Genomic DNA, 51,964 nt, shown 5'->3' on the forward strand with positions numbered 1-51,964 from the left:
TGCATTACTTGGATTAATTTTATTAGTTTAAATAGTTGTATCAGTTTGATTAGTTGGATTAGTTTAATTAATTTGATTTGTTTTATTAGTTGGATTAGTTTGATTATAATTATTAGGTTGACTAATTGGATTACTTTGGTTAGTTTGATTAGTTGGATTGGGTTTATTAGTTTTATTAATTTAACGTGTTTGATTACCGGTAGTTGGATGAGTTGGATTAGTTTGATTATTTGGATTAGTTTTAATATTAGGATTAGTTTGGTTAGTTTGATTAGTTTGATTATCTAAAGTTGTTTATCTAAAGTTCCTTCTGCTTTTATTTTGAAGTGAAGATTACGAAATTAGACTCATTTTTGCACTGGTTTAGACATTACAAAATAAATTGCAAAATTAATCTACGTATATTACATAGTTGGATTAATTGTATTAGTTTTAATAGTTGGATTTGTTTCATTAGGTTTATTAGTTAGATTAGTTGGATTAGTTGCATAACCTTATTAGTTGGATTAGTTGGATTAGGTTTATTAGTTAGATTAGTTGGATTAGTTGTAATAATTGGATTCGTTGGATTATCTGTATTAGTTTTAGTAGTTGGATTGGTGGAATTAGTTGGATTAGATCTATTAGGTTGAATAATTTGATTAGTTGGATTAGTTTTATTAATTTAATTTGTTTGATTACTTTGATTAGTTTGATTAGCTTTATTAGTTTAATTATTTTGATTAGTTCAATTAGTTGGACTAGTTTAAATTAGTTTTATTAGTTTTAATATTTGGATTAGTTTGATTATCTAAAGTTTTTATCTAAAGTCCCTTCTGCTTTTATCTTGAAGTGAAGATTAGAAAATTGAAGTCACCGTACTCATCTTTGCACTGGCGTAGGCATTACAAAATAAATTGCTAGATGAATCTACGTATATTGCACGAGTAACGCTATGTTTTCTGTGATTAATCACACGAGTTAACTCGTTATTTTCAACAGCCCTAGTATTTACCAATACAAACACCACCTGGAGCAATATACTAAATGAATTTGTATATTTGACTATTAAAAAAAGAGTGGTATATTCTAAAATTACAGCTCACTATGATGCGTTCCCACTGGCATATGTACTTTATTTCAGTGGCCAATCGTTCAATTTTAAAGTTAAAAGTTAAAGTACCGATGATTGTCAAACACACACTAGGTGTGGCGAAATTATTCTCTGCATTTCACCCATCACCCTCGATCACCCCCTGGGAGGTGAGGGGAGCAGTGGGCGGCAGCGGTGGCCGCGCCCGGGGATCATTTTTGGTGATTTGATCGGGCCTTATGAACCCTGCCTAGCAACAAGTCAGCTTGTTTATTCCCGGACCAGAAATAAAAATGCAAACAATTTTGCTGTACACTTCTCGATAGTTCAAATCAGATTTTAGCTGTAAATTTCTGAATGTACATTAAAAATGTACAATATATTTATATTATATCATAATCAAATATATATTAAATTATAATGTATATGATATTATAATATATTTTATATGAGATATTATTATATCATGTTTTATTATATTATATTATACTATTTTATACTATTTTATATTATGTTACATTATATTATATTATATCATGTTATATTATATTATATTATATTGTATTGTATTATATTATATTATGATATATTATTTTATATTCTACTATATTATATTATAATACATTATTTTTTATTATGAGGTGTAATATATTATAATATATTATATTATATTATATTATATTATTTTATTTTATATTATATGATGTTATATTATATTATATTGTAATTTATTATATTATTTTATTTTATGCTATATTATATTATAATATAATACATTATTTTATGTTAAATGATATAATATATTATATATGATATCATATTATATTATAATATATTTTTTATATTATATTGTATTATATTATATTACATCATATTATATTATATTATATTATATTGTAATATTATATATATATATACATATATATGATATGTATATATTATTTTATATTATATTTTATTGTAATACATTATTTTATATTATGTTATATTATGCTATATTATATTATATCATATTAAATATATTATTTGATATTATATTATATTATATTGTATTATATTATATTATATTATGCTATGCTATATTATATATTATATTATATTATATTATATTATATTATATTATATTACTTTATTTTATATTACATTCTATTATATTATATTATATTATATTATATTATAATATGCTGCGATAAGCTCCTCCGTGACCCTGTAAGGGACAAGCGGTAGAAAATGAATGGATGGATGTTATATATTATTTTATATTATATTATATTACATTACTTTATTTTATATTAAATTACATTATATTATATTATGCATTATATTTTATTATATTATAATATATTTTTAGACTTTGAAAGACATAAAAAATTAATTTTTGGGTTTTTTTTGGATTTAGCCTACCTTTAGTATTTTAGTTTTCATTAATGCTGTTGACCGATTTTTTAAAATCAAATTATTCACACTTCTGAATTTGGATTAAGGCTAAAACATCTTGCAAATGTTTAATAAACTTTTTTTAAAAAGACCCCAATAATTGGGCACAAATGCAATATTATTGTCAGGATGTCGTCCAGGAGCATTTTAGAGTGATTTACTTGAACGAAGGTCTTTTTATTTCCATGATTCCTCTTTGCACTGGCGTGTGCGTTGACCTGATCACTGACCGCACAACAACCTCCCAGGCGGTTAGTGTAAAAGAGCATGTGCAAACAAAATTAATTGCAAGATTATTCTGCCTTTTTACATGATTAATACCAGATTTTTTGGCGATTAATCACATGAGTTGACTGCTTCTTTTTGACCCATCAAAACACCACACGTGAAGCAACATGCTGAACGTGTTGGCATAACAAAATAAAAGGTGGATTATTTTATGGCTCCAATGAGAGAATGGAACTTGCACTCAAACGAGTTAAACAATCCCGTTTTGTTTGATTTAAAGAGGTGGCGCTCGACCCCCACCCCACCCCCGGGGCTGTATTTCTGTCCTGGCCCTCGGACCGTGTCAATAGCAGACACATTATCTCTAATGGCAAGTGGAGACAGGCGGACAGTGCAGGAGAAGGTTATCTCTATCGATTAACCGGGAGAGCACCTCCACTCCACCCTCTGCTGCCCAGACACGCAGGGTAATAAGGACTACTCTTCTTGGCCCCCATGCAGGTAGAAAGCCTTTTAATCAGCTCCCAAGGGGGTACATGGATATGATGTGGGGGACAGGCCCAAGAGTCCATTAGGGTAGCAGACACAATGCAGGAGGGCTCCTCCGAGGTGGCCATGACAAGGCCTCCTCTGCTGATGAACACGCGCGTAAAATGGCCGCGCTAATGTTTTTGGCCTCCTCCGCCATTTTCAAAAAGAGCCCTCTTTAAGGCCGCCAGTATTTATATGCGAGTCTGCGGTGGTAACGCTCCAAATTACCAGCACACATCATGCGAGGCTGTTTTCCTTCAGCCAGGGCCATTTTTTCCTCTGTTTATGTAGGGCCGTTTTATGTTTTCTTTTCCAACAAGAGACGGCTGCCAGTCTCAGTGAGCCAGACCATTTTTTTTTTTTATCAAGGAGACCATCTCAGATGCATGAAAATCCAAGATTTTGCTTCTCATGCTCAGAGAAAGAAGGGAACAAAAGAGTCCTGTCAGCGCCTCGGTTCTGGCAACCCCTCCTTCATTCTTTGGAGGAGGAATTGAGAAGTACAGTTTAACATTTTTTTGCATAAACTTGTACAAAGTTCATGTTTAAAAAAGTCATAACATCATAGTGACATGAGAAATTCACATGCATCCGAGTTGCTTGGTGTTATCACCAAAAGCTGCACAACAGTGACCTCTAGTGGCAAGAAACTAAACTACAACACTTCCGTGTGGCCTTTACGTGCTTTAAACGTATTTATTGAATAAAGCAGCGAAATAGATTAAAAATGATACACAGTTTACAGAGTAACTGTTGAACATTAAAACAAATATATGTATTAAAGAAAAAAGAAATAAAGAAATAAAAGTGTTAAGGTTGTGTTAAAAATAACACAACACGCACACAATTATTAAGGTGCATTACAAAAAATGTCCACTTTAGGGCGCTAGAGAGCAACAGAGACGGGGGAGAGAGAGAGAGAGAAAGAGAGAGAGAGAGAGAGAGAGAGAGAGAGAGAGAGAGAGAGAGAGAGAGAGAGAGAGAGAGAGAGAGAGAGAGAGAGAGAGAGAGAGAGAGAGAGAGAGAGAGAGAGAGCGCCAGAGCGACTAGCTCCTCTTTGATTGGCTGAAGTTGAACCAATAAGGGGAAAGGATGCGTATACCAGGGTATGATTGGCCAAAGCTGCCTGTCAATCAAGCAGGCAGCAGGTCTGGAGGAAGAGAGGCAGCCAGTGTGTTGTTTTGCTTCCTGGAGGACACATCTCCTCCATCAGTGTCGACACACACACACACACACACACACACACACACACACACACACACACACACACACACACACACTTTAAAATACGTAAAACAAAATATAAAAGTGGAAAATTTTGAGGTTGTAAAAAATACCATATATTAATTGAATTATTGTCGAAGATTATATTTATGGAAAATGTGTATGTATTACATTAAATCATACAATGTCAAGATTTCTAGGAGTACAAATAGTTTTATTATAAATGTAAATATGCAATAGTTGGGTTTTGTTTTTACTTTTTTTTAATTGTATTGTTTGTATTTCTAGTTCTCAAATAATTCAAAATTGATTCACTTGTTTTTAACCATTCTAAATATAGTTAAACGTCCTTATATTCTGTTACAACATTGTTTCCTGTTGTTTTCTTTTGATGTTTTTTGTTTTTGTCAAGCAAGCTGTTGTATTGTATAATTATAAATTCTAACAATGGCTTCACGTTTGACCAACACACAATGTATTTTTGCACCAGACTTGCACATTCACATGTTAGAAAACATTGAGAGCATTAATGTGATTTAGCCCGGCTCCAATCAATGTCAAGAGTGCCTGCTCAGACCTTTAGAGTGAATATTAAATCAGGTAGGCTGCCAATCAATACACTCATTTTCAAATTGCATTGTTTCCATGCACTGTCCACTAAGTGTGGAAAGCTGCCGGATGACAATGTCAGATCATTATTTACAACAAAATCCTCAATATTATTCTGTCAAATGTGTGTTTTTTTAATTAATTAAATTCCAAATTAAAGAAAAAGAAAAACTTTATTCCATAAATAGTGTCGATGAAATCCTTGTGCTGTTTTCCCTCAGGTTTCCCGTGAGCCTTTGCGCGGAGTCAGAGCACACATGCGCGGTAAGAGCCGAGTCGTCACGTGACAATCCGCCAATCAGCTTGCAGCTGCGCGGAGCGTGTGGAGGTGATTTAAGGCTTCTCCCCCAATAAATCTGTCACAAGTTGACAAAGATGATTTAAATGTATTTCACATCGTTATCAAAATACTTGCGGATTAATCGAGTGACTGTAAAACGCTGGTAGATCAAGCAGATGAGATTATTTTTCTTCGCGACACGATTCGGAGTATTTTTGGATATTTTGGTTTTGTGGGACTATCGCGTCGGTGTAAAAGTGGACCGCAAATATCTTGCTTTGATTTTATTTTATTTTTTTACTTTTTTTTTTACTTTAGGAGATTGGTGACGTGCATGAGTATGTTAAACATTTTTTTAACTACATTTATTTCTATCACTTTTATAAAATGAGCTGTTTTATTTTGTCGAGAGCTATTGAGACAGATTGATACTGTATACATTGAGGCTTTATTTATTATATTGTTATTGTAAGTGTGTATATTGTTATGGTTTGTGGACAAATTAAAGGCTGTTACGGAGGCATTTCATCGGTTTTGTTTTCCTCTTTTGTCGTCACCTTTGTGTAAATTATGTAATACATTGACAAACATTAGTTTGATCTTTTAAAATGATCAAATAAAACATCAAAATAATTGTTTTTAATTAAATTATGTCACTATTCATTACTAAATCAGCGATTAATTCATGAGTAGAACACAAAAAACTAACAAATACTTTATGTTTGGGTTGTTGAGTATAGACGTATAATATGGGAACGCTGTCATTTTTGTACTACCCAGTTTGAACACTAGATGTCGCAGTTGAGCCAATAAACACTCCTGTCCTGCAACACAAGAAGAAACTTGAAGCTGGAAGCCAGTATTATTATTATTATTATATTACGTTAACTTACTTAAAATCCAATATTAAGTGATACAACCTGGTAGTTTTTAATCATTAACATGAACAATTCACAAAAGACAAAACAAAATGTTAAAATTAAAATGGAATAGCCTTGTTAAACTTTGATACAATAACAATATAATGTGTCAATAAGGCAAGCACACACCAGAACAACAATGACAGATATAATTTAAAAGTTATATAATATTTTATGAATGCAGTGATTGTGAATTAATTATCTAACTGTATAAAATCAATTTGCCACACATAGCTAATTTTGTCGCTAAATATACAACTATTATGTGCGGTCTGGGGCACATTCTGTGCTGTTCCATTTAATATATAGAAATAATGTCAGAATAAATAATATAATTAAATAATGCAACAAAGACTTTACTGTAAGTGTACTGTACATGAGTACTCTTCATCCCAAGTGCAGGACTAATAGACTAAAAGACTCCTTTGTCCCGCACGCCATCAGACTGTACAACTCCTCCCTGGGGGTGAGGGGGGGGGGTACTAGGATGACAGGGGATGCAAAACAATAACAGTGCAATATGTTTTCATAACATGGTCACTACTGCCTAGTTTCTCTTGTTATATTCTTATTTTTACTGTTATATTTCTATTCTTATTGTTGATTTTTTTTTTTTTATTCTTATTGTAATATTTTTCAATTTTTTTCCCATTTATACCCCCATTGTTTACTTTTTACTTTTTAAATTCGATCTCAATTCTGTACAGTGCTGCTGGAATTTTATTTTTTTCTACTCTCAAGTGAAATAAAAATGTAGGGTGCCTGTGTAAATGTGACGCTTCTATAGTAACAAAATAGACAACGAACTAGTAGGATTCAAAACAAAAACAAAACAGCAGTTACATAAGTTGTTTTGATGACGTTTTGGAAACCAGTTGAGCAAGTTCCGAGTTGTAATTCTAACTCTTACCAGTAGGCTAAAAATGGAACAAAAGCAGGTCAGTAGCACAAACGTCTCAGCAACTGCAGCCTAACTATGTTCCTGACAAGTCACCAAACCAGCCCGTGTCTTGCTCAAAACGAACCCCTTATTAAATATAATTGAATAGTAGTCATGTAACTATTTTAATGAGTGACCCGGCATGTGTCACAGTGTGGTTTTATGGGATTTTCTGTAACTATTATTCGTAGTTTTTTCCTAGGGTGTGTACAGGAAGTGGCGTAGAGAGTAGAAGACGTGCCATTGGCTGAAAATATGACTGACAAGCGGGATGTCCAACCAGCGTGTCGATGCTCTGCCCCAATCAGGAAGTGGCGTGCACAGTTGAAGACGTGCCATTGGCTGAACATATGATTGACAAGCGTGCTGTCCAACCAGCGATCGATGCTCTGCCCCAATCTGTGTTAGGTATGCAAATTCTGACAAGTTCCTTCTCTCGGTTATCCGCATTGGGCTTAACCGATTTTTCGCTTTATGTAACATTAATGACGTCTGGCGGCTTTTGATACCAAAAGATCCCTAAAAAACGACAACCGCTCCGCTACAAAGGATTAAAAGGCCGCGTGTCCGCTATGTTCCTTGCAAAGGGTTTCCGGTAACTGGTCATAAAGCTGTTAGCTAGTAGCCTTAGCATTAGCGTATGCTATCCAACGAGTTCGCCGGTACAGGCGGACCCTCTTCTTTGTCTGACAGGCGAAGGCGTGCTCTTTGTTAGGGCTTTCCTCCTTTGTCCATTCGGGAAAGAGGAACTGTTAGGCCGGCGTTACGTAGCTATCCGCATCGCTAACGTGGTTAGAAAATGCAAGTCGCGAAAAAATACTTCACCGAAGGCCTGATTCAGTTGACCATCTTGCTGAGTTTGATTGGAGTTCGTGTGGACATCGACCGCTACTTAAGCGGCGACTATTCGCCTCTCATTGAGATCAATTTGGGTCCGAGCTCAGCCTACACCCAAACTCCGTTCCACAGTCCGAGAGACACTCTCGGGGGACACGCCGTGCACCCGAAATGCCCCGAGTTGGAGGATTTCTTCGCCAGTCGCCGGCTGCTCGACGAGGTTAGGACACTCGGTTCTCCGCGTTTCCCCACAGAGTTGAACGCATGGCTGGTGCACCAAGTGTCGGCCATTGACAAGTCTGACGGCGGGCAGCCTTCGACGAGCACAGACGCCGACGCGGACCCTGAAAGCTCCGAGGATGACGGCCAACACCTGCACGACGGCGACCAGGAGCTGCAGCCGTCATCTCCCCCAGCGGGGCCCTGTGTGACCGGGGTCAACAGGGTTATAAAACAGGCAAGTGTATACACTAACATTTAAGTTAGCATAATGCTAAGTGTTTAATTATTGAAGTGTTCGTTGCTACGCTACTTTGTGTTGGTGAACATGTGTTTTTGTTGTGTTATGCAACTCAGTGGTGCCCAAATTGTGGACTGGGGGCCTTTTGTTTATTGATGGAGTGACAGCGGGGAGGACCAATCACACGCCGGCATGAAATGCCAGAGCCAATCAATTGTGGCGGTCTAAAGCAGGCGTGTCCAAATTTTTTGACTTGGGGGCCGCATTGGGCTAAAAAAATTGCCTGGGGGCCAAAAGCTGACTGGTGTGTATGTCTGTGTATATGTATGTATATATGTGTGTGTGTGTGCGTGTGTATATATGTATATGTGTGTGTGTGTGTGTGTGTGTGTGTGTGTGTGTGTGTGTGTGTGTGTGTGTGTGTGTGTGTGTGTGTGTATGTATGTATATGTGTGTGTGTATATATATATATTTATGTGTGTGTGTATATATGTATGTATGTATATACATACGTATGTATATATGTATATGTCTACGTATGTATGTATGTATGTATATATGTATATGTCTACGTATGTATGTATATATATATGTATATGTCTACGTATGTATGTATGTGTATATATATATGTCTACATATGTATGTATGTGTGTATATATATATATATATATGTATGTATACATACGTTTGTATGTATATGTCTATATGTATGTATATATATATATATATATGTACGTATGTATACATACGTTTGTATGTATATGTCTATGTATGTATGTGTATGTATATATATATATATATATATATATATATATATACATACATACATACATACATACATACATACATATATATATATTTTCTACCGCTTGTCCCGTTTGGGGTCGCGGGGGTGCTTATATATATATATATATATATATATATATATATATATATATATATATATATATATATATATATATATATATATATATATAATTATAATATTGTACTTGGATATTAAGAGTGTGACAGTTCAACTCCTACCTTGTGAAGACCTCGGTAAAGTTTTGTAGTCAATCAGAAATATCAACCAGCTAAAATGGGCCAAACATGAAGTGTTTAGCATTTTTCCCTTCATGCATTGCAGGGGATTTAAATAGGTGTAATTTTGAATTATGTGCTGTGCTTGGACATTGTTTATAATACCCAAAAAGTTCTGTGAGCCGGTTGTGTTATGTGTGACCATGTGTGTTGACTTTTTGTGTCAGTTTATTTGTGCCATGAGTGAAAAGGTTGTTTGGGTCGGGTCATATATAAAAATGCTGTGCTGTGAATCTTCAAAGTGCAATTCATGGTCATTAATCTACCGTATTTTCCGCACCATAAGGCGCCCTGGGTTATAAGCCGCGCCTTCAATGAACGGCATATTTCAAAACTTTGTCCACCTATAAACCGCCCCGTGTTGTAAGCCGCATCTAACTGCGCTAAAGGAATGTCAAAAAAACAGTCAGATAGGTCAGTCAAACTTTAATAATATATTAAAAACCAGCGTTCTAACAACTCTGTTCACTCCCAAAATGTACGCAAATGTGCAATCACAAACATAGTAAAATTCAAAATAGTGCAGAGCAATAGCAACATAATGTTGCTCGAACGTTAATGTCACAACACACAAAATAAACATAACGCTCACTTTCTGAAGTTATTCTTCATTCATAAATCCCTCGAATTCTTCTCCTTCGGTGTCCGAATTGAAAAGTTGGGCGAGTGTGGGATCCAAAATGGCCGGCTCCGTCTCGTCGAAGTAATCGGAGTCAGTGTCGCTGTTGTCCAGCAGTTCTGTGAATCCTGCCTTCCGGAAAGCTCGGACCACAGTTGTGACCGAAATATCTGCCCAGGCATTTACGATCCACTGGCAGATGTTGGCGTATGTCGTCCGGCGCTGTCTCCCTGTCTTAGTGAAGGTGTGTTCGCCTTTGGTCATCCATTGTTCCCACGCAGTTAGCAGTCTAGCTTCGAATGCCCTGTTGACACCAATATCTAGCGGCTGGAGGTCTTTTGTCAATCCACCCGGAATGACGGCGAGTATTGAATTAAGCGCGTAAGCGTGTCTCTTAATGTGATGTTATGAGCTAGCAAATATAACAACTACACTACCCAGCATGCAACGATAGTGACGAGCATGCGCGGTAGCCCTGAGAAGCGTTGTTGTATGCTGGCAGTTAGAATGTGGTTATGAGCACGCTGTGAGTAAACGTTGAGAACTCAGTTAACACGCCTCGTCTGCATTATTTATAATTAGACAGACAACACACTTAATAGGAGCCATTTTGGGGTCTTTACATAAACACACAAATGGAAATGAAACGTCACATATCCCAGCATGCACCGCGCACTTCTTCTTCTTCTACGGGGAAAAAAGATGGCGGCTGTTTACCGTAGTTGCGAGACCGAAACTTTATGAAAATTAATATTAATATTAACCCATATATAAGGCGCACCGGATTATAAGGCGCACTGTCAGCTTTTGAGAAAATGTGTGGTTTTTAGGTGCGCCTTATAGTGCGGAAAATACGGTAAATTACTTGCGGTGTCCGCAAGATGGTGGCTAACCTGCAGCAATTATACTGACAGATATTTAAAATTAAGTTGTAGGCAATGCGCAGTATGAACAAGAATGTTTTAATGTAGACTAGGGCTGGGCGATATGGCCTTTTTTTAATATCTCGATATTTTTAGGCCATATCGCGATACACGATATATATCTCGATATTTTGCCTTAGCCTTGAATGAACACTTGTGCATATAATCACACCAGTATGATGATTCTATGTGTCTACATTAAAACATTCTTGTTCATACTGCATTAATATATGCTAATTTTAAACTTTCAGGCAGAGAAGGAAATCACAACTAAGTCAATTTACCAAAACTGTATTTATTAAACAGTTATTAAGCAGTGGCACAAACATTCATGTCATTTCCAAAACAGAAAGTGCAAGATTGTCAGACATTTTAAAACAAGCTATTAGTGCACTTTTGTGCATGATGTCACTAAGATGACATATCAAAACAACACTAAATTAAAGTGCACTTTTTGTACAGAACGACACTACAATAGTTTAAAAACACACAAGATATTTCAATAAGTGTCAAATAAAAATGAGCTGCATAATAGGAAATCAAATAGTGTTCATCCTTCGCTATGTGGTAGGTTCCTGCGGACATTATCTCCTTTTGTTGTCGACTCTTTTTTTCATACGGTGTTGATCTGGAAATGTTTGCCTCTGCATTTCGATGGTGGGAGCGTGTGGCACCGAATGGAGATGTTGACATGCGGAGTAAGCACTCTTCATTCTCTAGCAGGTGACTTTTCAAATGATGCTACATATTAGCAGGATTGCTATTTTTTGTAGTAACGCTTTTGCCCCACACTTGACAAATTACGGTTGTCTGTTCGACATATTCCCACTTGAAGCCAAACCACCGGCAGGCGATGGACCCCCTGCTGTTTTTCTTGGGAATTAATTCTTCCTTCAATTGTTACCAGAGTCGCACCTTCTTTCTCTCGCATTACCACTCGCACCACAGCTAACGATACCCATGCCGCTACCTCTCTGCTCCGCGAGGGCGTATACGTATGTGACGTATGTAGAAGTTGCGCTTGCTGTCTGTGAGAAGGAGACACAAGAAGGAGTGGGAAGAGCCTGTCGCGTAATGCCAGCAGCTAAAAGCAACTGCGTGAGAACGTATACTCGAATATCACGATGTAGTCATTTTCTATATCGCACAGAGACAAACCCGCGATATATCACCTAGCCCTAATGCATACCTGCCAACTACTCCGGTTTTATTCACGAAATCGCGTAACAACAATGACAATTGACACTGCTTCCCGTAACTTCCTATCGAGCCATTCCGAATGCCATGCGCGAGGCTATTTATAGCACCGCTGCCAAGCACGAGGCACCAGTTGCCATTGTTTCCAAACGAGCGAACGATCATGGAATCAGCCGGAGAAAAATCGCAAACGAGTCTTAATCCGAAAAGAAAACTGCAGTCATTCCGTGAAGAATATTCAAAAGCCTATCCGGGAATAATTATCCGTTCCAAAAAGGGTGAAAACTACGCGAATTGCACCTTGTTCAGACAAGATTTTTCGATCGGACACGGAGGAATTAGCGATGTAAAAGACCACGTTGGGACAAAAAAACACAAGTCTAATGCCGCTGCTAGCGATACAAGTGGAAAATGTTCAACGTTTTTCGTCGCCCAAACAGATTCTTTGGATGTGATAAATGCCGAAGTTTTATTTACGGAGGCAATAATTGAGCATGGACTTCCAATCGCACTGGCTGATCACATGGGACAGTTATTTCGGAAAATGTTTCCCGACTCGAAAATCGCCAAAAAATATGGATGTGGTCGAACCAAAACATCAAACATTATTCAGTGTCTTGGAACAGAATCCTCAAAAAGTATCGCCAATGTCATGAAGACGTGAGAGATGTGATGTGCCACTTTTCAAGTGTCTGATGGCTTAAATTAATTTTCATTAATTTTTCATATTTTGAATTCTTTTGAAAGGCTTACAAAAAAACTACATTTGAATTGTAATTCCATGCTATTGACAGGACTATTAATTCTAATGAAGTTAGCTTACCATGTTTACAGTATGATAATTGTGATAGAAATGTGAATTTATAAATAAATGATAAATGGGTTGTACTTGTATAGCGCTTTTCTACCTTCAAGGTACTCAAAGCGCTTTGACACTACTTCCACATTTACCCATTCACACACACATTCACACACTGATGGAGGGAGCTGCCATGCAAGGCGCTAACCAGCACCCATCAGGAGCAAGGGTGAAGTGTCTTGCTCAGGACACAACGGACATGACGAGGTTGGTACTAGGTGGGGATTGAACCAGGGACCCTCGGGTCGCGCACGGCCATTCTTCCACTGCAATTTTAGGCACAGAATATTTTTTACAATTGAACAAGGCATTAGTAATGTAGACACATAGAATCATCATACTGCTGTGATTATATGCATCAAGCGTTCATTCAAGGCTAAGGCAAAATACCCAGATATATATCGTGTATCGTGACATGGCCTAAAAATATCGAGATATTAATTAAAGGCCATATCGCCAAGCCCTAGCTTGAAGCATAACAATTAGCTGCGAAACAGCTATTGTCTCAATACACTCTTAAGTCGAGGTATTCCGTTTGGCGCCAAACTGCGGGGGGACTAACCCCACATGTAACTGGAACGTTCTGAAGCAGATGTTCACTGGGCTTGCATGCTGTATTGTTAGCTTACAAAGTTAGCACGTTACGTAAGGATGAACAACTGTGTTGCAATGTGTTTCATGAGCATATTCATTTTCCATAACAACGCCTGACTAGTCGAGCTATGTAACTGGTGATGTTATCCATTACTTGAAAACAAGTTCCTGTAGCGCCTGGCATTCTTTACTACAGAAAGACAGCAGATTAGAATGAGTTTAACAAACAAACCCCTCATTAATCTACTCCCACTTGTTGTTCAATCTCATGCACTTTGTACAGCAAGAGTCGCGCTTTTTGTCACATTCCGTGTCAGGGTCATGTTGAATCTCCCAGGCTTTTGATATGAATCAATTCAAGTAATCCGGGCTCTTATTTTTTGACTAGAAGCAGCTGCCTGGTGCCCAGTGGATGTTCTGTCATGTGGGTTGTTGATGTGTAACCATATCTCCCTTCTCCAGACTCAACCGCCAGCTGTAGGGTCTTGGGCGGTGGAGAAGTGGGGCTGAGACCCACACCCTGTTTGCTTGCACAAAGTGTGGATGTTACCCCCCTGGCTCCGCTACGGAGTACAGCTGTGATATTTAACGCAAAACAAAAAGTGACAATACATGACGGAGCGGCGCTAGAAATAGTTGAGCAGTGTATCATACTTTTGTTTGAGCCTCGACTGGGGCAGAGATGAGCTTTTTTTCTACACACTAGCTGAGATAACAACGTTGTGTGTTGTACGGAGTTGCACTGCAAAAACTGAAATCTAAGTAAGATTAAATATCTCAAATAAGGGTGATATTTGCTTATTTTCTGTCTGATAAGATAATTATTCTCACTAAGCAGATTTTATGTTAGTGTTTTACTTGTTTTAAGGGTTTTGGTCCTAAATGATCTCAGTAGGCTATTACAGCTTGTTGCTGAGATTTTATGACCTCTATTGCAGTGTTTTTCAACCTTTTTTGAGGCAAGGCACATTTTTCTCATTTAAAAAATCCGGAGGCACACCACCAGCAGAAAACGTTAAAAAAAAATGAAACTCCACCAAGTCGTCATGCCTTATTTTGAGTTTGTTAGTGTTTTCCTGTGTGTAGTGCTTTAGTTCTTATCTTGCGCTGTTATTTTGGTGGCCCTTCCTGTTTTGTTGGTGTTTTCCTGTAGCAGTTTCATGTCTTCCTTTGAGCGCTATTCCGCGCACCTGGTTTGTGTTAGCAAGCAAGGCTATTTACATTGTTGCTATCCTTCTTTGTGTGGACATTGTTGATTGCCATGTCAAGAACGGACGTACTTTGTGGACGCAGTAAGTTTTTGCTGTCGTCCAGCATTCTGTTTCTGTTTACTTTTGTAGCCAGTTCAGTTTTACTTTCGTTTTACCTTACGTAAATTTTTGGTTTAAGCATTACATACCTTTTTACCTGCACACTGCCACTGATGTGGTCTGCATATTGGGATCACAACAAACCATCCTTGTCTCACCAGACACTTTTTGACTTTTACAAAGCAATTAACTACCCGCTGCCACCTACTGACATGGAGTATTACGTGGTTTACACAGCACAGACACTAAGCAACGGCACATTATTTGCAGATTATAATTATTGATTTGCAAAAATTATTTTTTGGACCAATTAGGTGAAGTTGCATTATTTCCCACGGCACACCAGACAATATCTCACGGCACATTAGTGTGCCGCGGCACAGTGGTTGAAAAACTCTGCTATATTGGGTAAGACATGCTTGAAACTAGAATATCAACTGTTCCAAAGCTGTGTCATCAACACTCACAAGTATAAAACTATTTTTTTAAAGTAATAATTTCTTATTTCAAGCATGAAAAAAAAATCATGGCTTTGACACAATTGTGTCTCATATTAAAACAGATGACAGCCAAATGGACTTTGCTGTTTTATTTTCAATGAAACAATAGAAAATACGTACTCATATAGTAGTACAGTTATTAGTGAGGATATACTTATTTTAAGGTATTTTTGGGTTCATTGAGGTTAGCTAATTTGACTTGTTTTGGAAATTCTTGACGAGCCAAGTTTTCTTGTTCTATTTGCAGATAATTTTGCTTCGTTCAAATAAAATACCCCTAATTTTTGTTTTGTTTTTTTCTTGTTTTTGAACACTGACTTTTTGCAGTGTGCTAACTTCAGTTGTTGGCTTGTAAACTAGGGGTGTCCAAAGTGCGGCTCTGGGGACATTTTGTGGCCCATAGCTAATTGTTTAAATAAGACTATTACAAAAAAAAAAAAAACATAAAAGGTGCAATGTAACGAGAAACTGTTGCAATAATGACAAAGCTGCCTCGCAGGCAGTTTTTTAAAACTGGCATTTTTGGGGGGGGAAATAAAAACTTCGAATAGACAGATAGGGCTGTCCCGATACCAGTATTTTGGTACCGGTACCAAAATGTATTTCGACACTTTCCGATACTTTTCTAAATAAAGGGGACCACAAAAAAAATCATTATTGGCTTTATTTAAACAAAAAATCACACGGTACATTAAACATATGTTTCTTATTGCAATCGAAGAAAAATGTTGTCCTTAAATAAAATATTGAACATACGAGACAACTTGTCTTTTATTAGTAAGTAAGCAAACAAAGGCTCCTAATTAGTCTGCTGATGTATGCAGTAACATATTGTGTAATTTCTCATTCTATTATTTTGTCAAAATTATCAAGGACAAGCTGTAAAAATGGATTATTAATCCACTTGTTTATTCACTGTTAATATCTGGTTATTTTCCGTTTCAACATGTTTTATCTACACTTCTGTTAAAATGTAATACTTAATCTATTCTTCTGTTTGGATACTTTACATTAGTTTTAGATGATACCACAAATTTAGATATTGATCCGATACCAAGTAGTTACAGGATCATACATTGGTCATATTCGTCCAGGGACATGTTTCCTGAGTTTATAAACATAATATGAATTTTAAAAAAAAGATTTTATAACGGTAAAAAATATCGATGTAATCATAGTAGTATCGACTATATACGCTATTGTACTTGGTATCATTACAATGGATGTCAGGTGTAGATCTACTAATGGCATTTGTTTACATTCAGGAACGGCGTCATTAGCAGTGAAGTAAGTTTAGCTATTCCTCGTCCTGCAGTGATAAGGATACATGCAAGAAACTTTGTCGCCATGGAGGTGAGGATTAGTGATTTAGAAGTAGCTAAAACACTGCTAACTGCAGATGGATGTTAGCTGCTAGCTATCTAGCTAGCCAGCCATGTCTTAAAGCACCTCTTCCTGAGGGCGTTTCAGTGTTATAACTTCACCTTTATCTTTATTTTTTAAGCCAAAATGCGTCTATTCTCCCTTTTCTGTCTACACACTGTGTCTGCTTTAAGTACTCTGTGATTGTGCGCTGCCGAACATGCTCCTCTGCTCGGAAAACTATCAATGTCACGACGCACCGTCATGCCCGTTAAAAAATAAAAATAAAAACAAATTGCAAACCAGTACTTTTCAAACAGAGTATAGTTTAACGTTTTTTATTTATTAGCACCGTGATACTATACTAGTACCGGTATACCGTACAACCCTAACAGAGAGATATGAAGTTGATCTGGAGATTTTAAGCGTTGAAAGAAAATAATACACATTGATATATTTTAACACTTTTATGAATAAGGGCCTTTTGGATCCTCGAGACATTTAGTCTATTGTTTCAAACTTTCATTGTTCAAAAAAATAATGAATCAAAAGCAATGTTGTAATGAACTATGTACCTATTCGAGGCTCCAATTATCCACTTTTACCGTCTTTTAGAGGAAAAATATTGCGTTTTTTTGTGTTTTTGCAGGTTTTCTTTTGACAAAAAGTGCCTAACAGATATTTTAAAAAATTGACTATGTCAACAAATTGATCTGACGTTGGTGTATAAATAGGGTTCCAGGTTCGATTCCCCCGTTTGCCATTCTCGTCCCTACCGTCGTGTCCTTGGGCAAGACACTTTTCTCCAGTGCCACCCACACTGGTTTAAATAATGATAAAAAGTAGATAATGGGTTTCACTATGTCAAATGCTTGGAGTCACTAGAGAAAAAGCACTATATAAATACAAATCACTTCAAAATCACATTTTAGTGTTGACAGTAAAAAAAAAAAATACAGTCGCGATCAAAATTTACATACACTTGTAAAGAACATAATGTCATGGCTGTCTTTGAGTTTCCAATAATTTCTACAACTCTTATTTTTTTGTGATAGAGTGATTGGAGCATATACTTGTTGGTCACAAAAAACATTCATTTGGTTCTTTTATGGATTTATTATGGGTCTACTGAAAATGTGAGCAAATCTGCTGGCTAGAATTAAGATTTTAGAATGGCCTTCCCAAAGTCCTGACTTAAACGTGTGGACAATACTGAAGAAACAAGTCCATGTCAGAAAACCAACAAATTTAGCTGAACTGCACCAATTTTGTCAGGAGTGGTCAAAAATTCAACCAGAAGCTTGTGGATGGCTACCAAAAGCGCCTTATTGCAGTGAAACTTGCCAAGTGACATGTAACCAAATATTAACATTGCTGTATGTATACTTTTGACCCAGCAGATTTGCTGACATTTTCAGTAGACCCATAATAAATGCATAAAAGAACCAAACTTCATGAATGTTTTTTGTGACCAACAAGTATGTGCTCCAATCACTCTATCACAAAAAAATAAGAGTCGTAGAAATGATTGGAAACTCAAGACAGCCATGACATTATGTTCTTTACAAGTGTATGTAAACTTTTGATCGCGACTATGTATGTGTGTTTGTGTGTATATGTATGGATGTATGTGTGTATGTATGCATATGTGTATATATATATATACATATGTGTATATATATATATACGTGTATATATATATATATATATATATACATATACATGTGTGTATGTATATATATATATGTATGTATATATATATATATATATATACATATATATGTATGTGTGTGTATATATACACATACATAGATACAGTATATATGTATATATACTGTATATCCATCCATCCATTTTGTACCGCTTATTCCCTTTGGGGTCGCGGGGGTCGCTGGAGCCTATCTCAGCTACAATCGGGCGGAAGGCGGGGTACACCCTGGACAAGTCGCCACCTCATCGCAGGGCCAACACAGATAGACAGACAACATTCACACTCACATTCACACACTAGGGCCAAATTTTAGTGTTGCCAATCAACCTATCCCCAGGTGCATGTTTTTGGAGGTGGGAGGAAGCCGGAGTACCCGGAGGGAACCCACGCAGTCACGGCAAGAACCCCACACAGAAAGATCCCGAGCCCGGGATTGAACCCAGGACTACTCAGGACCTTCGTATTGTGAGGCAGATGCACTAACCCCTCTTCCACCGTGCTGCCCTATACTGTATATGTATACATATATGTATGTATGTGTGTAGATTTATATTTATATATATATATATATATATAGAGAGAGAGAGACACTATGTGTGTGTGTGTGTGTGTGTGTGTGTGTGTGTGTGTGTGTATATATGTATATATATGTATATGTATATATATATATATATATATATATATATATATATGTATATATACATATATATGTATGTGTGTGTGTATATATACACATACACATACATAGATACAGTATATATGTATACATATATGTATGTATGTATGTGTGTGTATATATACACATACATAGATACAGTATATATGTGAAGTGAATTATATTTATATAGCGCTTTTCTCTAGTGACTCAAAGCGCTTTACATAGTGAAACCCAATATCTAAGTTACATTTAAACCAGTGTGGGTGGCACTAGGAGCAGTTGGGTAAAGTGTCTTGCCCAAGGACACAACGACAGTGACTAGGATGGCGGAAGCAGGAATCGAACCTGCAACCCTCAGGTTGCTGGCACGGCCGCTCTACCAACCGAGCTATGTCGCCCCATATATACTGTATATGTATACATATATGTATGTATGTATGTATGTGTGTGTGTATATATATATATATATATATATATATATATATATATATATATATATAAAACTTATTTTTAAAACTTGACTGAGATTGAAACCTTTAATGTTCACCAAATTTGAGGGGAGCCCTGATGGTTACAATAAGTATTGTAAAAATGAAACATTTCAAAATGTGCGCGCTTTCATTTTTGTAGTGTGCGGTCCTCAGTGGGGAAAGTTTGTTGTAAAGGCAATAGCCACTAGTATAATTGTATTAATGGTTTTAAGCCCCTCTTTCACTCGCACACCTGCTTATACATTTCTACTTTACCTCCAAACGTCCGTCTGCAGCTGACAGGGCAGTGATAAAGATTTAACAGTAAAAGTTAAGCTTCCTTTTAGTGTTCCAACAGCTGCTAATGAGTCCACATTTTCTTCCATTTGCAAAAAAGAAAAGCCTGAAGCAGACGTCTCCTGATTTTTGTCAAGCTACAAATGTATCGACTGTCTGTTGCCCCCAGGTTGTACTCCTTTTAATCGCCCCTTTTTTCCCTCGTCTTCACGCCTTGCTATCTGTCTCCCTCTGCCCTGCCAGGAGGATGTTGACGTGAAGGAGGAGGAGGAATCTGCTCCCGTCACTCAACTGGCGCTCAGTTCCACTCTGGAACAAGAGGTATGGACTATTGCTGCTGCAACACCTTCATGACCAGAACAAGGCTTGTCATTATAGGAGAATGTCAGTCGTCGTTACTGATACTCGGGAAATTCCTCGATTCCTCAATACTTATTCCATTAAAAAAATAAAAATTCACTTTTGAATTTACGACTGTATGGAAAACGGTTTCAAACTGTCACCTATTTAAAATTACTGTATGAACTGTTATTACAATTACAGATGTCCGATAATGGGTTTTTTTGCCGATATTGTCCAACTCTTAATTACTGATTCCGATATCAACCGATACCGATATATACAGTCGTGGAATCAACACATTATTATGCCTAATTTTGTTGTGATGCCCCGCTGGATGCATTAATTAATCTAACAAGGTTTTCCAAAATAAATCAACTCAAGTTATGGAAAAAAATGCCAACATGGCACTGCCATATTTATTATTGAAGTCACAAAGTGCATAATTTTTTTTTAACATGCCTCAAAACAGCAGCTTGGAATTTGGGAGAGCATGAGGAGGTTGAGGTGGGCGGGGTGGAGGTAGGGGGGTAGCGGGGGGTGTATATTGTAGCCTCCCGGAAGAGTTAGTGCTGCAAGGGGTTCTGGGTATTTGTTCTGATGTGTTTGTCATTCTTGTTTGGTGTGGGTTCACAGTGTGGCGCATATTTGTAACTGTGTTAAAGTTGTTTATACGGCCACCCTCGGTGTGACCTGTATGGCTATTGACCAAATATGCTTTGCATTCACTTGTGTGTGTGAAAAACCGTAGATATTATGTGACTGAGCCGGCACGCAAAGGCAGTGCCTTTAAAGGGGAACATTATCACCAGACTTATGTAAGCGTCAATATATACCTTGATGTTGCAGAAAAAAGACCTTTTTTTTTTTTAACCGATTTCCGAACTCTAAATGGGTGAATTTTGGCGAATTAAATATTCGCTCTCGGAGAGATGACGTCACAACGTGACGTCGCATCGGGAAGCAATCCACCATTTTCTCAAACACCGGGTCAAAACAGCTCTGTTATTTTCCGTTTTTTTCGACTGTTTTCCGTACCTTGGAGACAATGTATGCCTCGTCGGTGTGTTGTCGGAGGGTGTAACAACACGAACAGGGACGGATTCAAGTTGCACCAGTGGCCCAAAGATGCGAAAGTGGCAAGAAATTGGACGTTTGTTCCGCACACTTTACCGACGAAAGCTATGCTACGACAGAGATGGCAAGAATGTGTGGATATCCTGCGACACTCAAAGCAGATGCACTTCCAACGATAAAGTCAAAGAAATCTGCCGCCAGACCCCCATTGAATCTGCCGGAGTGTGTGAGCAATTCAGGGACAAAGGATCTTGCTAGCACGGCAAGCAATGGCGGCAGTTTGTTCCCGCAGACGAGCGAGCTAAACCCCCCTGGATGTCTTGGCTCACACCGTCCCAAGATGATCAAGAGAAGAATATCGACCCTAGCTTCCCTGGCCTGCTGACATGAGGGTATGTCTGCAGAATATATTAATTGATGAAAATTGGGCTGTCTGCACTCTCAAAGTGCATGTTGTTGCCAAATGTATTTCATATGCTGTAAACCTAGTTCATAGTTGTTAGTTTCCTTTAATGCCAAACAAACACATACCAATCGTTGGTTAGAAGGCGATCGCCGAATTCGTCCTCGCTTTCTCCCGTGTCGCTGGCTGTCGTGTCGTTTTCGTCGGTTTCGCTTGCATACGGTTCAAACCGATATGGCTCAATAGCTTCAGTTCCTTCTTCAATTTCGTTTTCGCTACCTGCCTCCACACTACAACCATCCGTTTCAATACATGCGTAATCTGTTGAATCGCTTAAGCCGCTGAAATCCAAGTCTGAATCCGAGCTAATGTCGCTATAGCTCGCTGTTCTTTCCTCCATGTTTGTTTGTGTTGGCTTCACTATGTGACGTCACAGGAAAATGGACGGGTGGTTAAAATCAGGCACTTTGAAGCTTTTTTTAGGGATATTGCGTGATGGGTAAAATTTTGAAAAAAACTTCGAAAAATATAATAAGCCACTAGGAACTGATTTTTAATGGTTTTAACAATTCTGAAATTGTGATAATGTTCCCCTTTAAGGTTTATTAGCGCTCTGTACTTCTCCCTACGTCCGTGTACACAGCGGCGTTTTAAAAAGTCATATATTTTACTTTTTGAAACCGATACCGATAATTTCCGATATTACATTTTAAAGCATTTATCGGCCGATAATATCGGACATCTCTACTTGTCACCATAGGAGAATGTCAGTCGTCGTTACTGATACTTGGGAAATTCCTCGATTCCTCAATACTTATTCCATTAAAAATAAAAAAAATAACTTTAGAATTTACGACTGTATGGAAAACCGTGTCAAACTGTCACCTATTAAAAATTACTGTATGAACTGTTAATACAATACAAAAGAACAGTATTGTTCTATAACATCCCAGTATCAAAACAAACACTGCACTTTTAAAGGCCTACTGAAATGATTTTTTTTAATTTAAACGGGGATAGCAGATCCATTCTATGTGTCATACTTGATCATTTCGCGATATTGCCATATTTTTGCTGAAAGGATTTAGTGTAGAACGACGACGATAAAGTTCGCAACTTTTGGTCGCTGATATAAAAAAAAGCCTTGCCTGTACCAGAAGTAGCGTGACGTCACAAGTTGAAAGTTTCCTCACATTTTCCCATTGTTTACACCAGCAGCGAGAGCGATTGGGACCGAGAAAGCGACGATTACCCCATTAATTTGAGCCAGGATGAAAGATTCGTGGATTAGGAACGTGAGAGTGAAGTATTTGAGTGCAGTGCAGGACGCATCTTTTTTCGCTCTGACCGTAACTTAGGTACAAAGGCTCATTGGATTCCACACTCTCTCCTTTTTCTATTGTGGATCACGGATTTGTATTTTAAACCACCTCGGATACTATATCCTCTTGAAAATGAGAGTCGAGAACGCAAAATGGACATTCACAGTGACTTTTATCTCCACGACAATACATCGGTGAAGCACTTTAGCTACGGAGCTAACGTGATAGCATCGGGCTTAACTGCAGATAGAAACAAAAGAAATAAACCCCTGACTGGAAGGATAGACAGAAAATCAACAATACTATTAAACCATGGACCTGTAACTACACGGTTAATGCTTTCCAGCCTGGCGAAGCTTAACAATGCTGTTGCTAACGACGCCATTGAATCTAACTGAGCTACGGACCTCGACAGAGCTATAATAAAAACATTAGCTCTCCACCTACGCCAGCTCTCATCTGCTCATCAACACCGAAGCTCACCTGCGTTCCAGCGATCGACGGAGCGGCAAAGGACTTCACCCGATCATCGATGCGGTCGGCGGCTAGCGTCGGATAGCGCGTGTGCTATCCAAGTCAAAGTCCTCCTTGTTGTGTTGCTGTAGCCAGACGCTAATACACCGATCGCATCTACAGCTTTCTTCTTTGCAGTCTCCATTGTTCATTAAACAAATTGCAAAAGATTCACCAACACAGATGTCTAGAATACTGTGGAATTTTGCGATGAAAACTGAGCTTTTTGTATTGGATACAATGGCGTCCCAATTCTTCCGTTTCAACCATCGACGTCACGCACATATGTCATCATACCTCGACGTTTTCAACCGGAAGTTTCGCAGGAAATTTAAAATTGCACTTTATAAGTTAACCCGGCCGTATTGGCATGTGTTGCAATGTTAAGATTTCATCATTGATATATAAACTATCAGACTGCGTGGTCGGTAGTAGTGGGTTTCAGTAGGCCTTTAAGTGTGATCAACAATAGTCAATTATATGACATTCTCAAAAGAACAGCAGAGACGTGGAACTTTCAATGATATAAAACAAAGAATGTTGCTCTTAATATTCTATCAATATGGTGATAGTGTTACACCTTCTTGTCATTTGTAATGAAATAAAATAATGAAAAGGCTAAACTTGCATTTTAAGGCAAATCTTTTTGTTTTTTATTCGTTGTTCCTACTAACATTTCAGCCTTTTCTCATTATGTTACGCCTTTTTGCTGTTTACTTGTAATGTAAGGGCACAGGACATTCAATAGGATATCGTCTCCAAACTTTGGACTGGTACCGCACCAATGCAGTGCAACGATTTGGGATCGGCGTTGTTTATTCGAAGCCTGGAACAACCTTCTCACACAGACTGTTGTGTAACCAAGACAGCCTGTAATTATCATTACAAGTTGCCACCCTATTTTATATTATTGAACATGACATCACCGAACCTTTTTTTAGTCGCCGCTCTGTTGTTTTTACTTCTTTTTTTAGCAGCATGACACATCATGCGATTTGCATTTGAAAGAGCAGAATTATGTGACGCTTCATTTCGTCATAAAACATGTTCGCTCATATTAAGACTTAGTTTTGGTTGTCTTCTACCGCAACAAGAGTATATTATCTCACAAACATTATTTTACAGGAACCATTTTATTACAGTAGTGTATCTTCTCCAAGGACAATACTATAGAAATGAGACTTTAGAGTAGTCCCTGTAATGCTTTTATAGCAATTTAGATTTATGAATCACCGTGTCAACACGCAGCTGTTATTGCCTGATTAACAAATAAGCACCAAGATATTTGTCGTGTGTACAGTCAGCGTAGTGGTGTCATGGTCTGAGGCTGCATGAGTGCTGCAGGTACTGGGGAGCTGCGGTTCGTTCAGGGACACATGAATTTCATGCATGTATTGAAAGAGTTTTCTTTGGAAACTGGGCGCTCTGGTATTTTTCCACCATAATACTTTTTTGTACATAAATAGTAATTGATAAAAGTTTGTTTTTTTCCCCAAATTCTCCTGTCCTTGTTCACTGCAAGTCGCAAAAATCCGGTTTAAGCCCTAAATGTGTCTGACTCGGACACTTATTTTATTGAGAGTGTAAAAAGTACTCACCATGAATTCATAGTGTTAAGATTAATTCATGAATATTCAACTTTGGCAGCGTCAAAGAAAGTCGTAAGTTTCACTTTCGGTTTGTTCATGACACATTCTCGCTGTGTCCCCAGCGAAAATTGGACAGCGCCTCCTCAACACACTAGCATTCTTGCTAACGTCCCCACACAGTGCAAAGTCATTTCTAAGTCGGCAATCGTTGCCTCCATGGCGGCAAATAAACTTTGTTTTAAAAGTATTATTATCACTGGAGGACGAGGAGCAGCTAAACATGCTATACTAGACACTGTAGGAAGATATGCTAACCGCTAAAATGTAAGCTTGAGCTTTTGAATGTCAACAAAGGTGGGTGGATTGATACAAATATTAACGATACCAAGTATAATATACAGGCACTACAGTGGTTAGATATTATTTATCTTAAAAATGATTGTGCGGTTCTTGTTTTTGGTTACAAACTCAGAAAATAAGACACAGGAGGGCTTTAAGGGCAAAATAACAAAGGATTTCAATCAGAGCCAGTAGTAGAAAATCATTTAAATTAGGGCTGCAACTAACAACTAATTTGATAATCGATTAATCTGTCAATTATTACTTCGATTAATCGATTAATAATCGGATAAAAGAGACAAACTACATTTCTATCCTTTACAGTATTTTATTGGGGGGGAAAACAGCATACTGTCTCCATACTTATTTTGATTATTGTTTCTCAGTTGTTTGTAAATGTTGCAGTTTATAAATAAAGGTTTAAAAATATATATTTTTTTTTTTAAACAAAACAATTAAAAAAAGTAGCCTCTGTGCATGCGCATAGCCTAGATCCAACGAATCGATGACTAAATTAATCGCCAACTATTTTGATAATCGATTTATTCGATTAGTTGTTGCAGCCCTAATTTAAAAATTGATTTGATATTGTTACACCGCCATCCTGTGTTTTTCGTCTGATTATAATTGTGATCAAAATGTAATCATTCAATGATCTTGAAAATGTAACGTGTCAGTATCAGCTCTGGTATTACCGATACTGCCCCAGTAACGACTTGGTATTGGATCCATACCCACCTTTGTAGTATCGCCTAAAACTCATGTAAAGTATCAAACAGAAGAAGAAATGCACAGAAGTGTAGATAAACATAACAGTAAATTAGCAAATAGATCAATAATATTTCTGACAAAATAATACAACCGGATACGATGCAATATGTTACTGCATACGTCAGCAGCCAAATTAGGAGCTTTAGTTCCCCATTTCAAATGTTTCTATTATTTATATAGGTAATAATATACCATGATATGTATCGTTCTTGCAAAAGGCTGCAATATGTGTATCGCAATATGGCCATATATTTGATAATCAGTTTGGAATAATCACAAATAAGGAAGCAACACCACACAAAGTTTGTAACAAGATTTCCTTCTAGTCTTTAAAGTCATGCACGCTAAGAAGAGTTAGTGTCAGTTTGAAGTGAGCGCAACTCTTAAGCGATCCAATATTAATCCACTCAAAGTGAACATTTGAATCATCACTAGGTCTTTTTATTTATATAATACACACACGACACAGACACGTATACATCGGTCGCTGTCAACACTCAAAATGGCTTCCGGTCCGTCACTCAAATAGGTCTGTGTAAACAAATGCCATGGGGGGATCTACACCTGACAGCCACTGTAATGATACCAAGTACAAGAGCGTATCTAGTTGATACTACTATGATTACATCAATATTTTTTATCGTCAAAAATCTTTTTCCCTTTTTTAAAATTTCATATTATGTTTATAAACTTAGGAAATACGTCCCTGGACACATCAGGACTTTGAATATGACCAATGTTTAATCCTGTAACTACTTGGTATCAGATCGATACCTATATTTGCGGTATCATCCAAAACTAATGTAAAGTATCAAACAACAGAAGAATAAGTGATTATTACATTTGAACAGAAGTGTAGATAGAACATGTTGAAACATAAAATAACCAGATTTTAACAGTAAATCAACAAGTGGATAAATAATATTTTTTTTTACAGCTTGTCTTTTATAATTTTGACAAAATAATAGAATGAGAAATGACACAACATGTTACTGCATACGTCAGCAGACTAATTAGGAGTCTTTGTTTGCTTACCTACTACTAAAAGACAAGTTGTCTCGTATGTTTTTTTTGTGGTCCCTTTTATTTAGAAAAGTTTCGAAATACATTTTGGTACCGTTACTAAAATATTGGTATCGGGACAACCCTATATACCAGAGGTGTGGACTCGAGTCACATGACTTGGACTCGAGTCAGACTCGAGTCATGAATTTGATGACTTTAGACTCGACTTGACAAAATGTGAAGAGACTTGCAACTCGACTTAGACTTTAACATCAATGACTTGTGACTTCACTTGGACTTGAGCCTTTTGACTTGACATGACTTGACATGACTTGCCACTTTCCCCAAAATCCAAAGCTTAAAAAGTTATTTGGGAGCGCTCCGTATTTTTCATTTTCTTCGTCTGTCTATCAGCGTGTTATTCCTGTCAGCTGGTGTGCTGTCAGTACAACAGCCAATCAAATTAGATATACCGGTACGTTGTTTTCATCACACAGCATTCATCCAATCAAATTGCAGGACAACCAATGAACTAGAGTTGTCCAACAACGTGCCAGTGATAAACAATTATGTTAAAGTTGGTTTCGTTCGGGTATAAAAACTACGACTTGGTCAACAAAAAACGATTTGCGGTATGCAAATCACGCAGTTCGAATATTACAGACTGAGACGCAACAACTTCCAACTTCGTTCGACATTTGAAGTTGCACAAAGAAGGGTAAGTTCTGAATGTAAGATAACGTTTATTGGCTAAGTAACATGACTTTTATTTGCTGTGTAGTTAAATCAGTGAGGCTGCAAACTCACTGCTAACGTTATAACCATAGACATCTTATAAGTAGACGCAGCATCGAGCGCTACTGCCTACTGGCGCAGACGAGGCGCGTGGCCGCCATCTTGGAGTGGTGATCCGCTCCACTCAGTGCAATTAATTTGGCAGGAGCAATGAACTGTCAGCGCATTTAATTCATTTTACCTCACTGAATACCACTGATTTTCACCCCCTTTTTTGTCATACGTGTAGCCATGATAACAGACACATGTTTTGGCGTGTTTTATTATTCATAGTTTGCTTAACAGTAATATAATATTCTTATACACTATAAATGACCAGACGTCCGAGATCAAAACTGGGAATATAATCCCAGAGAAGGGGGAAAAAAACGGTAATCTATTTTTAAATTGAAGAAACAATATGATTAGGTTATATATACATATGTGTGTATCCTACATAAACAATGTATGAATACATTAGATATCTATATATCTTAGGGACCTATAGACTGTATCTCTGTTGCTTCAGCAGCAGAGAGTTTATTCTGTCTTGACACTTTGTATTGATATTTTCTATTACATTCTTCCCTTAAATGATAATGTTTGCAGTGATTGTTTTATATGTATTATTTTATGTAAGTCGCTTTGGATAAAAGCGTCTGCCAAATACTTAAACATATATAAACACCTGAAAGTCTTCATATCAGCTAAAACCACCAATCTGTTTCACTGGATTCAGAATAAAACCAAATTCTGTTCAACCCAACAATGTTAGTATTTGAATATTGTTACTTGAAGACTGATTCCTGGTTACAATTATACTGTTAAGAAAGTATTGTCTTATACTTTGCCTAAAATGAGAATGCATCATAATCAGTGGCGGCTGGTGAATTTTGTTTTAGGTGGGGCTGAAAGTTTGTAAACCAAACCCCTGTAGGGGCGTCATCCTCCCCCAGAAGATTTCTTTGTGATTTTCACATACAAATATTGAAGATCTTTGATCCTTCTCAACTCTGTGGTAATATTATTTTCATAAAATACAACCAATAGTACGTTAATGTTAAATCTCACTTGTGAAAAGTAATCCCCCGATTCCTATTTTCAACAGTCCGCTCATTTGAGCAGGAAAACGGTGAACACCACCATCTTTGTTTTCTACCTGTCATCTGTCAGTTTCGGCTGCTCGCCGGCTCCTCATCAGCACTTCAAGATGGCGGCCAAATTGCTCACGTCACAGCAACCAATGCTGCGTCTACTTATAAGATGTCTATGGTTATAACGTCATTGCAAACACGGCAATCTGTTGCGTCCACTGCAGTTTGCTACCTTATTCATACTTTTTGTCAAGTGATTTTTTTTTAAGCAGGGTTTCATGAGGTACCTATACATAACGTTACGTTAGTCAATGTATCACACACAGTAACGTAACGTTAGTCAATGTATCACACACAGTAACATTACGTTAGTCAATGTATCACACACAGTAACGTAACGTTAGACGGCAGTCAGCAGCACCGCGTATTTTAGCCACCTACAAAAAGACAAACATAGTCAAATAAAGGTCAGTTAAAATGTATACTATATTAAGAATATGTGTACATATTGCATAGGGTCCTGACATCTAAAAAGTACAACTCTGTTCATTGTTATGTTCATATATTTGTTATGTTTTTCATGTGTACGCACACATAAACACACATACTGAGATGAGATCAATGAGATAAGGTAAGAACAGAATAGAAACTGCTGTGGAACTAGTTACAATGCAATATGCCATGGAAATACAATGTTAGCACTTTTGTGCAAATAAGTACAGTTGCACTTGTTTTTTTTTCAAATGTGTTTATTCTGTAAAGGAATGAGTTACATGTTTAAAATGACTGGTTAATAGTGCTATTTTGAAGTGCAATGTCAGCACTATCTTTTTCCCTGCAATTTCAAATGCACTTGTTTTAATAAATTAATACAGCGTTTTAAAAGCATACACAATCTGTGTAAATATATTAGTCTGTGGTTAAATGACTTGAAAGGACTCGAAACTCAAAATGCAGGACTTGGGACTTGACTTGAGACTTTCCAGTCTTGACTTTGGACTTGACTCGGACTTGCCCTGTCTTGACTCGGGACTTGACTCGAGACTTGAGGGTAAAGACTTGAGACTTACTTGTGACTTGCAAAGCAATGACTTGGTCCCACCTCTGCTATATACATTGATTGATTGATTGATTGATTGAAACTTTTATTAGTAGCTTGCACAGTACAGTACAAATTCCGTACAATTGACCACTAAATGGTAACACCCAAAAAAGTTTTTCAACTTGTTTAAGTCGGGGACCACGTAAAACATGGGTGTGAAACTCTGGCCCGCGGGCCAAATTTGGCCCACCGTGTAATTTCATTTGGCCCTTGAGGCAATATCAAATTAACATTAGAGCTGGCCCGCCGGTATTATACAGCGGCAGTGCCGCTGTAACACCGCATTCACCGCTAATACTCATACTTGCCAACCCTCCCGATTTTCAGTGCCCCTCTCGAAAACGCCCGGGGCAACCATTCTCCCGAATTTCCCCCGATTTCCACCCAGACAACAATATTGGGGGCGTGCCTTAAAGGCACTGCCTCTACAACCTGTCGTCACGTCTGCTTTTCCTCCATACAAACAGCGTGCCGGCCCCTGTCACATGATCTATGCGGCTTCTACACACACATAAGTGAATGCAAGGCATACTTGATCAACAGCCATACAGGTCACACTAAGGGTGTCCGCATAAACAACTTTAACACTGTTACAAATATGCGCCACACTGTGAAACCACACCAAACAAGAATGACAAACACATTTCGGGAGAACATCCGCATCGTAACACAACATAAACACAACAGAACAAATACCCAGAACCCCTTGCAGCACTAACTCTTCCGGGACGCTACAATATACACCCCCCGCTACCACCAAACCCCGCCCACCTGAGCACCGACATTAATGAACTAGCATCCCAGAAAAGATGGCAGGTATCTGGCTTGGGCACATCAGATTAGATCAGTGTGTTGCAAACTGAGCAGTAAAAAGGCCTGAATGGTGGTTGATTTATTCATTGTTATTTTATTTTCTAATTTATTAGCTTGTGGAAAAGGTTAATGTTGATATTTACCTCAGAAGGCTGCAAATAGAAAAGAGGCATTAAATTTTTTGTTTAAATTGTATTTAATATACCATTGAGGTTTTTTCGTTTGTTTTTTGACAGTTGATTTTGCACTATTAAGTTATATAAGCGTTGCTTGTTCCATATTCAGTGTTAAAGCAAATCAGTGTAGCACACTGAGCAATAATTAACGTTTTATTCATGCACTTTCTCTTGCTACTTCAAGGCTTGAATGTTTGATTCATTCATTATTGTTATTTTATTTTCAAATTTATTATTAGCTTGTGGAAAAAGTTTATTTTGATATTTACCTCAGAAGGCTGCACATAGAAAAGAGGCATTCAATTTGTATTTACATTTTATTTGATATGCCATTGATATTTTTCAATTATTATTATTTGAAACTCGATTTTGCATGTCACTATAAAGTTATATAAGCCTTGCTTGTTCAATATTCAATGCAAAACTTGTTTGGGTCCCTATTAAAAGGTTCATTTGGCCCGCGGCTTTGTTCAGTTTAAAATTTTGGCCCACTCTGTATTTGAGTTTGACACCCCTGACGTAAAACAATTCATGGTACAATTATATACTATCAGCATAATACAGTCATCACACAAGTTAATCATCAGAGTATATACATTGAATTATTTACATTATTTACAATCCGGGGGGTGGGATTTGGGGTTCTGACGGGGGGGTTAGGTTTGGTTGATATCAACACTTCTGTCATCAACAATTGCATCATCAGAGAAATAGACATTGAAACAGTGTAGGTCTGACTTGGTAGGATATGTACAGCAAGCAGTGAACATAGTGAGTTCAGAAAGCATAAGAACAAGTATATATATTTGATTATTTACAATCCGGGGAGGTGGGATGTGGAGGGGGGAGGGTGTTAGTCAAGGGTTGAAGTTGCCTGGAGGTGTTCTTTTAGAGCGGTTTTGAAGGAGGATAGAGATGCACTTTCTTTTACACCTGTTGGGAGTGCATTCCATATGGATGTGGCATCTCCATGCATTTGCAACTTTTTCCACCTCAAAAGGCTAAACCACAGTTTGTGACGTCCTCAGCTCTGGCACGCATCACAAAGAAGACATGGTGTGGAATTGCCAACTATTTGAAGTACGGCCTTGCTGTTTGTTTTTATCTCTGGGCTGCTCGCAATAGCGTCTTGCTGCTGGTGCGACGCAATCCAGTGTGTCCGCGGTGCTTTTCCGCGTCGGGTCTTGGCGTCCATGATTGACCACAAGCGCCGTGTTGACTGTGGAACTCAAATGAAGATCGTTTTCCTGCCGTTCCCCCTGAGCGGGCGACTCGTGCCCAGGCTGCCACTCTGTTTGCTAGCGCTGAGTGTGTAGTGTGCGTCTCAATCTCTCACTTACAGCCAGTCAGAACTATTTCAAGTAGCAGTCGAGTGAAAAAACAAGTTGCCTCTATATTGAAGCTATTATCTATATATCTGATTTTTGACACCAAAAGACTTCCAAAGTTTGCGAATAAATAGATCAAAATAGTATCAGTCTCATGAAGATTCCCGAGCCATTTTGAGAGATAATGAGCAAGCCAGTCAAATTATCTCTGACGTGAGGAGGAACCACAGATCCCTTCCCCATCAACAACAATGCTAATCAAGGAGACTTTGAGAGCCAACAATGATTACTTTTGGGGGAAAATTATGATCCAGAACCTTATATTTTTGAGCCCGAACACAAAGAGAATAAGCAATAAGTTTTAGAAGACGACAGCTAAACAGATGTAGCTTTGTTGTGACACTATAGCATTAGCAGCATTGCTCGGTGCTAAATAAAAAACTAACCATAATAAAACAAACACTTACTGTTAGAGATGTCCGATAATATCGGCCGATAAATGCTTTAAAATGTAATATCGGAAATTATCGGTATCGATTTCAACCTCCCGGTTTTCCTGGGAGACTCCCAAATTTCAGTGCCCCTCCCAAAAATTTCCCGGGGCAATCATTCTCCCGATTTCCCCCTGGAGTCAAGACATCCAGGGGGTTTAGCTCGCTCGTCTGCGGGAACAAACTGCCGCCATTGCTTGCCGTGCTAGCGAGGTCCTGAATTGCTCACACACTCCGGCAGATTCAATGGGGGTCTGGCGGCAGATTTCTTTGACTTTATCGTTGGAAATGCATCTGCTTTGAGTGTCGCAGGATATCCACACATTCTTGCCATCTCTGTCGTAGCATAGCTTTCGTCGGTAAAGTGTGCGGAACAAACGTCCAATTTCTTGCCACTTTCGCATCTTTGGGCCACTGGTGCAACTTGAATCCGTCCTTGTTCGTGTTGTTACACCCTCCGACAACACACCGACGAGGCATGATGTCTCCAAGGTACGGAAAACAGTCGAAAAAACGGAAAATAACAGAGCTGATTTGATTCGGTGTTTGTAATGTGTTTGAGAAAATGGCGGATTGCTTCCCGATGTGACGTCACATTGTGACGTCACATTGTGACGTCATCGCTCCGAGAGCGAATATTAGGAAGGTGTTTACCGTATTTTCCGCACTATAAGGCGCACCTAAAAACCACAAATTTTCTCAAAAGCTGACAGTGCGCCTTATAACCCGGTGCGCTTTATATATGGATAAATATTAAGATTCATTTTCATAAAGTTTCGGTCTCGCAACTTCGGTAAACAGCCGCCATCTTTTTTCCCCGAAGAAGAAGCGCGCGGTGCATGCTGGGATATGTGACGTTTCATTTCCATTTGTGTGTTTATGTAAAGACCCCAAAATGGCTCCTATTAAGTGTGTTGTCTGTCTAATTATAAATAATGCAGACGAGGCGTGTTAACTGAGTTCTCAACGTTTACTCACAGCGTGCTCATAACCACATTCTAACTCCCAGCATACAACGCTTCTCAGGGCTACCGCGCATGCCCGTCACTATCGTTGCATGCTGGGTAGTGTAGTTGTTATATTTGCTAGCTCATAACATCACATTAAGAGACACGCTTACGCGCTTAATTCAATACTCGCCGTCATTCCGGGTGGATTGACAAAAGACCTCCAGCCGCTAGATATTGGTGTCAACAGGGCATTCGAAGCTAGACTGCTAACTGCGTGGGAACAGTGGATGACAGAAGGCGAACACACGTGACGTTCACCAAGACAGGGAGGCAGGGAGACAGCGCCAGACGACATTTTGGATCCCACATTCGCCCAACTTTTCAATTCGGACAACGAAGGAGAATAATTCGAGGGATTTATGAATGAAGAATAACTTCAGAAAGTGAGCGTTATGTTTATTTTGTGTGTTGTGACATTAACGTTCGAGCAACATTATGTTGCTATTGCTCTGCACTATTTTGAATTTTACTATGTTTGTGATTGCACATTTGCGTACATTTTGGGAGTGAACAGAGTTGTTAGAACGCTGGTTTTTAATATATTATTAAAGTTTGACTGACCTATCTGACTGTTTTTTTTGACATTCCTTTAGCGCAGTTAGATGCGGCTTACAACACCGGGCGGCTTATAGGTGGACAAAGTTTTGAAATATGCCGTTCATTGAAGGCGCGGCTTTTAACCCAGGGCGCCTTATGGTGCGGAAAATACGGTAATTCGCCAAAATTCACCCATTTAGAGTTCGGAAATCGGTTAAAAAAATATATGGTCTTTTTTCTGCAACATCAAGGTATATATTGACGCTTACATTGGTCTGGTGATAATGTTCCCCGGACAACATTATTGGGGGCGTGCCTTAAAGGCACTGCCTTTAGCGTCCTCTACAACCTGTTGTCACGTCTGCTTTTTCTCCATACAAACAGCGTGCCGGCCCAGTCACATAATATATGCGGCTTTTACACACACATAAGTGAATGCAAAGCATACTTGATCAACAGCCATACAGGTCACACTGAGGGTGGCCGTATAAACAACTTTAACACTGTTACAAATATGCGCCACACTGTGAACCCACACCAAACAAGAATGACAAACACATTTCGGGAGAACATCCGCAGCGTAACACAACATAATCACAACAGAACAAATACCCAGAACCCCTTACAGCACTAACTCTTGTGCTTACTCCGCATGTCAACATCTCCGTTCGGTGCCACACCAACAAAATGCAGAGGCAACCATTTCCACATCAACACCGTATGAAAAAAATAGTCCACGACATAAGGAGATAACGTCCGCCGGAACCTACCACATAGCGAAGGACGTACGCTATTTGATTTCCTATTATGCAGCTCATTTTTATTTGACACTTATTGAAATTACTTGTGACATCATGCACAAAAGTGCACTTTATTTGTTTTAAACTATTGTAGTGGCGTTCTGTACAAAAAGTGCACTTTAATTTAGTGTTGTTTTGATATGTCATCTTAGTGACATCATGCACAAAAGTGCACTCATAGCTTGTTTTAAAATGTCTCTGGCAATCTTGCTCTTTCTGTTTTGAAATGACATGAATGTTTGTGCCACTGCTTAATAACTGTTTAATAAATACAGTTTTGGTAAGTTGCCTTAGTTGTGATTTCCCTCTCTGCATGAAAGTTTAAAATGCGCATATATTAATGCAGTATGAAGAAGAATGTTTTAATGTAGACACATAGAATCATCATACTGCTGTGATTATATGCATCAAGTGTTCATTCAAGGCTAAGGCAAAATATCCAGATATATATCGTGTATTGTGACATGGCCTAAAAATATCGAAATATTTAAAAAAAAGGCCATATCGCCCAGCCCAAGTCTCAAGGTTGGCAAGTATGCTCTAGTATACTCTGGACTGAAGCTGTGTGCCTTCATTGTTTTTGTAGCTGTTGTTTTGAGGCATGTTTAAAAAAAATAAAAAATAATGCACTTTGTGAAAGTCAAAGTATAGTATTTCCCATAGTTGTAGTGGGTATTAGGATTATCTCAGGGAGAGCATGTCCCAAATTCCAAGCTGCTGTTTTGAGGCATGTTAAAAGAAAAAAGCATTTTGTGACTTCAATAATAAATATGGCAGTGCCATGTTGGCACTTTTTTCCATAACTGGAGTTGAAGTTGCTCTCTTATTTTGGAAAACCTTGTTTTTGATTGATTGATTGATTGATTGATTGATTGATTGAAACTTGTATTAGTAGATTGCACAGTACAGTACATATTCCGTACAATTGACCACTCAATGGTAACACCCGAATAAGTTTTTCAACTTGTTTAAGTCGGGGTCCACGTTAATCAATTAATGTAAAGTTACATTGTTTAATGCATCCAGCGGGGCATCACAACAAAAATAGGCATAATAATGTGTTAATTCCACAACTGTATATATCGGTATCGGTTGATATCGGAATCGGTAATTAAGAGTTGGACAATATCGGAATACCGGATATCGCCAAAAAAGCCATTATCGGACATCTCTACTTACAGTAATATTTCCACTCTCGCTGGGATGTCGATCGACGGGACGCTCACATAATTCTGTTTAGATGAAGATTCAATCACAATCCTCACAAAGGGTTAAAAAAAAAATTGCCGCAACAAGCGGTTTTTGTGTATTTTTGCCATCTCGGGGGATGTGAAAGTGGACCATGGCCGCATTTGTGTACCGGTACTCACAGGTGAGAGATGCCTGAATTATAATCTAGTAGAATTTACTTTTAGCAAGTTTGAGACCAAGCAGTGTGTCAACAATACCAGCTAACTGCTATCAAAATAGTCCGTCTGCGTTGGCCCTTAAAATAACAATATCACTCATGTTTGGTTAATTCTCCAGTCACCACATGTAAATGGAGTATTGTTGGTGCTTTCTGGATGTTTTTAGAGAGTATAATGAGGATCCTCCATCTGTTGACTCAATTGTTTGATATTTATTTACAATTTAGAATGTAGAAGCAAATAAAAACATGTGTTCATGTCTTACATAAGGATTGTGAATGATAAACAGCACATCTCGTTTTAATGTTTGCATATTTCCAGTGTGACTGCTCTAATAATATGGTCAGAGTGCAAAAGTGTTACTACAGTGATGTAGAATCTACGGAAATTACTGAAGATTGAAGAACGTTGGTTATTTAGAACATATTCATAATCTGTTTATGCAATCAAAGTTGCTCAAATGTGATGACCTTGTTAAATATAATACATTAATAATCTTATATAAAGCATTTAACAAATTATTGCCGCCTAATCTACAACGTTTTTTTATAAGACGAGTGCAGGCTCATAATTTGAGAGGCTTTGGATATTTCTTATTGCCGAGAGCTCAAACCACTCGTAAACGTTTTTGTGTGTCTGTCTGCGGAGTAAAACTATGGAACAAACTGGACTTACAACACAAGCAATGCCAAACTATTAATCGATTTAAACAATTATACAAACATGCGGTCTGCTTCAAATATAGAGATGAGGGTCATTTGACCTGCTGCTATACTCTGTTTCAAAGTGTTAACATCTGCTCAATGTTTCCTTACCATTATTGCTATGTTGTCTATTACCGTTGTTGGTATATTCATTATTCCTACATTGTTGATACAAATTATTGTTACAGTGTAATAATTATTGTTACCTGTGGTAATGCCACTATGATACAACATCTGTATTATAATCCTTGAACAAAGTAAGAGTGAAACTCATGTGAATAATCGCTGAATGGAGAACTGGGTGTGGGATTAAATAAATTATCTTCTTCCAGCTCCCTTTCAGGCAAAACTGGACAATCATGCATTACATACTATACATTACCTTTTGCACTATATTGATTTATATTATGTGTTGTCAATGTTGTACTTTTTTTTTATGTCATTGCCTGAAATAAATAAATAAATAATGGGACGGTATAGCTCGGTTGGTAGAGCGGCCTTGCAATTAACTTAAAGGGGAACATTATCACAATTTCAGAAGGGTTAAAACCATTAAAAATCAGTTCCCAGTGGCTTATTTTATTTTTCAAAGTTTTTTTCAAAATTTTACCCAGGGATATTTCCCTAAAAAAAGCTTCAAAGTGCCTGATTTTAACCATCGTTATATACACCCGTCCATTTTCCTGTGACGTCACATAGTGATGCCAATACAAACAAACATGGTGGATGGACAGCAAGGTATAGCGACATTAGCTCGGATTCAGACTCGGATTTCAGCGGCTTAAGCGAAATTGACGAAGAAACTGAAGCTATTGAGCCATATCTGTTTGAACCGTATGCAAGCGAAACCAACGAAAACGACACGACAGCCAGTGACACGGGAGAAAGCGAGGACGAATTCGGCGATCGCCTTCTAACCAACGATTGGTATGTGTTTGTTTTTAAGTGTTGTAATGTTTTTAAGCTAAATTATTGGTAAACACAGTTTATGTATAATAATTTACGTAAAACCGCGAGTAATGAATAAAGTTTTCATCAATTAATATATTCTGTAGACATACCCTCATCCGCTCTCTTTTCCTGAAAGCTGATCTGTCCAGTTTTGGAGTTGATGTCAGCAGGCCAGGGAAGCTAGGGTCGATATTCTTCTCTTGATCATCTTCGGTGGCTTAAGGGACGGTTGAAGCGGTGTGAGCCAAGACATCCAGGGGGTTTAGCTCGCTCGTCTGCGGGAACAAACTGCCGCCATTGCTTGCCGTGCTACCGAGGTCCTTTGTCCCTGAATAGCTCACACACTCCGGCAGATTCAATGGGGGTCTGGCGGCAGATTTCTTTGACTTTATCGTTGGAAATGCATCTGCTTTGAGTGTCGCAGGATATCCACACATTCTTGCCATCTCTGTCGTAGCATAGCTTTCGTCGGTAAAGTGTGCGGAACAAACGACAGATCATATTCGTCGGCTTTCCCCACACCCTCGTATTTTGAACAACATTCGTCCAATTTCTTGCCACTTTCGCATCTTTAGGCCACTGGTGCAACTTGAATCCGTCCCTGTTCGTGTTGTTACACCCTCCGACAACACACCGACGAGGCATGATGTCTCCAAGGTACGGAAAACAGTAGAAAAAAAGGAAAATAACAGAGCTGATTTGATTCGGTGTTTGTAATGTGTTTGAGAAAATGGCGGATTGCTTCCCGATGTGACGTCACATTGTGACGTCATCGCTCCGAGAGCGAATAATAGAAAGGTGTTTAATTCGTCAAAATTCACCCATTTAGAGTTCGGAAATCGGTTAAAAAAATATATGGTCTTTTTTCTGCAACATAAAGGTATATATTGACGCTTACATTGGTCTGGTGATAATGTTCCCCTTTAAGGGTTCCAGGTTCGATCCCCGCTTCCGCCAACCTAGTCACTGCCGTTGTGTCCTTGGGCAAGACACTTTACCCACCTGCTCCCAGTGCCACCCACACTGGTTTAAATGTAACTTACGGTAGATATTGGGTTTCACTGTGTAAAAGCGCTTTGAGTCACTAGAGAAAAGCGCTATATAAATATAATTCACTTCACTTCACTTATAAATATAATTCACAAATGGAAAAAAAAAAATGAAAAAGATATTCGGAGCGGAATATTCAAAATGACCGACTGAATTTGTGGCATTTTAAGATGTCATTAAAAGGTTTTTCCCATACTTTGCGGATTGTAAATAAAATTGGATATGGTTTAATGCAGTGGTTCTCAACCTTTTTTCAGTGATGTACCCCCTTTGAACATTTTTTTAATTCAAGTACCCCCTAATCAGAGCAAAGCATTTTTGGTTGAAAAAAAGAAGAGAAGAAGTAAAATACAGCACTATGTCATCAGTTTCTGATTTATTAAATTGTATAACAGTGCAAAATATTGCTCATTTGTAGTGGTCTTTCTTGAACTATTTGGAAAAAAAGCTATAAAAATAACTAAAAACTTGTTGAAAATTAAACAAGTGATTCAATTAATCAATAAATATTTCTACACATAGAAGTAATCATCAACTTAAAGTGCCCTCTTTGGGGATTGTAATAGAGATCCATCTGGATTCATGAACTTAATTCTAAACATTTCTTCACAAAAAAATAAATATTTAACATCAATATTTATGGAACATGTGCACCAAAAATCTAGCTCTCAACACTGAATATTGCATTGTTGCATTGTAATGAATGGAATAGCCTACTTGATTTGATGTTCAGTTTATGAACTTACATTCATATTTTGTTGAAGTATTATTCAATAAATATATTTATGAAGGATTTTTGAATTGTTGCTATTTTTAGAATATTTAAAAAAAATCTCACGTACCCCTTGGCATACCTTCAAGTACCCCCAGGGGTACGCGTACCCCCATTTGAGAACCACTGGTTTAATGGATACAATCAAACACAATTAACTTGCTGCTACTTTATAAAAAAATCCTCTGAGTGCATTCTGTCCGCGAGGCAGCTTTTCTTAAAACGAGAAATATGACTGTTGCACGTGTGCTGTACATTTGACCTGTATTATTTCTCATTTTGAAGTCATAGGGTGAATATGATGTTTTTTCTTTGGACATTGTTTTGTTTTTTTGTTTGTTTGGCGATGCAGTGTACTGCAACACAAGCTGTACAGAGACTACTCTTGTCCCTAGAAAAGGTGTAAAGGGCGGTTGCGAACACCATGAATATTGACATTTATATTTAAATATGTAAATGTGTGTTTCGGCCTGCAGAGCGTGTTGGAAGGCATCACTTCACTGTCAGAGCCCCCCCGACAGCCCCCTCCTGCAAGTGACTTTGACCAGCACTGGAGCCGCTTCCTGTCCATGCCCGTCGCCGACCTCGAAGTAGGTTCCCGTCTCCTGTTGACTTGCGCCAGCAATGTAAACCACCAAATGTGCTCCTGTGCAGGACTTGGACTCCCTTGTCACCGAGCGCCTGTCAGACTTCGACGCAGACGTCACGAGCGGCATCAGCCTGGATGCCACCTTGCTGGACGCCATGGTTACCAGCAGCGGAGCTTTTGACGGCAGGCAGCAGAGATCCTTATTCCGACAGGAGTCCACCGGCTCCTCGCTCTCCGACGCCTCACCGGGGATGGCTCTGGGTCTGGCGGCGCTCCCCTTCGCGTCGGTGTGCAGCTTGTCTGGCGGCGGGTCGTCGCGGAACTCGCCAAGCGACTGCCTGGACGAAGCCATCTTTGAGCAGATCAACCAGCTGGGCCTGGAGAGCCTGGACACCATAGACTCCCAGCTGATGGGCGCCTCGGCCGTCTTGCAACCACAGGCCCTTGAGGATTTGGACTCGGACTCTGGTCTCTCTTTGGAGAGCAGCTCTGGAGGTCCAGTCTCCCCAGGTTGGTTTGTCTTTCTTACCCGATTCATCCGTGCTGTTTGTAGGCCTAAAAGTATACAGTGTTGCCTCGTTCAACACTGGGGTTATGTTCCAAAAAATACCTGCTTTAAGTGAAATCCGTGTAGTAGAACCTTTTTACAGTTAAACCACCTACTCAGTGGCCTAGTGGTTAGAGTGTCCGCCCTGAGATCGGTAGGTTGTGAGTTCAAACCCCGGCCGAATCATACCAAAGACTATAAAAATGGGACCCATTATCTCCCTGCTTGGCCCTCAGCATCAAGGGTTGGAATTGGGGGTTAAATCACCAAAATGATTCCCGGGCGTGGCCACCGCTGCTGCTCACTGCTCCTCTCACGTTCCAGGGGGTGAACAAGGGGATGAGTCAAATGCAGAGGACAAATTTCACCACACCTAGTGTGTGGGTGACGATCATTGGTACTTAAACTTTAACTTCAACAGAATAATTTTTGTCAAATGATAAGAAAGCATGTTTAATCAAAGATTATTATCAAGGCTTAGGTCAGGCTGGTTACAAAAATAAATACTAATTGAAATGAGTATAAAGCTAATGAAACATTAATGTACATGCAAATACGCAGTCCTACAATAATTAATTCTAACTAATATGCATAGAGGTGGCCTAAAAACAACTTTTTAGAAATGGATTCTTAGAAAATTATATATATATATATATATACATATATATATATATATATATAATTGTTGCATATTTTAATTTCCAACTGTAATTAATTTTCAGAAATCCATTTAAAAATGTATGAAAGATTTAACATTTTTAAATCGATTTCTGAAAATTATGAGTCCTATTTGAATCGAGATGACGATCGCAATTGGAATGTGAATCCATATTTTTGTGCTCCGTTATTTCCAAATATTTCACTTATGTTACAAATATTATTATTAAAGGTTAATTTGGTCTTTTTATAATGTGAAAAATATTTGACTTTTTAGACCTACATTTTTTTTTTAAATTATAATATACAGGTAAAAGCCAGTAAATTAGAATATTTTGAAAAACTTGATTTATTTCAGTAATTGCATTCAAAAGGTGTAACTTGTACATTATATTTATTCATTGCACACAGACTGATGCATTCAAATGTTTATTTCATTTAATTTTGATGATTTGAAGTGGCAACAAATGAAAATCCAAAATTCCGTGTGTCACAAAATTAGAATATTACTTAAGGCTAATACAAAAAAGGGATTTTTAGAAATGTTGGCCAACTGAAAAGTATGAAAATGAAAAATATGAGCATGTACAATACTCAATACTTGGTTGGAGCTCCTTTTGCCTCAATTACTGCGTTAATGCGGCGTGGCATGGAGTCGATGAGTTTCTGGCACTGCTCAGGTGTTATGAGAGCCCAGGTTGCTCGGATAGTGGCCTTCAACTCTTCTGCGTTTTTGGGTCTGGCATTCTGCATCTTCCTTTTCACAATACCCCACAGATTTTCTATGGGGCTAAGGTCAGGGGAGTTGGCGGGCCAATTTAGAACAGAAATACCATGGTCCGTAAACCAGGCAAGGGTAGATTTTGCGCTGTGTGCAGACGCCAAGTCCTGTTGGAACTTGAAATCTCCATCTCCATAGAGCAGGTCAGCAGCAGGAAGCATGAAGTGCTCTAAAACTTGCTGGTAGACGGCTGCGTTGGCCCTGGATCTCAGGAAACAGAGTCGACCGACACCAGCAGATGACATGGCACCCCAAACCATCACTGATGGTGGAAACTTTACACTAGACTTCAGGCAACGTGGATCCTGTGCCTCTCCTGTCTTCCTCCAGACTCTGGGACCTCGATTTCCAAAGGAAATGCAAAATTTGCATGGTTGGGTGATGGTTTGGGGTGCCATGTCATCTGCTGGTGTCGGTCCACTCTGTTTCCTGAGATCCAGGGTCAACGCAGCCGTCTACCAGCAAGTTTTAGAGCACTTCATGCTTCCTGCTGCTGACCTGCTCTATGGAGATGGAGATTTCAAGTTCCAACAGGACTTGGCGCCTGCACACAGCGCAAAATCTACCCGTGCCTGGTTTACATCTGAACATGACATGAGAATCAACAATGTCCACACTAAGAAGGATAAAAACAACTGAAATATTCTTGACTGCTAAAATAAAGTAGATGCGGGAAATATCGCTCAAAGGAAGACATGAAACTGCTACAGGAAAATACCAAAAAAAGAGAAAAAGCCATTAAAATAGGAGTGCAAGACAAAAACTAAACCATTACACACAGGAAAACAGCAAACAAGTCAAAATAAGTCACGGTGTGATGTGACAGATGGTGACAGTACACCTACTTTGAGACAAGAGCTATAGTGATGCATGCTTGGTTATGCTTTAAAGTCATATCCAACAATTGCGACGACGACTTTTTACTGTCAACTGAGTTTAGTTTTTTAATGACTTCTGCTGGCGGTGTGCCTCCGCATTTTTCCAACACAAAAAATGTGCCTTGGCACAAAAAAGGTTGAAAAACACTGCACTATTGTGTCCAATTACTTCACTTATGTTACAAGAATGATTGTAAAAGGTTAATTTGGCATTTTTGTGTTTGTAAAAAAAATAATAATAATAATAATTAAAAAGTAAAATGTATCTCATACCATTATTAATAATAATAAGTATAATCATGTGACACTCGGGCCTGTGCAGCATTTTGCTAGCAATGACGTAGGCATACCTGCCAACTACTCCGGTTTTCCCGTAATTAGTATGGTTTTCATCAACCTATTCCGGGTTACGGTTGCAGTGATAAAAAAATACGGTTTTTCATTAATTAAAAAAAAATATTTTTTTTAAAGTTTTATTCACGAAATCGCGTAACAACAATGACAATCGACACTGCTTCCCGTAAATTCCTATCGAGCCATTCCGAATGCCATGCGCGAGGCTATTTATAGCACCGCTGCCAAGCACGAGGCACCAGTTGCCATTGTTTCCAAACGAGCGAACGATCATGGAATCAGCCGGAGAAAAATCGCAAACGAGTCTTAAACCAAAAAGAAAACTGCAGTCATTCCGTGAAGAATATTCAAAAGCCTATCCGGGAATAATTATCCGTTCCAAAAAGGGTGAAAACTACGCGAATTGCACCTTGTGCAGACAAGATTTTTCGATCGGACACGGAGGAATTAGCGATGTAAAAGACCACGTTGGGACAAAAAAACACAAGTCTAATGCCGTTGCTAGCGATACAAGTGGAAAACTTTCAACGTTTTTCGTCGCCCAAACAGATTCTTTGGATGTGATAAATGCCGAAGTTTTATTTACGGAGGCAATAATTGAGCATGGACTTCCAATCGCACAGGCTGATCACATGGGACAGTTATTTCGGAAAATGTTTAACTACATGCATAACTACCAAAATACAGAAGTATGTCCTTAATATTTTTGCAGTGCTATTTCTGTTGAAAAGTTAAAATGATTACATTAGAGATGTGATGTGCCACTTTCAAGTGTCTGATGGCTTAAATTAATTTTCATTAATTTTTCATATTTTGAATTCTTTTGAAAGGCTTACAAAAAAACTACATTTGAATTGTAATTCCATGCTATTGACAGGACTATTAAGGCACAGAATATTTTTTACAATTGAACAAGGCAGTAGATTATACAAGCTTGGACAGAAAGTTAATAATGACACCAATTTTTTTTTTATGGAATTGTTTAGTACTGTTTTACCATTTGTTTACTGTAAAAAGTGTTTATACTGTTTATACTTTCAATTAACAAATTGAAGTCTTGTGAAAGGTTGACAGGATAACTGGCATTAACTGTCAAAATAATTTCAAACTAACAGAATAAACATGTCAATCAACCCATATGATTTTTGCTGTAATATTTTTGTTTTGAAAAGTCACTGTGACTGATAGAAAAGTGATGGTTTTAGCAACATTTTAACCTGTCTGAATGCTAATAATCATTTTGCGTCGGGGGGCGAAACCCCCCTGAACCCCCCACCAGGACTTTGTCCTGGACCTGCCGGGGCCTGCGGCCCCTGGACCCTGGCTACTAGGTTTTTCTGATTTCAAAAGTTGGCAGGTATGCGTAGGATATTTGAGAACTAACTAATGGTTTGCTGGTTCAGGTTCATCGGAGATGTCGTCGTCATCGTCATCGAGTTCGTTCTGCGAAGACGAATGCGGAGCCACGGGCTACAGCAGCGAGGCGGACTGGTTGCCGTCTAAAGGCTTGCCGGACCTGAGTGAGAGCGTGTGGCACGACCACAGCTACTCGTCTCCCGCCTTCTTCAACCCGCCGCCGCTCACCCTCGCCCACAAAGGCATCAAGGAGGAGCCTCTGAGCGGCGACGAAGGGCCCGGTCTGGAGGAGCGCGAGCTGAGTCGGGACGAAGTGCGCGCCCGTGCCATGTGCATCCCCTTTTCCGTGCTGCAGATCGTCAACATGCCGGTGGAGGAGTTCCTGGAGCTCATTGAGGGCCACGGTTTCACCGCCGAGCAGGTGACGCTCCTCAGGGACATCCGCCGGCGCGGCAAGAACAAGCTGGCGGCGCAGAACTGCCGCAAACGCAAACTGGACGCCATCACGGGGCTCCAAGAAGAGGTGGAGCGGCTCCGGGCTCAAAGGGACCGGCTGCTGAGGGAGAAACAGATCACGGCCAAGACCATGGGCGCCGTGGGCCAGCAGATTCGCCAGCTCACTAGAGACGTGCTGGCTCGGCTCAGAGACGATTCGGGACGAGCCCTGGACCCGGACACGTTCACCCTGCGGTGCGGGGCCAACGGGAGGGTCCTGGTTCAGCCCGTGAGGAGGCCCGCCGTCTCGGCGGCCAGCGGCAGTAAGTCGGACAAGAGGAAAAAGGGCAAGAAGCAGTGAGGCTGCTTTTCTTTTTTTCAAGGTGGACTTTCTTGGCTGTGGAATATCCTCTTACAAAAGTGTGTGCGTGTGTGTGTGTGTGTGTGTGTGTGTGCGTGTTGAACCACTGCTGTTGCAAGGCGAAAACAGCTAAAGCTGCCAAAAACAAAAGAAAGCGACAAAAAAGAGCAAAAAGAAAAAGTGGATAAAAATCAGAGAAATGTAGCTTACACACTGGAAGGACACTCTTGGCTTCTTTGAGGTGGACACTCTTTACTGGACTTTAGGACCTGCACCTGCCTGCAAACTGTCCCAGCATTCATCACAAATGTACCAGGTGTGTTCAGGCAGCAAAAAGATTGCTGGTCCGCTGGTTAAAAGCTCTATTTATTGTTCCCACTTCCTGAAATGCATCAAAAACTGTCACATGACGGTGTATTATTTTTCCTTCTATAGTAGCAACGTTATCCTACGGCGATAAACGAGATTTTACACAGACTAAGTTTACAGTAGATTGCTTCCATACAAGGTGAAAAATCAATAGATTATGTCTTGATGACATATACTGTAGACCAGGGGTGTCCAAACTACGGCCCGCGGGTCGGCGTCTTCAATTTGGACTGCAAGACTGCGAGGGCATGAGTTCAATAAACAAATGTAGTCGTATCATATACAAGCGGACAGATATCAGCTATTGTCACCATCTGGTGGCCAATGAAAGTAAATCAACCATTAATTCAACCTACCAGGAAATCTGCACACATTTACTTATATGACCCAATCCAAACAACCTTCCCTAGTCATGGTGCACAAAAATTCAACACAAATGGTCACACAGATATTGTGTCACCAGCTGGTGGCCAATGCAATAACTCAACCATTAATTCAACCTACAAGAAAATACTGCACACATTTACTTGTATGACCCTATCCAAACAACCTTCCCTAGTCATGGTCCACAAAACTTCAACACAAATGGTGACACAGCCATTGTGTCATCATCGGGTGGCCAATGCAAGTAATAACCATTAATTCAACCTCCAAGAAAATACTGCACACATTTACTTATATGACCCAATCCGAACAATCTTCCCTAGTCATGGTGCACAAAAATTCAACACAAATGGTCATACAGCCACTTTATCACCATCCGGTGGCCAATGCAAATAACTCAACCATTGATTCAACCTACAAGAAAATACTGCACACATTTACTTATATGACCCAATCCGAACAATCTTCCCTAGTCATGGTGCACAAAAATTCAGCACAAATGGTCATACAGCCACTTTATCACCATCGGGTGGCCAATGCTAGTAACGCAACCATTAATTCAACCTACAAGGAACTACTGCACACATTTACTTTTATGACCCAATACGAACCACCTTCCCTAGTCCTGGTACATAAAAATTCAACACAAATGCTCACCCAGCTATTGTCACCACCTGGTGGCCAATGCAAGTAACTCAAATCATTAATTCAACCTACAAGGAAATGCAGCACACATTTACTTATATGACCCAATCCGAACAACCTTCCCTAGTCATGGTGCACAAAAATTCAACACAAAAGGTCACACAGCTATTGTGTCACCATCTGTTGGCCAATGAAAGTAACAACTATTAATTCAACCTACCAGGAAATACTGCACACATTCACTTATATGACCCAGTCCGAACAACCTTCCCTAATCATGGTACACAAAATTCAACACAAATGGTCATACAGCCATTGTGACACTATCTGGTGGCCAATGGAAGTAACTCAACCATTAATTCAACCTTCCAGGAAACACTGCACACATTTACTCATATGACCCAATCCGAACAACCATCCCTAATCATGGTGCACAAAAATTCAACACAAAAGGTCACACAGCCATTGTGTCACCATCGGGTGGCCAATGCAAGTAACAACCATTAATTCAACCTACCAGGAAATACTGCACACATTCACTTATATGACCCAGTCCGAACAACCTTCCCTAATCATGGTACACAAAATTCAACACCAATGGTCATACAGCCATTGTGACACCATCTGGTGGCCAATGGAAGTAACTCAACCATTAATTCAACCTTCCAGGAAACACTGCACACATTTACTCATATGACCCAAACCGAACAACCATCCCTAATCATGCTGCACAAAAATTCAACACAAAAGGTCACACAGCCATTGTGTCACCATCGGGTGGCCAATGCTAGTAGCTAAACCATGAATTCAACATACAAGGAACTACTGCACACATTACTCATATGACCCAATCCGAACAACCATCCCTAGTCATGGTGCACAAAAATTCAACACAAATGGTCACACCGCCATTATATCACCATGCAAGTAACTCAACCATTAATTCAACCTACAAGGAAATACTGCACACATTTACTTATATGACCCAATCCGAACCACCTTCCCTCGTCATGGTGCACAAAAATTCAACACAAAAGGTCACACAGCTATTGTGTCACCATCCGGTGGCCAATGCAAGTAATTCAACCATTAATTCAACCTACAAAGAAATGCTGCACGACATTTACTTATATGACCCAATCCGAACAACCATCCCTAGTCATGGTGTACAAAAATTCCACACAAATGGTCACACAGCCATTATATCACTATCCGGTGGCCAATGCAAGTAACTCAACCATTAATTCAACCTACAAAGAAATACTGCACGACATTTACTTATATGACCCAATCCGAACAACCATCCCTAGTCATGGTGCACAAAAATTCCACACAAATGGTCACACAGCCATTATATCACTATCCGGTGGCCAATGCAAGTAACTCAACCATTAATTCAACCTATAAAGAAATACTGCACGACATCTACTTATATGACCCAATCCGAACAACCATTCCTAGTCATGGTGCACAAAAATTCAACACAAATGGTCACACAGCTATTGTGTCACCATCGGGTGGCCAATGCTAGTAGCTAAACCATTAATTCAACCTACAAGGAACTACTGCACACATTTACTCATATGACCCAATCCGAACAACCATCCCTAGTCATGGTGCACAAAAATTCCACACAAATGGTTACACAGCCATTATATCACTATCCGGTGGCCAATGCAAGTAACTCAACCATTATTTCTACCTACAAAGAAATACTGCACAACATTTACTTATATGACCCATTCCGAACAACCTTCCCTAATCATGGTGCACAAAAATTCAACACAAATAGTCACATAGCTATTATGTGGCCACCATCTGGTGGCCAATGCAATTAACTCAACCATTAATTCAACCTACAAGGAAACGACTGCACAACATTTATTATATGACCCAATCTGAACAACCTTCCTTAGTCCTAGTGCACAAAAATTCAACACAAATGGCCACCAAGCCATTGTCACCATCTGGTGACCAATGAAAGTAACAACCATTAATTCAACCTACCGGTACAAGGAAATATTGCGCAGCATTTACTTATATGACCCATTCCGAACAACCTTCCCTAATCATGGTGCACAAAAATTCAACACAAATAGTCACACAGCTATTGTGTCACCATCTGGTGGCCAATGCAAGTAACTCAACCATTAATTCAACCTACAGGGAAATATGGCACATATTCATTTATATGACCCAATCCGAACAACCTTTCCTAGTCATGGTGCACAAAAATTCAACACAAATGGTCACACAACAGAAAGTAACTCAACCATTAATTCAACCTATAAGGAAATACTGCACACATTTACTTATATGACCCAATCCAAACAACCTTCCCTAGTCATGGTGCACAAAAATTCAACACAAATGGTCACACAACAGAAAGTAACTCAACCATTAATTCAACCTATAAGGATATACTGCACACATTTACTTATATGACCCAATCCGAACAACCTTCCCTAGCCATGGTGCACAGAAATTCAACACAAATGGTCACACATAACACAACCTGCTCATTGAACTTTGTGGATATTGTTTAAAAAAATAAATGTTCTATCACCATACAAAAAAATGTAAATCACACCTATTTAAATCCATCACAAGGGATGATGGGAAAAATGCAAAACATGCTACACTTACACACGTTTGGCACATTTCTGCTGCTTGATATTTTTGATTGGTTAAAAAACTTAAAGGAGGTAGTCGTAGTTGAAATTTCACATATACTTAATAACCAATTATGAATTATATCTCCATTATATTATTGTATACGTGCGTGTGTGTGTGTGTGTATATATATATATATATATATATATTAAAAAGGAGTTACTTAGCATGCCCCCAGTCAAAAGGTTTGGACACCCCTGCACTGTACCAATAATGAAACTGACCAGGTATGTACGCTGGATGTTTTATTAAAATTGCTTTACAGTTTAGCAAAGGTTATTTTCTACCTCACGCTTGAAATCATTTTAAAACGTTTTTTTTTTTTTTCATTTGAATAAAAGTTGAGAAAAAAAAAACCCTTTTTCAGGGGGATCGAAGTGCACTCTTAAGTAGAACTCCTTGTCGGAATGTCCACCTAAAAGAGTAAAACAATCATCTTTTCTGAATGTTTGGAAGCAGCGTCGAGGTTGCTGTGCTTTTTATTGCCTTCTGCTCTATGAAGTCTTTGAGGTGAGGAAACTCAAATTCAGAGACTTGCACAAAGTAGTTTCATGAAGTATTTTCTTTTCTATTTTTTTATTTATCTGGTGTGACTGACTTTGCTTTTTATTTTATATATATATATATAAATGTTTTTTTCTTTTGCTGCTGGGCAAATGTCGATTGCATGATGTTGTATGTTGATAGTCTGCTCTCTGCTTGGGACTTGTAGATGTTTTCTGACATGAATCTTTCTGATTAAAAAAAAACAAACAATTTATGCCTCGCTCCTGTCCTCGTTCATGCCCATTTGTGCTTTTTGATTGATTTGAGATGGCGCTTTCAAAGTGAGAAGGCTGAGAAAAATACAGAAATAGGAACAATTTGAAAAAAACGGGGCCTTTGTTTTTTATATTTAAAAGAATAATATACAAAGACCTTTCTAGTACTTTAATATTGCGTCAAAGTTGAGTCATTGGGCTCTCTACCTGGTGGTCTAGTGGTTAGGATTCAGCGCTCTCACCGCCGCGGTCAGGGTTCAATTCCCGGTCAGAGAACTTAGCATTTTACCATGAATTGATTAACGTGGACCCCGACTTAAACAAGTTGAAAAACGTATTCGGATGTTACCATTTAGTGCTCAATTGTACGGAATATGTACTGTACTGTGGAATCTACTAATAAAAGTTTCAATCAATCAATTAAGCTGAAAAAGCCTCAAGATATGTGCTAGCCAATGAGCCGACACCCCCTGGCTTTTAGTTTATTGGCTAGTCCGAGCAGGTCTGAAAGCGCTTATTGCATACTTGCCAACTCTCCCGGATTTTCCGGGAGACTCCCGAAATTCAGCGCCTCTCCCGAAAATCTCCCGAAATTCAGGCGGAGCTGGAAGCCACGCCCCCTCCAGCTCCATGCGGACCTGAGTGACGTCAAGTGCGCAACACCACGTAAATCGTTGGCCAAC

The 51,964-nt window shown here is 38.8% G+C and overlaps 1 protein-coding gene across 1 annotated transcript; it reads left to right on the forward strand.

Moving 5' to 3' along the window:
* The first annotated feature begins 7,691 nt into the window (after positions 1-7,691).
* On the forward strand, positions 7,692-51,276 carry nfe2l3 (nfe2 like bZIP transcription factor 3). Its single transcript, XM_061982482.1, has 5 exons — positions 7,692-8,535; positions 20,366-20,443; positions 40,968-41,081; positions 41,146-41,590; positions 45,701-51,276. Exons 1-5 carry the CDS (start codon positions 8,041-8,043, stop codon positions 46,447-46,449), a joined length of 1,881 nt encoding a protein of 626 aa, XP_061838466.1. The 5' UTR covers positions 7,692-8,040; the 3' UTR covers positions 46,450-51,276.
* Positions 51,277-51,964: the final 688 nt, after the last annotated feature.

This window comes from Nerophis lumbriciformis, linkage group LG21, assembly GCF_033978685.3.
Source record: "Nerophis lumbriciformis linkage group LG21, RoL_Nlum_v2.1, whole genome shotgun sequence".
In the NCBI taxonomy this organism is placed as follows: Eukaryota; Metazoa; Chordata; class Actinopteri; order Syngnathiformes; family Syngnathidae; genus Nerophis; species Nerophis lumbriciformis.

What these genes read in the sequence shown, in the direction of transcription:
- nfe2l3 (XM_061982482.1), top strand. Translation starts at nt 8,041, where the DNA reads ATGCAAGTCGCGAAAAAATACTTCACCGAAGGCCTGATTCAGTTGACC. An exon ending in TGCCCGTCGCCGACCTCGAA is followed by an intron (nt 41,082 to 41,145) that starts GTAGGTTCCCGT and finishes GCTCCTGTGCAG; the next exon opens with GACTTGGACTCCCTTGTCAC. An exon ending in TGGAGGTCCAGTCTCCCCAG is followed by an intron (nt 41,591 to 45,700) that starts GTTGGTTTGTCT and finishes TTGCTGGTTCAG; the next exon opens with GTTCATCGGAGATGTCGTCG.